Source organism: Ailuropoda melanoleuca, chromosome 8, assembly GCF_002007445.2.
Source record: "Ailuropoda melanoleuca isolate Jingjing chromosome 8, ASM200744v2, whole genome shotgun sequence".
Lineage (NCBI taxonomy): Eukaryota > Metazoa > Chordata > Mammalia > Carnivora > Ursidae > Ailuropoda > Ailuropoda melanoleuca.
Window position 1 is genome coordinate 96264368 of NC_048225.1, and position 71344 is coordinate 96335711.

General features: G+C 45.0%; 1 protein-coding gene and 1 long non-coding RNA gene across 4 annotated transcripts; one reads left to right on the forward strand and one right to left on the reverse strand.

Moving 5' to 3' along the window:
• Nucleotides 1-9031: 9031 nt before the first annotated feature.
• On the reverse strand, nucleotides 9032-16859 carry LOC109490704. Of its 2 annotated transcripts, XR_002144071.2 has the most exons (4): nucleotides 16803-16859; nucleotides 16306-16363; nucleotides 14129-14201; nucleotides 9032-9184 (listed from the first exon to the last, which is right to left on the reverse strand). It is a non-coding gene; the product is annotated as an uncharacterized LOC109490704 (long non-coding RNA). The 2 variants fall into 2 exon arrangements; XR_004627307.1 differs by lacking the exon at nucleotides 9032-9184 and having other exon boundaries at nucleotides 13876-14201.
• A 17564-nt stretch (nucleotides 16860-34423) lies between these two features.
• On the forward strand, nucleotides 34424-58092 carry CD34 (CD34 molecule). Of its 2 annotated transcripts, none has more exons than XM_011233643.3 (8): nucleotides 34424-34765; nucleotides 45158-45340; nucleotides 45996-46252; nucleotides 47496-47576; nucleotides 54925-55075; nucleotides 55325-55377; nucleotides 55697-55861; nucleotides 56566-58092. In XM_011233643.3, exons 1-8 carry the CDS (start codon nucleotides 34687-34689, stop codon nucleotides 56749-56751), a joined length of 1155 nt encoding a protein of 384 aa, XP_011231945.2. In that variant the 5' UTR covers nucleotides 34424-34686; the 3' UTR covers nucleotides 56752-58092. The 2 variants fall into 2 exon arrangements, with proteins under 2 accessions (XP_011231945.2, XP_011231946.2); XM_011233644.3 differs by having other exon boundaries at nucleotides 56427-56594.
• The last annotated feature ends 13252 nt before the right edge of the window (nucleotides 58093-71344 follow it).

A 71344-nucleotide genomic window follows, 5' to 3' on the forward strand; every position in this document is an offset into this window, starting at 1 on the left:
TGCTTTTTCTGCATCAATTGAGAGGATCATATGGTTCTTGAGTCTTTTCTTGTTGATATGATGTATCACATTGATTGATTTGCGAGTGTTGAACCATGCTTGCATCCCAGGTATGAATCCCACTTGGTCATGATGGATAATCCTTTTAATGTACTGTTGGATTCTATTAGCAAGGATCTTGTTGAGGATTTTGGCATCCATATTCATTAGAGAAATCGGTCTGTAATTCTCCTTTTTGAGGGGGTCTTTGCCTGGTTTGGGGATCAAGGTAATATTAGCCTCATAGAATGAGTTTGGTAGCTTTCCTTCTGTTTCTATTTTTTGAAATAGCTTTAGGAGAATAGGTATTATTTCTTCTTTGAATGTTTGGTAGAATTCCCCAGGAAAACCGTCTGGGCCTGGAGTTTTATTATTTGGAAGGTTGTTTATCACTGACTCAATTTCTTCATAGTTAATTGGCCTATTTAAGAAATCTATTTCTTCCTGTTTCAGTCTTGGTAGTTTATAGGTTTCCAGGAAGGCCTCCATCTCTTCCAGATTGTTTAGTTTTTTGGCATATAGCTGTTGATAAAAGTTTCTAATAATCCTTGCAATTTCAATGGTGCTGGTCGTGACCTCTCCCTTTTCAGTCATAATTTTAATAATCTCAGTCCTTTCTCTTTGTTTTTGGACAAGTTTTGCCAGTGGTCTATCAATTTTATGGATTCTCTCAAAGAACCAGCTTCTAGTCCTGTTGATCTGCTCTACTGTGGTTCTGGTCTCTAATTCATTGATTTCTGCTCTAATCTTGGTCAACTCCTTCCTTGTCAGTGGGTTAGGCCTGTCCCTCTGTTGCTGTTCCAGTTTCTTGAGGTGAGAATATAGAAACTGCATTTTAGATTTTTCTATTCTTTTGAGTGAGGCTTGGATGGCTATGTATTTCCCCCTTAGGACTGCCTTTGCAGTATCCCATAGGTTTTGGACCGTTGTGTATTCATTCTCGTTGGTCTCCATAAATTGTTTAATTTGTTTTTTGATTTCCTGGTTTATCGAGTCATTCTTGAGCAGGATGGTTCTTAGCCTCCAAGTGTTTGAGTTTCTTCCAGGTTTTTCCTTGTGGTTGAGTTCCAATTTCAGAGCGTTGTGGTCTGAGAATATGCAGGGGATAATTTCAATCTTTTGGTATTGGCTGAGACCTGTTTTGTGTCCCAGAGCATGATCTATTCTTGAGAATGTTCCATGGGCATTTGAATAGAATGAGTATTCTTTGGTTCTGGGGTGTAGTGTTCTATATATATCTATGAGGTCCAACTCGTCGAGTATGGCATTCAAAGCCTTTGATTCTTTGCTTAGTTTTTGCCAGGGTGTTCTGTCTATTTCTGATAGTGGGGTGTTGAGGTCCCCTACTATTACTGTGTTCTTATCTATATGTCTCTTTATTTTGGTTAAGAGTTGGCTTGTGTATCTTGCTGCTCCCCTGTTGGGGGCATATATATTAATAATTGTCATATCCACTTGTTGAATACTTCCTTTAAGAATAATATAGTGCCCTTCTGTATCTCTCTCTATGGCCTCTAGTTTAAAATCCAGTCTATCTGATATGAGAATTGCTACTCCAGCTTTCTTTTGAGGTCCATTTGCGTGGAAGATGGTACTCCATCCCCTTACTCTAAGTCTGAATGCATCTTTGGGTTCAAAATGAGTCTCTTGTAGACAGCAAATGGATGGGTCATGTCTTTTTATCCAATCTGCAACCCTGTGGCGTTTTATGGGAGAGTTTAAGCCATTTAGATTGATAGAGATTATTGACAGATATGATTTTAATGATGCCATTTCTCTTTAAAGTCTTTGTATCGGTTGTGACTTGCTGCTCTGTATCACTCTTGGGGCCTTTTTACCTTTATAGAGCCCCCCTTAATATCTCCTGTAGGGCTGGTTTCGTGGTTACGAAATTGGTTAATGATTGGCGATTTTGGAACGTCTTTATTTCTCCATCAATTCTGAATGACAGCTTTGCTGGATAAAGGATCCTTGGCTGCATGTTTTTCTCCGAAAGAGCTTTAAAAATGCGCCCCCCAACCCTTTCTCTCATCCCGGGTCTGTGTAGACAGGTCTGACGTAATTCTGATACCTTTGCCTTGGTGCGTTAGAAATTTCTTTGCCCTGGCCGCTTTCAATACTGTATCCTTGGATCTAATATTTGCGAATTGCACTATGACATGCCGTGGCGTAGGTTTGTCCTGGTTGAGCTTGGATGGGGTCCTCTCTGCCTCTTGGACACGAATGCTTGTTTCCCTTGCTAGATTAGGGAAGTTTTCAGCTACAATTTGTTCAAATATCTCTTCTAGACCTCTGTTTTTCTCCACCCCTTCAGGGATGCCGATGATTCTGACATTGGATCGTTTCATAGAGTCANCGTTTCATTGAGTAAGTGATCTCCCATAACCTACATTCTTGAGCATGTGTTTTTTTGAGTCCAGATTCTATTTTAGCTTTCTCTTCTACTAACCCATCCTCCAATTCGCTGATATGTTCTNAAGTGATCTCCCATAACCTATATTCTTGAGCATGTGTTTTTTTAAGTCCAGATTCTATTTTAGCTTTGTCTTCTACTAACCCATCCTCCAATTCGCTGATACGTTCTTCTGCCTCGGTGACCCTGGCCGTCAGAGCCTCTAGTTTTGACTGCATTTGGCTCATAGCATTTTTAATTTCTGCCAGATTTGCTCTCATTTCCGCCCTTAGAGACTCTATATTCTCATTAACATTTTCATTAATACTTTTTTCAAGTCTACACATCATCTTGACCATTGTTACTCTGAATTCCGTTTCTGATAATTTGGTTATATCCATATCCATTAGTTCTGTGGCAGAGGCCACAGACTCATTGTCTTTTCTTTGCTGGGGGGGGGGATTTCTCCTTCTCTTCATTCTGATGAGGAGAGGTTGAGGGGTTGTCCAGAGCCCAAATTATTGGCCGGGACCCAGGCTGTGCGCCCTTGTTTTATAGGGATCTTAGGGATGTGGGCTTCTTGATTTTTCAGCCTGCCTTCTGGGGGAGGGGCCTGCCTGCAGGTACTCAGAAAACCCTGTTTGGGTAGAGTCNTCTGTGTCCCCTGCGAGGGACTCTGAGAGTCAGAGCAGCAGCGGCCGAATCTCAGCCTCTGTCTCAGAGCAGAGGGATCGTGGACCGTTCTCCACTGATGTTCTGGCCACTTTAACTCTGTTTCTGTTGGTGCTGCTCAACCCTGCAGCATCCCGGGCTGTGCGCCCCACACCCGGCGTCCCAGCCCTCACTTCCAGGGCCGGCACGTCNCGCCAGCCGCCCCCGCACACTCCCGGAGCTCCCGTCTCAGTCTGGATCCAGTGAGCACACCGGAGTTCTGTGAGAAGTCTGGTGGCACGGGATCCCCGGCTCATGGTCTCAGTCTGCTCTCTCGCGGGTGCCCTCCACGAGTCCGGCCGCTCCTGTGCAGGTGGCTACCGCTTCCCGGCGCCCAAACGCGGCGGCTCCCTCCCCCTTCCGTTTATCTTCTGATATCTGTGCGTGGTTTCACGGCTTCGTACCTCAATACTCAGTGCTGGAGATGTTCATTTGTAAAGATCCAGATGTATCTTCCTGTGTCTCAGGCTGATTCCGTGGATATTCCTGCTGGTCTGGTACCTATCCAGCTCAACTCAGGGGACCGGCTGAAAAAGGTGTCCCCTACTCCTCCGCCATCTTAACCTCCNTGTTCATTTGTAAAGATCCAGATGTATCTTCCTGTGTCTCAGGCTGATTCCGTGGGTGTTCAGACTGGTCTGGTACCTATCCAGCTCGACTCAGGGGACCAGCTGAAAAAGGGGTCCCCTACTTCTCCGCCATCTTAACTCCCACTAGCCCCAAATTCTTTTGGCTCCAAATCACCAGACATCAGATGACACAGGGAAAAAACAAACAAGTATGTTGCTTATTATGTTTTATTGTGTTAAATGATTTACATGGAATAGCCTATTTAATATAATATGTAATACACAAAAAAGGGAAACTTGTGAAAGCTAAGTTTCTGAAAGTTGAGTTTTTTCATTCTTAATTTATATTGTTATTTCATCACATCCTGATTTAGAGGACCCACATAAATTACAGTGTAATTATATTTTTAAAATATCTGTTCATGTGTGGTTTTGAATATCCACTTAAGGGAATGGAATCCAAATCCCTTGGTGGAGGGGTTTGAGATTCAGTTAGGAGCTACCAGGGCTGGCTGCTGCACAACCTGACACTGCGCCATCGGGTATGGTGACCATGAGCCACACGCGGCCACTGAGCACTCGCAATGCAGCTAGTGCTACTATGACCCTACAGCTTTTATTTTCTTTCGTTGTTGTAATTTACATTTAAAAAACGGAAGGAGTGTAAAATATTTTTCTAATAACACCACTCGATCATTTTGGTAGGACCACACTTCACTTCAGCCACTTCTCTCATGTGATGGTGCACGTGTCGAGCCCGTGTGCCGTTTCTAGTTTTGTAAGCATTTTACTGATCCAGCTGGTGGCCACCTTTGGATTCAATACCAATGATTTTTTTTTCTGTGCCCCAGGGTAACATTATGATGCGATTATTTGAATATTTTACCCAGACAGTGCAAGTTGCAAGGATACCTTTAAATCACAATTGGTAGTAAAATCGAAAATATTATTTTAATTGTAACACAATTTTCATTTTTAAGTTCAAGCTGAAGGCATATGACCGATGTTGCCTTCCTCAGAGGTCCAGGAGCTAGGGCCATCACAGAAAAGATACGTTGTGCTTGTCACAAGGAACAGCAATAACCATTTGCTGCAGTCATGCAAAATGAGAAAGCTGATTCTTGCATAAAAGTTTTTAAAAGATAGGGGTGCCTGGGTGGCTCAGTCGTTAAGTGTCTGCCTTGGACTCAGGGCGTGGTCCTGGCGTTATGGGATCGAGCCCCGCATCAGGCTCGTCCACTGGGAGCCTGCTTCTTCCTTTCCCATTCCCCCTGCTTGTGTTCCCTCTCTTGCTGGCTGTCTCTCTCTCTGTCAAATAAATAAATAAAATCTTTTTTAAAAAAAAGTTTTTAAAAGATAATAAAGTGGGCAATAGTAAGAGACATTTTCACCAGACCCATAGTGAATTTGATAAATTTCCTCTCAATATTCAGAAAAGGATTGTTGAAATTATACTTCAAATTAGAATCAAATATCAAAGAATTTTTTTCTTTTTTCCCTTTTAGACAATCTATTTTCTTTCTTTAAAGTTTTTAATTTTGGGGGTGCCTGGTGGCTCAGTTGGTTAAGTGTCTGACTCTTGATTTTGACTCAGGTCATGATCTCAGGGTCATGGGATCGAACCGTGGGCCGGGCTCCATGCTCAGAGTGGAGTCTGCTTGAGATTCTCTCGCTCCCTCTCTGTTTGCCCCTACCCCCACTCACACTCTATAAATAAATAAATAAATAAATATTTAAAGTTTTAAATTTTGTTTTTATTTGATGAATTTCACATGTTACAGTTTAAAATTTAAGGTGTACAGCATGTTTCTTTGTTATGTTCTTTAATATGATTGCCACTGAGTCAATATTTATCCCATTATATCATGATAGCACAGTGTTATTGACTGTACTTGTTATAGCGTGCATTAGAGCTCTATGGCTTAGTCACTATTTGTCATAAGTTCAAACCCTTAAACATCATCACTCTATCTCCCCAGTCCTCATCTCCAGATAACCACCATTTTACTTCTCTGGGTTTTTTACAGGTTTGACTTGTTTAGATTCCCTAAATCATTTTTCTTTTTTACAGCTTTCTTGAGGTATAGTTGAAATTTTAAAAACTGCACATACTTAAATGTATACAATTTGATGAATTTGGATGTATGTAGACACCTGTGATATCATCACTACAGTCAAAGTAATAAACATATATATTAGCACCTCCAAAAGTTTCCCTGTGTCCTTTTGCTTTGTGTGTGTGTGTTAAAAACACGTAACATGAGCTCTACCATCCTAATGATTTAAGCACACAGTACTGTACTGTTAACTCTGTAGGCACAATGTTGTACAACAGACCTCTAGAACTTACTCACTTGTTAGAACTACTTTTACACCCATTGAGCAATTCCCCATTTTCTCCTCCCCCCCACACACTGGCAACCAACATTCTATTTTCTGCTTCCTAGGGTTTCTGCTCTCTTAAGTTTAACTGGTTTAGATACTTCATATAAGTGGAATCGTGCAGTATTTGCCTTCCTGTGACTGATGTATTTCACTAAGCTTGATGTCTTCCAGGTCGATCCATGTTGTCACAAAATTCTAAGACTTTTAAACAGGATCTCAGCTTGTCACTTTGGCCAGATCTAAAATTGCTCTGATTCTCACATACATACACACATATGCATACATTTTTAGATGGAGATATGGTAAAATAAACTATTATTTCAGTTATAGAAATTTTATTAGAAAATTAGGAGGAAAATTTTTTTTTAAAGATTTTATTTATTTATTTGACAGAGATAGAGACAGCCAGCGAGAGAGGGAACACAAGCCAGGGAGAGTGGGAGAGAGGAAGAAGCAGGCTCATAGCAGAGGAGCCTGATGTAGGGCTCAATCCCATAACGCCAGGATCACGCCCTGAGCCGAAGGCAGACGCTTAACCGCTATGCCACCCAGGTGCCCCAGGAGGAAAATATTTTAAAAAGATATTTCACAAAAAGAACTTCAATTAAGCCACCAAACAATTGCTTATAAAATACAAGACCTTTTTTTTTTTTTTAAAAGATTTTATTTATTTAGTTGACAGAGACACCCAGCGAGAGAGGGAACACAAGCAGGGGGAGTGGGAGAGGAAGAAGCAGGCTCATAGCAGAGGAGCCTAATGTGGGGCTCAATCCCATAATGCCGGGATCACGCCCTGAGCCCAAGGCATATGCTTAATGACTGCGCCACCCAGGCACCCCTACAAGACCTTTTTAACAATATCAAAATCTGAAAAATTGCAAGTTTTTGTTTTGTTTTGTTTTAGTTTTAAATGAGTCACAAGATATAAAAGGCACTGCCCAATTTTGTTTTGTCTCTAAGGACTTCTTTTTTTTTTTTTTAAGATTTTTTAATTTCTTTATTCGACGGAGATAGAGACAGCCAGAGAGAGAGGGAACACAAGCAGGGGGAGTGGGAGAGGAAGAAGCAGGCTCATAGCAGAGGAGCCTAATGTGGGGCTCAATCCCATAATGCCGGGATCACGCCCTGAGCCCAAGGCATATGCTTAATGACTGCGCCACCCAGGCACCCCTACAAGACCTTTTTAACAATATCAAAATCTGAAAAATTGCAAGTTTTGTTTTGTTTTGTTTTAGTTTTAAATGAGTCACAAGATATAAAAGGCACTGCCCAATTTTGTTTTGTCTCTAAGGACTTCTTTTTTTTTTTTTTTAAGATTTTTTAATTTCTTTATTCGACGGAGATAGAGACAGCCAGCGAGAGAGGGAACACAAGCAGGGGGAGTGGGAGAGGAAGAAGCAGGCTCATAGAGGAAGAGCCTGANNGGAAGCCTGATGTGGGGCTCGATACCATAACGCCGGGATCACGCCCTGAGCCGAAGGCAGACGCTTAACCGCTGTGCCACCCAGGCGCCCCAAAGGACTTCTTAATTTATAAAGAAATATTGTCCATTCATAGCCTAAAATATCAAACTCATGGCATAGATACTTTTTATTTTATATCTGTCAAAGAAGAATTTTGGCTAGATATTAAAAAGTTAGTTTCTAACACAATAAACAATCTTCCAGCTTTGTCAACTCAAATCACAGATTTATTGGAATTTTTAAAAAGGAACTGATGTTTCCTATATTTCTTTGTTTCACTGTATGATACAGCTTACAAATATTTATGCCCAGTTTTCTGAAACAGACTCCATGAAATCTGTCCTGGATACAGTTGTTAAAATCATTCAGTGCATACATGCAAATGCAGTGAATCATTACAAGTGACTAGAAATGTTGAAAGAAGCAGAAGACAGTGAATTTAATGGCCTCATGACTTCTTTGCCAATACTCTTAGGTTGAGTGGTGGAAAAGTTTTACAACCATTAATGTACTGTTAACTCCGATTCCGATTTTCATTCTTGAAAATAAAGGAATATTTACCAAATATCCAATAATCAGAGATAAAAAATGGCAACATGATCTGTATTTTCACACCAATACCACATTGCATATAAATGAGCTAAATTTGGAGCTCCAAAGAAAGGAAAAACTTATCAGTGACCTGCCTAGACAGATGCAAGATTTGAAATTGAACTTGAAACTTTTCATAATAGAATCAAAATAATAATTTTTATAGTTTCCTCTCATGAGTCAATATGCAGAAGATTTTCATTGTAATTGAAAGCACTATGTAAACTGGCTGCAAAAACTGTAAGAAAAATATGAAAAACTTGATACTGACAAAAACCTACTTTTCAATCTGTCAATACCATTTTGAGTTCAATGTTAATACTAAGTTAACACAAGAGTTAATGAATTTATTTAACTTAGGCAGACATTGATTTGAAAATGATGTCTTTTGCTCTGAAGTCAAAGCAGTTATTTTCTAAAAGATGAATCAGTTTAATTAATGTGTACATGAATATTGAAGGAGAATGATTTTCAGTTCTGAGGAAACTTTTAAGTATGTTTGGAACACCTTAGGTATGTGAGTATACTTTTCCAACTATAACATTTATAAAATCAGACACTGCAACTATTCCCCATAAAAAACAATCCATCCAAATTTGCTGTGCTGTATGTGTAAAGTATACCTAATACAAAGAAAAGAATCTAAAATGTCACTTTATTATATTTTATAGTGATTATATGTTGAAAGGTAATATTTTGAGTGTATTGTGTTATATAAAGTATATTAGTAAAGGTAATTGGCCTGTTTATTTTTACTTTTTAAATATGGCTGCAGGAAAGTTTTAAATTACATATGTGGCTTACAATGTGTTGCTCTCAGACAGTGCTGACCTGGGGGAGTCGGTGAAAACTGCCTCCTCAGTAAATACTGTACTTAGGTGACTTCAAAGGCCTGGTGGGGGGCGGGGGGGGGGGTAGGAAGTCAGTCTGGGTCAATCACAGCTGCCCTGATCCCTGGGAGAACTTTTCGTCCTATCGGGTATGTAAGTGTTTGTCACTGTTTGCCATTGTCTTCCTGATTTTTCCTCTTCTGACTGTGAAAAGAAAAGAAAAGAAAAGAGGAAGGAAGGTCAGTTCTGGAAGCTTAAAGCCAGATTTCCTCTGGAAGTCTAGTCTGCCAGTTAACATACGTCAGAGTCTATTCAGAGTACCAAGGAGTGAAAGAGAATGCCTTTCTCTAGTAAGTGAAGGAAATAGCTTACAGGCTTTTGACCCCAGAACCATCAGAAACTCTGAAGCAGAGAAAAGGAGAGACCCTAAGGTTCTGGGGCCCTTTGAAGAGCTAGGACTTCTTTCTTTCTTCTTTTTTTAAAATTTTATTTGTTTATTTGACACAGAGAGAGAGAGAGCACAAGCAGGGGGAGTGGCAGGCAGAGGGAGAAGCAGATGCCCCACTGAGCAAGGAGCCCTATGTGGGACTCAATCCCAGGGCTCTGGGATCATGACCTGAGCTGAAGGCAGACGCTCAACCCACTGAGCTACTCAGGCACCCCAGGCTAGGACTTTTTGACACCCACAAACTTCATCTAAGAAAGTAAAATGTTGTTTTTGTAAAATAAGGAAAGTGGGGTTAGGAGAAGAAGAGATGAGTTGAAGTTTAATAGGTAAAGGATATTTAATTTGCCCTTATGTGTTTTATTTCTTTTTATTTTTCTCTAAAATATACAGGAATCACATGCAATGATTTGTCATGATTCATGACCTAAGAATTCATGTTCTTATTTTAATAATCACATTTTGAATGAATGAAAGAGTATGAATGATCAGATTGTTTGCTGCTTTGGTCATGCTTGGGAAAAGGTTTTGTTTGTTTGGGGAGGCAGAGTGCTATGAAGAAATAACCCATTTACCTAGCGGCAGATACACGGAATCCAGACATGGAAACCGGGAGAAAACAAACACTTTCTGGAACAAGCTTACAAATTCAGCCGAGGTACTCCATCTGTGTCTTAAGCAGTTCTTTGCCTGGCCTGGTGCTGGCCACCACGTAGGCGGCCAGCATCATTTGTTGGATTGAGTTGTAAAATGAGGTCATTTCCACAAAAAGATCTGCTGTCTAATCAGAAGACAGGGTGCAAACCGTAAGGAATTAAATAAATATAATTGGTTTTACTTTTTGTGTTTTTGTGATTTGTATTTATTTCATTAATGATAAAAACTTTCTCAGGTTTTTTTTTCCCTTCTTTCTTTTTTTTTTGAGAAAAGACAGTGGGTACACGGAACACAATACAGACATTGAATTTACTACCTGAATCACACTCTCCAAATATTCTCTGTAATGACTTGGAATCATTTTTACCCCACATGCATTATCCTAATTGAAATCCTGCTGTAAAGTATCTGCATGCTGGGGCCAGTAAAAACTCATCATTTGAACACAAGTCTGGGCAAGAGGACATGGGGTGCCCTGCAGTCTATCTTAGCTGTTTCCCCTGTAAGATGGCTTCTCTCTTGTTTGCCTTGTTGATTGCATTGTTTAAACTTGTGTGTTATCGCTATCATCTTCCCCACATTGGTAAGTGACAATGCCTTCTAAGGAAGTGGAAAAGCCTATGAAAAAAGTACATGAACCAGGTCTAGAAAACCCAATCACTAGAAAGAGAGGAGAACGAAAAAAGCATTTTAAGAGGAAGAAAGCAGGAAGAAAGGACAATATAACGTGTATTGGCTACTGAACAACATGGTAGCACAGAGCATTGTCCACACTCACTAATGAGTTCATTAAATGCAACTGGTGTTTTAAATCCATTATATCTTTCAGAAATGCTCCATGGATAGTTATGTAGATTCCTAAGAGTGGTTTAGTGATATATGGGAAAATTGATTAGAGTTTTAAGAAATGCTTTTTTATTCTTCTCACTTAAAATAAGAAAATATACGTTCAAGGTATTTGAAATTTCAATATCCAAAATATTTTCAGGAATGTATTGGATTTGGATAACACAGGATGCCAGAGGTCACAGAGTGAAAGCACAATTAAACGGTGTTATGAATAAATCTGGTTTGAAGTTTTCATATCTAGAAAGGCCTTTTAAACTACAAAGAATTTAATGCTTTCATGTCACTTAGAGATATTTGGCAAACATATGACTCTAGATAATGTTCAAGTAGTTGTGTGATGTTGAAATGAAGTTGGAATCCTAAATCAAAATTTAAAAAAATACATTTGAAAATTTTGAGACCTTCATAAACTCTTCTTTCCTCAAAAAAGAAAAACAAAATTGAGTGCAGAAGCCATAGTCCAGCCATGCACTGTTGTGGTTGTTCCTAGCTGGTTTCTCTACCTCTAGTCATCTCTGTCTCTCCCTGCCCCCGTGGTCAGCACGAAGCTCTCAGAATTTTCTGGTGAAACACTATTTAGTCATTACAGCTTCTGGTTGAGGAAACATTCCCATCTTTTTTTTTTTTTATGTCAGCTTAAAATGTCTCTTTCCAATGGCCAGTGATCAATGATCAAGGTCCCATCATGTTACTAAGTCTGCTTTAGCAGTTACCATCGCTCTGTTAGTCTGCCCTCTTTTGTATGTTACTGTGTGGTTCTTTCAAACCTCCTGGTTTGGCAGACCCTCCTGGGCTCAGTTAGGGACACTGTGCACAGCTGCCTTGTTCTGTTCAGTTCTCCAGTCATCTTGGGCACAGGTACAACAGGGACATATCCACAAACAGCTTCAAGCACAGCTCTGAGCACAGGATATGAGGTCAACTAATGTTTGTTAAATGAATGAATGAGTGTGGCGTTATCTGCTTGAGTAACCATTGTCAGCCTACAGGAGACTTCCATCTTTAATCATAGGCTGGACCAGATACCCTGAAATTTCCTGCTGTAAAACAAAATAAAATATAATTGACATCCGTTTAAATGCAAAGCTGAGCTCACAAGATAGAAAGAGAAATCCCTACAGGAATAGGAAAACAGTCATATATCTGTGTTCATGCCAAGCTGCTTAGAAGGGTTTTTGCAATTGATCAAGTGAAAGTTTTGGAAAGGACCATAAGAGAACATATAAAGCCCATTCAATATGGTAGCTGGAACCAAGGCCTCTGGAGAACACTATTGGTGCAACCATAAAACCTCCTTGCTTGGTGAAGGGAGGGTGAGAAAACAAATTCAGTCTGCTTCCGGATATATAAGGAGAATGAATACATCATTTCCTGACACACTTTCTGAAGCCCCACTAAAATTAGAGCAAAAAGATTTTTTTAATGAACAAAACATGAGAACAGAGCACAGGAAAGAATCAGTAATGGTAAAATATTGGAAGCTTAAAAACCTATGGAAGAGTAGTAACTGACTCAGAAGATAACTTAAAGCTCTTAATCCTATGTCTGCAATAGAGAAAGCTAAGAAACAACAGAATTTTGACTGCAGAATTCCCCCAAACTCGCAAATGGCATGAGGAATCTCTAGGGGGTGGAGGTAAATTTGAGGGCAAAATGAAATGATTGGTTGAAGGTCAGTTTGGTTGAAGAGTAGTTCGTCCCCAAATTTTCCACCCTGACCTACCTTGTCCCATCCTACCACACCATTGGTGACTGTTTCTTCCACCTGCAGCAAGACGATGAAAGTTAGTGGCCGATGGAAATAAAACACAAAGGCTCTAGACTGAGATACTAGCCCTTGTTTCAGGCAGGTGCGCCATTCTGATAATAAGAGTAGGAACTGAAAGCTGGGATTCCCTGGCTGCTTCTCCAACTAGTTCCCAGGTTCCAGGCACCTAGGACTAAACACCCTAAGGAAGGCAAAGGAAAACCTTCTAGGGCCTCTGGCAAGCACAAGAGGAAGGGTCTAAAGCTACTGATGCCAGAGTCCCCCAGAGATACATCCCAGCCAGAACACCCACACTGTGGAGACCACAGCTGGCAAGCCAAACCCCTTTCTCAGTGCTTCTAATCAGCTTGCTAGTGTCCCGTTCGTAAAGATGAGCACATACTCTAGCACCACCAGATGGCAAAGAAAGCCTCTATCAAGACAGACATAGACCAAAACAAAAAAGTAAATAACCAAACAGGAAAAAGAAAACCACTTGGAGGAAATGGAGACCGTACAGGAAGAAGAATATTTAGGGGGAAAAAAGGTACAATTATGAACATCCTCAGAGAGATAAGAAAAGATGTTATTTCCATAAAACAAAAATAGAGAGCCAAAAACAGGAAAAAAAGAGAAAAGAAATAATATTTAGTAAGCAAATTAAAAAGCATATCTGGAAATAAAAAATATTCTAGCAGAAATTTAAAATGTAATAGGAGTTGAAAATCACCCAGAATAGAGTAAAAACACATGATAGAAAATATTATTGAAAAGATAAAGCCAGGGGACTGGTTCGGAAAGTCCAAAATCCATACAGCAATATAATTCAAGATATCTTCCCCAAATGGGCAGGTAAGTGTTTCCAGAGAAAAAGGATGCATTGATCACCCAACATTATAGATGAACATAACCCACACCAAGGCACCTCATGGCTCCTCAGAACACTAAGGAACAAAAGAAAATATCCCACAAGTTTCCAGAAAGAAGAGAACATACCACATCCAAAGATCAGTTATTAGAATAGCAAGAGTCAGACCTAACAGCAACACTGGGACCTAAATGACAATGGAGTAATGCCTTTAAAATTGTAAAAGGAATCAATTTATAATCAATAATTCTTTTCTTAGCTAAACTAAGTGTGAGAGTAAAGACAATTTCAAACATATAAGGTCTAAAAATGTTTGCTTCCATCCAGGACTTTGATTTGCTGGTGAAGGATGCACTTGTCACAAATAAGGGAGGAAGCTCAGAAAGAGGAAGATGGGGCACAGGAAACAGGGAATCCAGCACAGGAGAGAAACAGAGAGACTCCCTGGGAGGAGGGTGAAGGGACAGCCAAGGATGAGACGGTGCTTTGGACGTAGATGGCCACCAGTCCTGCCTGGAGTGCATTTGAAGGCTGCAGCCATATTTCTTGAAGAAGATGCAATTGACAGAATGTTCGGTGTACCTGGATGTCTTGAGAGAAGAGTCCAATAATGGTGAAGAGTTTAGGGTTGAGTCAATGATAAATCCACAGGAACCTATGTGAACAAAAATTCAGGACTCTAGTTATTTCCAGAAAAGATAAACAAGGCTAGTTCAGAAAAGGGGAAAAAATTAAAGTTGCTTGATTCATCTATAAATAGTTTGTATAGTTATAAAATAGCTAATGCAGAAATAAATCATATAGGCCTGTATTAGGATATAACTACACAAAATGGACCCCTTACTGTCTTTCCTGGAATTGTGGGGACAAGGGGAGCGAATGGGATGATGGAGGAGGTGGAGTGAAAGACAACCCAGCCTCATCTGTCAACCCCGGGGATTTACATGCAATGACTAAAATGAAAAGTCTGAAAGTAGTAACGTAAGCATGTTATTTAGAAATATGGAGGTAAATCCCAGAAGAATTAGCTAAAAGAGAGGAAAGTGGCTGATCTGAAGAGGGAAAACAAGAGAAAAGATATGCTTGTTCTTCTTTTTTCTTTTTTTCTTTAATGTTTGGCAATAAATGTTATGAAATAACAGGAATTTTAAAACCATGTAGAAATACATTTGATAACATTTATGTGTTTATGTATACATATACAAGTATCTATATATATTTATAAATGTGTGTATGGATATGCGGTTTGATCTGTTTCAATTTCTATTTCTATCAGCTTTTCTACAAAGATAAATCACAAAGGAATTTTTCTATTTCTGCCTGGACTTTGAGTCTTGTGGGCAGAGGGATAGGAGAAACAAAAAAATGTTTCCCTAGAACTCTTAACCCTCATAAGGGTGTTGGGTAAGAATTCTTACTTTGGAAGATTTTTCTTACTATATATATTTTGGAAAATTTCACTTGCAGATGTATTCCATGCTACTAGCATGGTGTTGGCACATAGCAAGCACTCAATAAATATTTGCTGAATAAGTAAATAAATGTGTGAAGATAAAATTAAATTAGTGGTATATAAAAACACATATGACAAAAGGGGAAATACTTACTGGTAGACTTTGATAAAATTAATATACTTACTAAAAATTTTAAGTTAGTGTCTGTAATAATTGAAATGGAATGTAAAACTTCCAAATTAGTGTAAGGGAAAGAAGTTGAATTTAAAAAAATGACCCAATTGAATAAGTAATCACAGTAAATGTAAGTGGACTGAAAACTTATCAATTAAATGACAGAGATTATTAAAATGGATTTTAGAAAATCAGCTTTATACTTCTATCAAAGACACATCTTAAAGTAAGGATACAGAAATGTCAAAAGTAAAAGGATGAAGAAAGATATTTTAGGTAAATACTAATAGAAAGAAAGTTCATGTAGCTACATTAATATCAAGCAAAATACATTTTACTGAAAGAAATTACTAAAGGTTAAGAATATCATTAAATATTGACAAGTTTTCACTCACCATAAAAAATAACAATTCTATCCTTTTCTGTATCTACTAAAATAGTTTCAACATATAAAGCAAAAATTGATAGGACTACAAAAAGAAAATAGCAAAATGCACCTACCCAGAGGAACATTTTAATGCAATTCCCGCCAAAAATGATAGATCAAGCAGGCAAAAATTAGCTAGAAATAGATTTGAATGACGCAATTATCACATTTATTCCAGAGGCTATATATAGAACTCTGAATCCAGCAATTGGCAAATACACCCTGTGTTCAAGCACACATGGGACACTGATGAGAATTAAGTTTGTATTATTAAGCCAATTAAGCAAGTCTCTGTAAGTGAGAAAGCTATCATATCATAGATACTATCTTTTCTGACCAAAATGGAATTACACATTTCTTTAAAATAACATTTACAAAAACAAGTATGTTTGAAGATTTTTAAACATACTTCTAAAATATCCATGGGTCAGAAAACAAAAAGTTAGGAGCATTTGGGTGTCACAGTTGGTAGAGCGTCCAACTCTTGGTTTAGGCTCAGGTCATGATCTCAGGGTGGTGAGATTGAGCCCTGCCTCATGGGGAGTCTGCTTGGGATTCTCTCTCTCCTCTCCCTCTGCCCTTCCTCCCACTCACATGTGTGTGCACTTTCTCTCTCTCAAATAAATACGTAACTCTTAAAAAACACAAATGAACTTAGCAATTGGAAAGTACATAAATTTGAAGGATAATAAAATACTACATACCAGATATGTGTAATGAACAAAGGTGACATTAGTGGGAATTTTGCAGGCCAAAATGTTTCTATTAGAAAATAAGAAATAATAGAAATTAGAGAGCCAAGTGTCTTAAGAAATTACAGAATACTATAGAATGTACACAAAGAATGAAGCCAAAAGCTGATCTTTTTGAAAATCTTAAAACTGATTTTTTTTTACTAGTTTGATTTTTTAAAGAGAAAAAAATAATTAACATTAAGATTCAGAAATCATTTACAACTATAAATATAGGCTATGTTTTAAAATATTAAGGGAATAGGGACACCTGGGTGGCTCGGTTGATTAAGGGTATGATTCCTGATTTCGGATTAGGCCAGGATCCCAGGGTCCTGGGATCAAGCCCCCTGTTGGGCTCCCTGCTCAGCAGGGAGCCTGCTTCTCCCTCTCTTTGCCCCTCCCACTCCTAGTCTCTCTCTCTCTCTCTCTCATAAACAAATAAAATCTTTAAAGAAAAAAATCAGGACCAGAGCAAGGATGTCTCGTATCACTGCTTTCACGGAATATCATACTTCCTGTTCTGACCTGTGCAGAAAGAAAAAGAAATAAACGTTATAAGAAATGTAAAGAAAGAGATAAAACTGTTATATGCAAACGAACTTACCCAAATGGTTTTTCTGGGTAAGGTGATTCTAAAATTTATATGGAAGAATGGATGTTTAAGAATAGTCAAGACGTTTTTGAAGAAAAAGAATGGGGTGGAGCAAATTGGCACTGCCATATCTACACCCGAATTTATTTTGAACTATAGTAATTAAGACAGTGAGGTATTGGCACAAGGATAGAAATATGTGACTGGAATAGACCAGAAAGCCCAGAAATACAGAAAATGTGTCTAAGATTAAAATGGCATTTAAGATTGGTAAGGAAAAGATAGACTGTTAATTAATTAGTTCTGGGTCCATTAACTTGATTCAAAATAACAATTTGGATCCCAGTATCACTGCAATATCAGTATCACTTCCAATTAGATTAAAGACTCAATTCGAAAAGTAAAAGTTAAAATTTTTGGACAAAATCATAGGAAGATATCTTTGAGACTATGATACAGAGAGGAACTTCTTATACAAGATATAAAAGGCGCAATTCATAAAGAAAAAGATTGATAAATTCAACTACATTACAATTTAAAACTTCGATACAACAAAAGAAACCATTAAAAAAAAAGACAAGTCACAAACCGAGAGAAGATACTATAACATATAACTAATAAACAATATCCTGAAAAATACGAAGATCTCTTGAAACAACCCAACAGTTCTGTATGTGTGATATGTTTTGCAACACAAACATGCAATTAACATTTTTATCATGTAAATATATATATTCTAAATCTATAAATCCATATTGTATAGATTTAAAATAAGGTGTGGCTAGAGAGAGAATTAGTGGAATTAGTTGAATGGTAAAGTAGAAATAAAGAAATTATCTGGGGGCACCTGAGTGGCACAGTGGTTAAGCGTCTGCCTTCGGCTCAGGGCGTGATCCCGGCATTATGGGATCGAGCCCCACATCAGGCTCCTCCGCTATGAGCCTGCTTCTTCCTCTCCCACTCCCCCACTTGTGTTCCCTCTCTCGCTGGCTGTCTCTCTCTCTCTCAAATAAATAAATAAAATCTTTAAAAAAAAAAAAGGAAATTATCTGAAATGCAGTTCAGCTATTCAGAAGTAGAAACTGTGAATGAGAAATGGAAGGACATAGAGGACAGATTTAGAAGTTCTAATAAGTATCTAATCAGAGTTCCACAAAGAAAAGACTGAGGCAGAGGAAATATTTGAAGACCTAATAACTGAGTGTTCCCCAAAACTTATAAACAGGGGCACCCCTGCTGGAGAACAATTTGTGAATACTTTCTAAAGTTGAGCGTGTGCATTTCCCAACAATCCAGGAATCTTACCCCTAGGTGTGTATACACCACCAATAATTTCTTGCACACGTGTACAAGGTAACATGTACAAGAATATTCATGGTGTTAGTGTTTGTAATCGGAAAACACTGGAAGTAGTCACCAATATGAGAGAAGATAAATTATGATATATCCACATAATAGAATACCATGCATCACCAAAAATTAATAAACTGGAGCTATGTATGTCAACACAAAGAAATTTGCAAAGATACTGACGGATAAAACCAAGTTGAAGAAAGATATGGTTCGATGCCATTTATTTAAAAGATACAAATGTGTACTACAAAAAATATCATTCAGAGATAAATACAAATGTATTTGTATAAGTATAAAGAAATGCTCAGAAATAAACAAACACCAAACTCGGGATGGTGATTTCCTGTGGACAGAGTGAGGAGGGGAGGAGTTATGATCAGAAAAGGAGCACGTAGGGGTCTTTAATTGTATTGATAAAATTCTATCTCTTAGAGTAAAAAGCTCATAAGTTCCTTACATCACTCTTTATAGCCTTTTTTATGCCTGAAATGTTCCAAAATCTATTTTTTAAGCAGCTAAAAGGCCTTTGAGATATAACTGAGGATGTCCAAGAGGTGGGGCTATTTTAACCGAAATGTTAATATAAAAGTTTCTAGAGACATCTAAAGATTCATAAAATACAGTTTATCCATGGGTTATTCTTGACTCTTCATCTTCCTTTCTCCCCTGGAAGACACTGAATTTCCTCTGGACTGGCAATATCATATATCTTCATGGCACACATGTTCTCCTTTCTCCTCTCCACGTTCACTGTGTCCTCAGCTTATAAACATTCCTCAAGCCTCTGCTGTCCTTGATAAATAAATAAGGAACTCCTGCCACTTACACCTGCAGTGAACTCCTTGCCTTTCCTCTGGCCCAGAGTTCTTGGAGGAGCAGCTGATTCTTCCTACCTCCGGCCCATCACTTCTACTCGCTCTGTAAACAGCTACTATCTGGTTCCTGTCCACTCTCTGGAAGAGCTCCCACTTGGGTTACCACAGTCACTTGAAAGTCAAATTCAAAGTAACTTTTCAGTTTAATAGACACCGGCTGCGCTTGACGTTGCTGATCTCCGCCTGCTCTCCGAAGTTCTTTCATCCCCTTGGTTCTGCGATCCTCATCGTTTCTTGTTCTCCACACACCTCTTATTTCTCTTCCGTTTGCTTCATAATCTCTGAGTTAATCACTTTTGTTAATAAATCAGGTGACTGAATCTGCATGTGTGCGTTTCTGAATTCTCTCCTCCATTCACATCCTTGTTCCAGAACCACACAATCTTTTTTTTTCTATTTATTTATTTGAGAGAGAGAAAGAGAGAGAGAGGGAGGGCACATGAACAAGAAGGGGGGAGGGGAAGAGGGAGAGAACCTCCACACTGCATTGAGCAGGGGAACCCGAAGTGGGGCTCAATCTCGCGAACCAGGAGATTGTAACCTGAGCCAAAACCAAGAGTCAGAGGCTCAGCTGACTGAGCCACCCAGGCGCCCCCAGAACCACATGACCTTAGTTACTATATCTTCATAACTGACCTTAATATAGGATAACATAAGGTCTCCAGCTTTGTTTCTCCTCAAGACTGTCTTGGCTATCGTAAGGCTCTTTAAAATTTTCTTTCCCCTAGCTCTGTCCCCAAAACTTTTTGGAAATTTTTGAAATTCCAAAGTCTAAGAATATCTAACTTAGTTATTCTTTTTTTTTATATAATTTTTTTTTTAATTTGAGAGAGATAGAGACAGCCAGCGAGAGAGGGAACACAAGCAGGGGGAGTGGGAGAGGAAGAAGCAGGCTCATAGCGGAGGAGCCTGATGTGGGGCTCGATCCCATAACGCCGGGATCACCCCGTGAGCTGAAGGCAGACGCCTAACCTCTGTGCCACCCAGGCGCCCCCTAACTTAGTTATTCTTAATCAAGTTAAGGATTAATTTAGGGAACAGCTTCTTCAGAAACCTGCCGATCTTCCCGCCACACATGGCTTATGTTCCCATCTCATAGATACTCATGATTCTCAGGGCATGTTTTTTCCTAGAGATATTTTCGGGAATAATAATGATTATTTACGTGCTTATTTTAATTTTTATTCAATATCTCCTGCAACCCTATGCATTAGATACTATTATCCCATTTAACAGATCAGAAACCTGATATAGAGAGAAGTAAACCTACTTGCCTTTCACACAATTGGTAAGTTTCAAAGTTAGCACTCAGATCCAGGTCTGTCTGATTCCAAAGCCCGCTCTTGCTTTGTTTTGGCTTTCACGGCTCACTCCTCCTCTTCTAATGACACAATATAATCATCCCAGAATTTAAACTCAAGTTGTTAGAGATTCGATGTTCACTCGTAGGTTGTTAACTTCACAGCACATCCTAGTCAACAACCATAAGTAAGGGCTCACGATGTTCTCTTATTCTATATAAAAAGTACTGTTTATGTTTGAATTACTTATTGCTGAGTAACCAATCACCCCAGAACGTACTGACATAGAACAACAAGCATATCATCACACTCGAGTAATCTGTGGGTCAGGGCACAGCGGGAAGGGTTTGTTTCTGTTCCACCCGCTGCGGGGCCTCAGCTGGGGACCCCGACATGGCTGGAGGTGCCTTCATTTACATGCCCCCAGGGCCTGAGCTGGGACTCTGAAGGGCTGGGCTCAGCTGGGGCCCATCAGCAGGGCGCCTAGATGGGGCCTCTCCACATAGCAAGTGACGGCGGGGTTCCAGGAGAGGGATCATGTCAGTCCGGAGAGCAAGCATTCCCAGAGGACGTGGCAGGACCCTTTCTGATCTAGCCTCTGAAGGGCCACGGTAGCGCTGGCATCAACTTCTATTAGACAAAGCGATCACAAGCCAGCTCAGATTTTTTTTTAAAGATTTTATTTATTTATTTATTTATTTATTTATGAGAGAGAGAGGAAGAGAGAGAGAGCATGAGTGGGAGGGGCAGAGAGAGAAGGAGAGAGAGAACCTTAAGCAGATGCCACACAGCGCAGAGCCCGAGGCAGGGCTCGATCCCACGACTCTGAGATCAAGACCTGAGCTGAAAACCAAGACTCAGATGCTTAACCAACTGAGCCACCCTGGTGCCCCGAACCTGCTTAGATCTGACGGGCAGGAACATAGAGCCTGCCTCTTTGTGGCAGGAGTCTCAACAAATTTGGGACCATATCTTAAAATCACCAAAGTTTATAAAAAATATCAAGACTTTAATCATGTTTTTTTTAATTTCCGCACCCTGGTTTCTCTCTTTATAGCTCGTATCGGGTCTGGGAGTGATGTCTTCACAGTTCCCAGAGTTCTGTAGTCTCTCACAGTGTCCACAGTTGGATATATTCTGCAGGAGGGATGTAACATTTCTACGGGTCCCCATTACCCCGCACATCAGGAGGATGTGAGGTGGTATTAGAAACAAATTCTAAATCTCCCATTCCTCTCATCTGGAATTTTCCCATTGTCATGAACCATGAAAAAACAGGCATCATATGGTACCCGAGAAATGTAACAGGGAGTGCTTCCCGGGCTTAAGAAACTTTATTTTAAATTATGATAATAAGTAATATATGAGGAGATACTTAAACGAAAATAAATATTTTAATATTTCATTTGACTAGTACTGGGCTACCTGGAGTACTTAACTCACCACTTGTCAGCACCGTGCTCAGCACTTCTTTGATCTTTTAAGATTCTCTGTCCTTTCTCTTCAAAGTGTGGTCGTCAGACCAGCAGCATCCACATCACCTGGGAGCTTGTTAAAAACGCAGAATCCTGGGCCCCGGCCTAGACCTCTTGAAGCAGAATCTGCATTTTTAACAAGATCCCCAGGGGATTCGTGCACATCTGAAAGCTTTAACGCCCTGCTTCGGGAAGTAGGCACCATTACCGTCTGCCTGAAGAAACTGGCCGAAGGTGCACAATCTTGAGTTAGCCGAGCCAGAATCCAAATCCAGGTCTGACCGGCTCTGAGATCCCCACGCTCCTGACAACTACTCCAAAAGGCTTCACAGTAAATCCCATCACCCTGTTAGCGAGGGTTTTGCTCTCTGGACAACTGCCGTGTGTTTAAAGGGAGGTCATGAAAGTTTTCCAGATTCTGAAAAGAGAGAGACCTGGTTTCTCCACCAGAGTAGCATTGCTCCATCCCCTTGAGAACTGTCTGGCCCTCTGTCCCCCCTGAATGATCGAGAGCACCTTAAAGATGGGGCCATTGCCCTGTTTTCACATCTCTAGAAATTAACACAGAAGCTGGCACATCCCATAGGATCCGCTCCTTACGCGCTCGTTAATGAATCAACAATAGACCTGTCTGTTCAAGTGATCTGTGTAGATTGGGGACAGCTATAGGTTATATCTGATGCTATTTTGCAATAAAAGAAGGCACAGGGGCTCTCTCTGGTGTTTGTTCGGAGCCCAGACGTTCAGCTGCAGAAAACCAAGGCACGAAGCTGCTTTCGGCTTGTCAGGCTGCTTATCTCTCCACGCAGGCGGCCCCCAAACTCAGCCAAGCAATGGCACTTCCTGAGAAACGTGCTCCTTTCTTTCCCAGCTTCAGAGCTCAGCTCCTCTGGGGCTATAACGAAACTCCACCCCATCTCTGAAGGACAGGACCTGTGAAATGCTTGGGACACTTGATCCCCACGTTTCAGTGGTCCCACCATTTCTTTTCTTTTCTTCTTTTCCTTAATCGGTTCTATCTCATCTCTTCCTATGGAGAACTCTAAGGAGAGGAGAACGTGGACACCCAGCAGTGAATTGCGCTTAGAGCAAGCAGATGTCCTGGTTTGCCCAGGACAGACTCTGTTTATGCCTGCTGTCCTGGCGTAGTTTTTAAAAACATCCTCTTTCGCTGTCAAAAACGTCTCTGTGTGGATGATAAATGAGGTGGTCACCGGAGCCACGGGGACCTAGTGATGGCTCTGAAGTCAGCTCAGGAGCCAGAACAGGGCCAGTCACGCAGGCATCGGCTTTCTGGACTGGCCCATCATCTGCGGTTGGCTGCTGCTCTGAGCGCGGTCTGCAGGCTGCAGTCAGCTACCAAGCTGCCCAGACCCCACCCTGGCCCTCCTCGGTCAGCAGCAGGAGCTTCCTTGCCTCCAGGGCCTTGGTCTGACACCCTGCTCTCACCTTAGCTTCCCTCAAAGACCCCTGAGGAACTTCTCTTCCCCTAGCCCACGTCCTCCAGACCCTGGGCACCCAAATCCTTAGCTTTCAGTCTCAAGGCCTCCAGCTCCCCACCATCCTTCAGCAGAGGCCTGAATACCACGCCTGTCTGCGCACCACAGGGCTATTATTAGGGGGTAGAGTCAGAAATGCACACTGCAATCCCTGGTGGCCCTTTGATCCCCGAGCGGAGGAGAGAATCGCCGGAAGGGACAGCCCAGCCTGAGGTTAGATAGTCTGCCGCTCTTTCCTCCGGGCTCCGGGGGACTGCAGGCCAGCAGGAAGGAGCTGAGCTATTCTTAGCCGAGGTGTGGGAGCCTGGCAGGAGCTGCAGGCCCTGCCCCAAGGGTCAGAGGCAGGAACTGGCCACCCACTTTGGCTGCTCCCCCCTCTCCTTTGGCTGCCCCTCACATGAGGAAATGACCACCACCCTCCCCCAACCCATCAGCAAGTAAGGCCCAGTCTCAGGCCACCTCCCTGGTCCCCTCAGCAACAAGCATGGCTCAACCTCCCTCCTTCAGGTCAGCGTGTGGGTACAGCCACCATAGCAGTTCCTTCGTGGAACCCTATCGTTCCACAGATGCCAAGGCTGAGCTCCAGAATGGGGAGGTGATCTGTCCAGGCCCCCCTGGATATTCTGGGTCTGACCCAGAACTCTAACCAGTGCTGGGCAGGGTCCTAGGTGATGGGAGCAGTAAGGTTGGGCTAAGGTTTCCCAAGGCCGGTCGGAAGGCATGGGCTATCTGGGACAACATCCTCATAAGTCCTCGGGAAAATGACGAAAAATAGGACAAGATTACCAATTGTACTTTTGTAGAAGGGCTTTCTTTTGAGTTTATGCTCTTCTCAACTTAAGATTGTAAAAAAAATGACCTTATTTTAATGAAATGACCATACTAGCATATGATAATCCTATGTCAGCCCCTAACATTAAAACATCTTTTACTGATGTGTGAAGTAAAAATATATTTGTGAACCAATAAAGCAGAGAACACTGACAAGAAAATAAAGCCACAGTTCATTCATTCATTCAGGAGATATTCAGAGGGTCTACTAACTGACCTGCATTGGGTCAGGGCACAAGATACACATGCTTCCGCCCTCACACTGCTTACAGCCAAATGGGGATGACAAGTGACAAACAAGTAAATGTGTGACTGTGTAAAATGTGATAGGTGCTACGAGTGAGTTTTTTAAAGGATGGTGCTGTAAGACAGGAGAGATGGGACTGGGGGGGTGCTTAGTTTCAGTGGGGCGGTCAGGGAAGACCAGACGATGGGAAGGCAGCCGACAGAAGGCAATCAGGGAAGAGGAGCAGTCAGGCAAAGGGACAGCTGGGGTGGAGATCTGAGGTTGGAGGAGACCTCGGCAAGATTTAGGAAGCTGAGACAGCCAGTGAGGGGGAGAGTGGGCGAAGGGGCCAGCCCTAGAGCAGAGGCTGACGGGCAAGGTGAAGCCCAGCCCCTTCAGATCTGATTGGCCACGGTGAGCAGTTTGGATTTTATTTTAGAGCAAAGGGAAGTCATTGAAAGGTTTTCAGCAGGGGAATGAAATGTCCCGGTTTTAATTTTAAACATATTATCTCTGCCTGCTGTGTGAAGAAGGAACAGGGGAAACTCAAGAACGGTCAGAGGGAGACTAGATCAGACGTGGTTGGAATTCCAAGTGAGAAATGCAGGAGATACAGAGACGTGGTAGACTTTTCTCAAGATTATATTCTAGGTGTAAGCAAACACACACACACACACACACACACACACACACACAATGAGTCAGATCATTTGGCGAATTCAATAAAGTCATATGTTTGGACAAAGATTTTTGGAGACAAGAGTTGAGAACACTCCAGGACCTTCCCACTCCCTCTTCAGTCCTAATCCTCTGGCTTGACTATGGGGTCTTCAGATGGTCATTGCGCTTGTTCTCTTAGGTCAATACATTCTCAGAGACCCTGTCCCTGCTGTCCCCAACCAGTCCTCCCGAAGTTCCTCAGTTCGGATGCGGCCATCTCTGAAGAAAACACACATCTGGGAAGCAGCTGCCTGGCCACTCTCACAAAATCATCGTCTAATCCAGTTGAAGCTGGAGTGGAGGGAAGGCGTGGAGGACTAAGGAAAAACATGAAGCCTGTCCAAGATGGGATCTGGGTAGAGTATCAGGGGCACCACCCCATCTTTGGAGACATGCCTCCAGGGTAGCCCTTGGGATTTCAACTGGCCTTTGTGCCTTCCTCTGATCCCTGCGAAACCAGATGTGTCCCACAGCTGTGTACCATCTGCTACCCTCCACCCCAGAGGAAGCTACAATTTGGGGGTTAAGGAAGAGAGGCAAAGACAGTGACTCTTCTTTGGCTCTGGAGGGTGAGTTGTAGGAATGAGTCTAGACTTCCCACGAAGTAGGCAAATGGCCTGGAATCCATCTGCACAGTGGCTCCCCCAAAACTCTCTCCTGGCATGGAAAAAATGTTAAAGGAAACTCAATGTCTTGGGGTTTCCAAACTCCTTTCCTACCGAATGGTTCATAGACTCTGGCTCAGAGACTTCATCTTTCCTGTTCACTCTACTCCCTGCCCCTTTTCCTTCCTCCACACCCCAAGCACGTACACCCTGTTTCCAAACCCGGATCATTATAAGTCTAGTAGCATCTCGTCCGGCTGACAGGCAATCCTCCCCAAAGGAAGAAAACTGTACTCCCATCCAGTAGATGACATTATCAGCCCCCTCCCTGAGCTCAGAAGTTTGGTGCAGCCCAGACATATGGATCTTTTTAGAGACTCATGCAATTTGGCAACCCTGTTTCACACCCTCCGAGCCCTGCCGCTCTGACGCTGCTCTGCTGGGAGTGCACCAGGAGAGGGAAGGAGCGGATCTGGGCAGGCTCTACGACTCTTGCTCTTCCCTGGTCATTTCTCCTGGCAGCTCTCTACTCAATCTGGAAAACAAAAAGTGTTTCTTTCCTGGTTCAATCTTTGGCTGAAAACAGAAAGGAGTTGAGAGTGAGAGTGAGAGAGAGAGAGAGGGAAGGAGAGAGGGACAGAGAGACAGAGAGAGAGAGAGAGATGAGAGAAAGAAAGAACACAGAACGATACTGCTCAGTTTTCCAAGACAAAGACTGGGAGCCCCTCAACCAGCTGCATACTCTGCCTTGCTCCTCCTCCTCTTCTCCATCTCTAGTCGCTCCAAGGAGAGCTATTTGCATTCCCCAAGTGTGTGTGATGCGGCCGCTGGATTGTGCAGTGCACAACCTGAGTACTGTCTACTTCAGTCCTGCCTCCTGCATCAGGTAATCCATCCTGAGCCTCTGGTGAGTAAATTCAGCCTTGATCCATATGTTCTAAAATGATGAAAAATGCTTCTGTGGAGACAAAAAGAGGTCCCTGAACCTTTGCAGATGCACATTTGCCCCCCTTTTCCCAGCCAGTCACACAGGAGCCTGGACTGTCTTGGCAGAAAGGGAACTTTCTTGCTGCCCCTGGAAGAAAGAACGACTTTTCTGCTCAGAAAGCAGCAGCAAGAACAGCCAAGGAAAGTATTCTGGCACTCAGAGGTCCTCTCCCAGCATGAGACCTCTGGTGACCCCCCAACTGGGGAGTCTGTAAATTTTGCACCCTAAAGGGTGAGGCCATCTTGGATGAAGATGCTAAACTAGGAGGGGTCCCAAAAATTCACAAGAATCAGGCCATTCTCGAGCCATTCCCCGCCCCTGCCTCCAAGGTGGTCTCTTCTGGGCCCACAGAACCAACGCAGATGATGAGAGGCAGGAGAAATGAGAAGTGAGGAATGCTTTGCCTTTTTCTTTCAGAGCCAGGCCCGGACCAACCACCTTATTTTATTTTTGATGGTTTCAAGGCAGAAAAGACCTCCACACAAAGTGTAAGAGTCAATAGCTTGGGACAGATGTTTCCTTTCCAGCCACGTTTTCCTGCCCCGAGTTAAATATAGCCAGCCTCTTTGCTTTGGCTTCCATAAGATGTATGTCGTTAACGCTCTCCATTTGGGTTTGCAGAGACGAAGATGGATGGGTCCCTGGATTTTAAACCCTACTGGCCTATGAACTAGATGCAATATTGGGTGCAAGATAATCCAGCCCCCTGAGGGGGCTTCCAGGACCCTCCCGTGAGGGAAATGGTTCCCTTACACCTACCCTCAGGTAGCACCAGGCAGGATTTCCAAGTGAAGAAGGCACTTTGCCAAGTGGCTCCTCTTTTGTTTCCCCACAAATCCTTCATCTTGGAATTTTCTTGCATCGATTACACGCTGATCCCCAGGGTAGCTTGGACCCCCTTTGATACTCTGGCTTTAACGGAAACATAAACTCTATCCACTAGCATTCATGAGCAATGCTGAGATAAGCCGGCACAGTCAGGAAGGTTTATTGAAGGCTTAGAACAGACACAAGGGAAATGAGCAGAGACAATACCAGAAGGACAGCCACAGTCACAGCACAAACAATGCACGTCGGACCCATTCTCAGAGCGCTGCTTCCCGGGACTTAGAGGCTCCTTATCCAAGTTGGCTTCATCACAGATATGTTCCCCCTTCAGCCAAGCTGTGCTCAGCGATCACAAGGCTGCTCCCAGAGGATAACCCAGGTTCGGACAGAGCTAAAGGAAAAAACTACCATCATGAATAATTGCCCCACCTTCCACCTTCTCAAAACAAAAATAGCTTTGCTGATTATTTTTGTTTGTAAAAGTAATGCGCAGCTATTGTAAATACCAAATGCACAGGCTGCCTACAGAAGTGGAGAAGAAAGTGAAATGTGGCTGTAACTTCACCAGCGACAATCCTTGTATATGTGCGGGAGGCATGTTATCACTTCACACCATAAAATAGCATCATCCTGTGACACGCTTTTTCCCCTCACCCACCGCCAGCTCTTACTAGGTGCAGCAATGCACAGAAAAACTGTGGGTTGGGAGCAAGTCCAGCTGAAATGCCACAACCTTTCTCTCTGACTCGAGAGCTTGTCCCTTAGGAGCCAAACTGAGATGGTGGCCCTAGGCCAATGCTTGGAGGGGAGGGGAAAATGAGACATTACATTTTATGCCTCTTTTCTAATCATCATTACATTTTTGCCTTTAATGATATCCCAAGGGGCCTGTGAAAGATGCCAACAGATTATCTCGGGCGCCGGCACTAGGTGGCCAGCCCAAGCTCACTCCCTTCTAAGGAACAGCCCCACCCACTCGGATGCAACGAGGGATGTCGTCCCAACATATAATTCATGTATACATACGTAGACAGCCATAAGTAATTTGAAAACTTCTATAACTTAAAAATTTGTAACAAATTAAGACACAAATTATTCATGAACAAGTAGTGATATGGATTAAAAAGGGGACATACTCCAGATAAAGAACAGATTAATGAGACAGAAGGAATTTTATCAATAACAATTTGAAAACTTGGATAAATATGTAATTGCCTAGGAAAATAATAACACTTGCTCAAGAAGAAATTTTTTTAAACTGAGAACTCATAACAACTAATGGAATCAGTATTTTAAAATAGTCTCACACTAAATACCGGGCCCAAATGATTTCATAGGCAAGTTCTAACAAATCTTTAAGGAAGTAATCATCCCAATCTTATAAAAACTCTTCCTGAGAATAGAAGAAAGAAAAAGAAAAGAAATACTCTTCAACTCACTTTATAAGAACTTTATAACCCCAATACCAAAATCAAACAATGACATAGCGATGAAGGAAAAAATACAGGCTCATTTCATTTATGACTACAGAAGCAAAAATCATAAATAGAAAATTGGACTCACAAATTAAATTCTACAGCGTATAAAAATGCTAATAAACCATGACAAAGTTGGGCTTAATGCAAAGTTGGTTTAATGCTAGAAAATCTATAAATGTAATTCACTATACTACCATATTAAAGGGAAAATATATATATCATTTCCATAGATCTAGATAAGACATTTTTAAAAATCATAGTAAGCTAGTTATTAAAGAAAGAATTTTTTTAGTAAATGAGGAATGGAAAAGAATGTGTTTAGCATGATACAAAGCACATATAAAAAATTAAGTAAAGGGGTCTTAAGTGGGAAAACATTAGAATATTCACCTTTAAAATCTGGAATGAGGCAAGGATGTTTAGGACCACCACATCTTTAATCCTCGCAGCAGGTGTTCTTGTCAGTACGTTACCTCAAAAAAAAAAAAATAATTCAAAGGGAGAAGAATTGGAAAGAAGAAATAAAATTATCCCTATATGTAGCTGATATGATCATTTACATAGAAAACCCAAGGAATCTACAAACATGTGGGAATAATAGGAGAATTTCACAAGGGAGCTCAATAGAAGATTAATATAAAACAATGAGTTGTTGTTTCATACACCAGCAACAAAAATAATTAAAAAGAATATACGATTTATAATAGCCTTAGAGGACATCCATCATCTAGGAATAAATCTAACGAAAGGTGAATTACAACCACTGCAAGAAAAATCGGAAACTTTAAGGAAGACCCAAACAATGGAGAGCTATGCCAAGTTCACCGAAGGAAAGATTTGGTTCTCTCCAAATTAATCTGCAGAGAAGTTCTGATGAAAATCCAAAAGGCTATTTTTGGGCAAGAACCCAATAAGGATTCTAATACATATGGAAGAGTAAAGAGCAGAGAAGAGCCAGGCCACTTTCCTGAAGAGAATCAGGGTCTTTGCTTCCCTACCCACATCAGGACTTACTTGAAGCCACAGTAGATTAGACAGTGGTAAAGGTACTGGGGTACACATGGTGACCAGCGGATAGAGTCCAAGAACAAGCCCACCTTTATACAAAATGTTGGCATGTAACAGAATGGTGTTTCAGACCAGTAGGGAAATTAGAGGATACTCAGTAAACAGAGCTGGGAAAGTGGTTATCTGTATGAAAAATATATGACACTGGATTAGTGCCAGTTATTCACCCTGAATCTCTTAGTTCCAACCTCACATTTCTAGACTCTTCTCTATAATGCCGGGGATGGTGTGCGTTTGCTCCATTATGTGAGAATATTCGATTCCTCTACAGAGGCCAAGAAAAGCAAACTGGGCAAAATTCATCAGCTGTATTCACTGTAGATAATACGTAAACACGTCTGCTGAGACAGTGGCAGAATTCAGATATGCTAAAAATAGGTAACAAGTTTTTAAGCTGCAAAGACATGTAAAAATGAAATAAATGGAATATGTTGTAAAAACAATGGAACGGGGGCACCTAGGTGGCACAGGGGTTAAGCGTCTGCCTTCGGCTCAGGGCGTGATTCCCGGTGTTCTGGGATCGAGCCCCACATCAGGCTCCTCCGCTATGAGCCTGCTTCTTCCTCTCCCACTCCCCCTGCTTGTGTTCCCTCTCTCTCTGGCTGTCTCTATCTCTGTCGAATAAATAAATAAAATCTTTAAAAAAAAAAAAACAATGGAATGAACAAGAGTATTACTTGCAGGTGGAAAAGGATAGAACGATTAAGTCATCACAAGGTAGAGAGCATGCCACCACAGGGCTGGCAGCCAGGTCATTATCTACCTAAATTGTCTACCAATTGGTGAGACCATTCTGGTCCCTGTATGCTCTGCCCCAGAAATGCTGACAGAGGGGATGGCTGCACAGAACACGGACGAGCTGTGTGAGTAGACCTGTGACCAGGCCTACCTGCCTTGCACCACCCAATAGAGCAAGTATCAGTAGCAACGTTCGTTCCAGCCATGTTCCATCTACTGATCCCTTACCTAACTTCAGTTCTGGTCCTTACAACTAACTATACCATCGGAACATAACACAAGAGAGTGGGGCTCTTTCACCTTGCCTGCTCCCTACCCCATGCTGACTATCCTACCCCAACTCTTTCTTCTTCTTCCTGGTTGTATGTTTGAAATAGATTCAATAGCCTTTGGGATCTGATCATCGTCATTTGGCCTGAGCCTTCTTGCTGTGTGGCCTCTACGGCCTGTCTATGGCATACTGGGAGGCTATGACTACATGGACCTAATTTCCCACTGGCCACTGGGGCTGGGAATCCACATGCCATATTTCCCAGACCCCCTTTTCAGTGGGTTTCCAGTTAGTTCTGCCAAGAGGAGGCACTGGAGAGAGACTGGAGGCAGGAAGAGGAAAGAAGGGACTCATGTTTGACTTCAAATCCTCGTGGCCTCCCTGTGGCACGCGAACACGTCTGCCACCAAGGCTCCCTCCCTGCTCACCTGGGATCTAAACCCTGAGAGTTTCCAAAGAGCCAAAACAAGTTTGCAACAGGGGAAAAAAGTGTTGGTTCTAAAATATGAAATTGGAAAATCAAAATGAACAAAAGTTGTATTTACTGTCTATAAAAGGTAAACTTAGCCAACTCGGAAACCACAAGGCAACTCTAAGTTTTACATACACGTAGTAAAGTTTGAATTACAAGAACCAAATGAAGCATGTACTTTAAAACTAAAAAAATTTTTTTAAATCCTTTCCCTTTCTTTCTTTTTTTTTTTTACATCAAAGAATTAATATTTAACATGGGATGTGGGTCTATTTTAAATTGCTTGATACGATGTGTGTTTGTGTGTGTTGGGGCTGAGGTGAAGCGGTGTTCCACGGTGAGGGTGCTTATAACCTAAAGGTTTACAAAGGGCCTGACGGAGCCTCTCACTCTGGATCTTTCTGTTGCACCCCCACTACGTGCCGTGTAGTTACCATTCCCTTCTAACGCCCCTTATGTGATGAAGTGGCAGGGCAGAGACACCAAGGGGCAGCCAAGAAAGGCGAGAGCTTTGAAGACACTTGTGAGCTCACCTCAATCTGACTGTGAGGAAACACAAGGCAGGGGCCCAGGAGGGACTCATCTCCAGGGGTCAGACCGAAGAAGAGTTTGTGGGTGGCGGGGGCGAGCTTGTGTGTGCTTGAGGTGAGTCTCAATGACTCCGGCAAATAGGAAGGGTCGCCAGTTATCACCTCGTGGCACAGGTGCGGTGCAGACTGGAGAAGAACAGCTCCGGTTTCTCAGAGGCAGGGGTGTCCTGGCTTCCCATCCCTCTCCTATTTTTGCCTCCCCTAAGTCTGCCATCCACTCTGCACCCAGTGTGTCTTCTTTCTTAACTAGGCCTTCTTGAACTTAGTGTGCATAAGAATCACGGACGCTGCCTGTGAAAAGTGCAGATTCCTGGACCCGAACCTTGATTCTCTGTAGACGACGCTTTGAGAAGCTCTGCACCAAAGCTAGGTTAAGAAATTCAGGTGCTAGAGACAAGCTTTTCCTGTCTCCTGTGGTCCAGCAGGGCAGACAAATGGCATTTAAAGTAACCAGAAGTGTAGGAATGAAGGAAGAGCCATGTGAGCCAAATTGGTTCTCCTACCTAGCAAGAATTGGAACCCCACATTTTGTTCACAAGCTCTCATTGGGTGTGAAGCAGCTCCAGCCCCTGGAGCAGAAAAAGGAGGGGGAGCTAAGAAAGTGGGTGGGAGAGGAGCTCTCCTCTTTTCTCTATTAACTGGGAGTCCCAGGGACAAATGCCTGATTTTTTTTTTAAGATTTTATTTACTTATTTGAGAGAGAGAGAGACAGCCAGCGAGAGAGGGAACACAAGCAGGGGGAGTGGGAGAGGAAGAAGCAGGCTCCCAGCAGAGAAGCCTGATGTGGGGTTCAATCCCAGGACCCTGAGATCACGCCCTGAGCCAAAGGCAGAGGCTTAACGACTGAGCCACCCAGGTACCCCCAAATGCCTGATTTTAAAAATGTATTTTTCAGTGTTTTCTGTCCCCAGCTGCAGGTCTGAGATCACAATGTGGTCAGATCTGAATCACCATTTACATTTTGAGACAGATTCATTCTCTATCATTGTGTTCTATCAAACTTGCATCACAAGCCTTTCGTTTTACTGTGTGATGAAAGGCATTGTTTCCTATTTAAAGGAAAGTTAGCCAACAAGATCCGAATAGAGAGCTTCGGATTTTGTTTTTAGACCTGGATCGACTTCTGTACAAACCAAACAATAGTAGATCATAGAGAAGGACCATAAAGATAAGTCTACTTTCATGATGCTAGGGAGTCGGCTGACAAGTATATCAGGAAAGATCAGAGGGAGCTGGTCTGACCTTCCTTCCTCCCTACTCTGGCTGTGTGGCGCCCACATCGTGGAAGACAGCAGACTGGGTATTTGTAACCCTGTGATTCCATTCAGGACCTCAGAGCACGTTTCCAGACTGCGCCTTCTCATCTTATCCCCTCCCTGGTGCCATCGTCTGAGTCTGCGGGCCCCTCTCTCCTCCAGCCTCTGCCTCCCCCATCCAAACCAATCTGTGACTAGGCTGATCGCCCAGCTCAGAGTTTCTGCAGTTCAGTTTCCCAACCTCTAGAACAACTAGTGAGTAATAGGGAGCTCCAGGATCAGTCAGGTAGTATAGGGTGGGGTCGTCGAGGAAGTCCTTTTCCTGATGCAAGAGCAAGATAAGGGCCATAAAGTCACAGACCCAGGGCTGGAGAGGGGATGCCTGCAGAAAGGGCTGCCTAGGTATCCGGAGAGTCCTTTGTCTCTATGATGATGGCGACGGGCTCAAACTATGTGGAAAATTAGGGACGGTCACAGGAAAAACCCTCCAATTAACACAAATAGCTCCTGCAGGGGGAAGAAGTGAAAAGAAAACTGACAAGCATGGTTTGAACGGGTAAAATGAATAATTACAGTCATTTATGTGCCCTGCTCACTCTATGCTTCGTTACCATGCAGCACAGTCTCTGGTGTGACTGTCACGAAACGCATCCGATTGGACATGTGCTGAGTTTTACCTGATTGGCAAAATGCCCACACTTGTAAACTCAGGTCCTCACAGTGGAATCCTTCAGCAAGATTGTCCTCGGCTTAAAGTCAAAAATAAAGCAAAACAAAAAGGAAAGGACACACACACAGAGAACTCCGAGGAAACTTGCCCCGGCCACCGGCCAGGCTGACACAAAGGGGTTAAAAGTTAAGTGGAAGTCGAGCTTGAAGGAGTAAGACGGGGCCTCTATATAAAGTCGAACAAGTCGCCTGGGGCCCGCACAAACCTCCACCTTTTTTGGCCTCCACGGCGGCAATCCCGGCCCCTGCTAACGTCCTCCGCCTGTGGGACTGAGCGGGGAAGCTCGCTATAGTGGCGGCCAAGGAGAGGGGCCGGCCTTGCCAGGAATAAAGAGGGAGGGGAGGGGAAAAAGCCAGCTCGCCCACCCCGCTCCCGGGCGGAGGGCGGGGGCAGCGCGTCCCGCGGGCCGAGCGCGTCTCGGGCTGAGCGCATCTCTCCGTAGCGGCGCGGGAAGGATGCTGGTCGGCAGGGGCGCGCGCGCGGGGCGCGGGATGCCGCGGGGCTGGACCGCGCTCTGCCTGCTCAGTCTGCTGCGTGAGTACAGGCCGCGCGCGCCCGGGCGGGCGGGGAGGGTCGGCGCTCTCCCGCGGCGGAGCGCGCAGAGCCCCGGGGGCGCGGAGGGAAGGGACCCCGGCCCCACCCACGCCCCACGCCCACGGCGGCTGCGGGCTCCGGTGGCACGGGGGCCTTCGGAACCGCTCCCCGCTGGGACCAGCGCGTCACCTGGGAAGCGGCGGGGTGGACGGGAAGGACCGGTCGGGCGACCCCCGCCGCCAGGGTCAGCCAGCCCAGGTGTCATCCGGGCGGCGCGCCCCGGGCGTCCCGGAGTCAGAGCGTGCGCTTCCTTGGAGTTGTCCGTAAAGTAAAGCGCTTCGAAGATGCCAGTCTGTTCGCGTGGCCAGAGGTGCGGAGCGCGGAGTTGGAGCCAGAGCCAGGAGAGGGGAGGAGAGAAGCAGGAAAGTTTTGCCCCTGGGAGCTGATTCCGAAAGCCCAGTGAGCGGCTGCTGGGGAGAGAGCGCAGGCGCCCGCCGACCACCGGGACGGGGCAAGCCTGAATTGGACCTTTAAGGAATGGGAGCGAGGCCAACCCTGGGACGAGGCCCCAGCTCCGACGCCCAGAAGGCCCAGGAGTCAGCTGAGTTAGGTGACCAGGGGAGTGTGGAATGAAGAACAGTCCGTGAAAAACTCCTTGCATTTAAGATCGGGAAGCTAAATTACAGCTCCCGCTTCCCACACCCACACCCAGTCTGCTGGAGAGAAGGTGGCAGTAGATGCGGTTTGTTCTGTGCACTGCCGCCCTCTCCCCATCACAACCCACCACCCTGGCACCAACTGAGACTTGTTACATTTGGGGGCTTTCCTCCCTTTCCCCCTCCAAGTTCTAAAACTAGTGAATTGGTTAGCGGGCTAGTGGACGCCCCTCCACTCACCCACACCTGTCCCTACTCCTTAAGATCTTGCTCTCACTTTGGTGGAGAAATAATAGATGCTCAGTAAATATTTATTCTCAATTGCTTTCATTTGGGGATAGCATTCTCCATCTCATCTCACTGCGTTTAGAAGGTTTTAAACATTGTTCATTGTTCCTTTTGCTCAAGATTCCTCTTCCAGCCCTCTCTCGGGCTCCCAACTCCCTACTCTTACTCCATATGCAAGGCCACCCACCATGGCCCCACAGAGAGATCTGGGCCTGCCAGCTAGGCCCCTTTGCTCTCATGGTCCTCTGCTGTCCTCCCTTTGCACCCACCCAGCTGGAGAGAGACTCCGAGCTTGAGAAAGCTCTAAGATAGGCTCTGGGTTGACCAGTTCAGCAGCCGTGGACCTGCCCTCTGGGGCAGGGAAAAAGCGGTCACTGAGCTGTTGAAGCCCTAGACCGGGGAACTCTCCTGGGTGCTAGAAGGCACCCTCCTAACTCCTAACGGGGGAGTTGATGAACAGCTGATCAGATGTTCCACTCTCCTTTGGCTACACAGCTTGTGATGACCTGGTCCCACGCCGAGTGAGGCCCACCCTTTTCTTATTTCCTCAGCTGGCCAGTTTCAGTCTCGCCTTGGACTGCAGCAGGAGGTTGGGGGAGCAAATGAACTGCAAAATCTGGGCCAGATATGCTGAGAATTCCACTGTCTCAGCTTTGGGGGGTGACAGCTGGGGCATGGATCCCTATTCTCCATCTTGCCAGATGACTTGGGCCAATTTGGGGCTTTAGGTCTTCCCTGAGAACTTTCTAGGGTTTGTTTATTGTTTTAATGCTAGGAGTGGTTTTCTGTCCTGGTATACATCGTGGGATAAATAAGTGAGTGACTGTATCTTGAAATGCTAACAGATGGACGTTGCAGGAATTCCGTGCCATTACTGCAAAATTTAGGGCACTGGAGGTTCTGTGGTTTTCATGTCATGTAGCCTGACAGAGAGCTTTGTCCTGGGAAGGTCTTTCTGTCCCCGTGAGAAGTTGGCATAAGGATGAGCACAGCAGACAACCAACAGTAGACTCTTCTCACTGCAGGTGGGGCTGCTCTGGGTGGTGACCAGAGTCAGAGCGGGAGCTGAGAGGCCACCAGGGAGCACTGCCATGCCACCACCTGGGAAGAGAAGCCTTTCAGATTATTAGGAAACCCCATTTGTCAGGCTCAGGGTATCTGTTCCCTCCAAGACCTCCACGGCCTATCTTTCCTCTCACCATAAGGATACCCCCCCCAGCCCGCCCCTTCACATTCCTCTTCTTCCTTTGGGTCCTTCGTGCATGCTGACCCCACACCCATATCCTGTCTGGGGCTACATGTAAGAGGGGAAAAAAGAAAAGGGAAAAGAACTTTATCAGATATTTTCCAGAGGAGAGAGGACTCCGCCCTTTGACTCTCTGCCATATGGCAGCCGAGGAGGAGCAGGCTTGGGGACCTCTGACTAATTCAGTGGCCCCCAGGGGTCCCTGTCCAGCTGGCAACACCTTTGCAATGAGAGTCTTCAGTGGCATTCCTGTTTGAGAAAACATGCCTGGGCATCTTAGTTCTTATCCCTTTGGCTCCACCTCCTGGGCCTCCTTGCTCACTTGTCCTCACCTCTTTCCTTCTCTGAGTCTTTGTCTCCAAAAGCTCAGGGCAAGGAGTGCCAAACTGCAGCAGATAAACTTGGGCACAGAGTCTTACAAAAACAAATTTAAAAAAGAGGCACAAATTCCACTTTGCACGGCCGCACTGCCTGATTTCCTTCAGAGCCCAGGCAGGAGGGCCTGGGCTCACTTTCAGGGCTGGCTGGTTATTCAGCCCGGCCGAGGGTGCCTGGCCTCCCTCTCGCCTTGACTTTGCCTGATCTCACTAAAGGGCCCCGAGTGTGGAGAACTGAAAATGTGAAGGTATGGAAAAAGAACAAAAACACCACACTCCAGAAGAAAATGCTTGGAGTTGCCAGGGCAGAATTTCCTATTTTTCTGGATTTTGACTTCTCAAATGAGAACATTCTCTTCCCTTCTCAGCTGAAAAATAAAAAGAAATTATCTATGATTTTTCGACCCCACGGCTCCTGATTTCGCTAAGGAGAAAGATGCATGCATCCTGGGGAAGAGAGGTGCACACGAATAGGGATGGACCAAGGGGTACTTCATGGCACCTGTACTCCGCCCCTCCCTCCCCCCACCAATCACTTGTCTTTGGATGCAAAGGAAAAGGCCTTTTGGATTAATTGGGAAGTCGGCTTCTTCCTGATTTGGGGGGGAAGACTCCAAGAACCCATAACGGATACCTTGTAGCAGAGCGGCATCTCTAGATGGCCAGTTCCATTGTTAAAGAAAATGCCTTAACGACTCTGTATGTGAAAAAAACCAGGCCTTGGCTGTGCAGGGGCCAACAGGAGGTTGAATTGCTGAGCATGATAAAAATAAAGTGGAACTTTGTATTTGATGGGCCCAAGAGACACAGGCTGTGGGAATCCAGAGGCCAAAAAGAGGAGAGAGAGAGGAGGGGAGGTGCCTGGAGGGTGGAAAAGACCCCCCGGAGGAGAAACTTCTTACGGTGTGGCAGGGATGCTTCGCACAGTGATGTCTAAGTTACGCCATTGTCTCTTCTGGCCTGGGCTGTGATCTGGCATCGTGCTCTCAAACCTTTGATAAACACACAATCGCCCGGTCTTAGTGTTCTCTGGAAGAAAGGATGGGGTGCTTGGCTGGCCCCCGGTGAAGCTGAAGGAGAACGGCAGTGGCCTGAGGACAGGGAGGTGCAGAGCTGCAAAAAAGGAGTCAGTGGCAATGAGGAGAATGAAGGAGAGGGGACTGGGAGAAACATTGGGCCCCCAGAGAAAGCTCAGGAGCCTGGGGTTCCAGGGTAAGTGGATGGGGGCCAAGCCCAACTATCTGCATATTAAAGGGGAGTCCCAGTCCACGGGGAGCCGCAGATGCTGGGTTTATGCTCAGGTCACAGCTTAGGTTCACAGGAACCCTAGGAAGGCAACAGGCCAGCCCTGTGTGCTAGTCCAAGATGCCCAGTCTCAGCGAGACCCAGTAACGAGGACACTTCCTGCGTGCTCCCGGAAAAGACAGGTGGCTTACCACTTCCCAGAGTAGTTCATGCCACTAAAACACACACACACACACACACACACACACACACACACACACACACACACACAAAACTAAAACACATTATTTTCAGCTTTTCTTTGTATTACAATGAAGTTAGCTTTCTTGTATCTTCTAGTCATTAACTTCAAATTCTGTTCTTAATTAGAATCGGTTAATCTTCAGTTAATTCTTTTTTTTTTTTAAAGATTTTATTTATTTATTAGAGAGAGAGAGAGCACAAGCAGGGGGAGGAGTAGAGGGAGAGGGAGAAGCAGACTCCCTGCAGAACAGGGAGCCTGATGTGGGATCAGGATCATGACCTGAGCCGAAGGCAGACATTTAACCGCCTGAGCCCCCCAGGCACCCCAATCTTCAGTAACTTCTAATCTAATTCTGTTCTTGGAAGTACCACAGAATGAATCTGATCTTTCTTCCTGACAATCCTTACCGAGCTGTCTGGGCTCACTAGATAATAAACTCCTTGAGGACAGGGATTTATTTAAATTGGATGACACCCACACCACACCGCGGGAAGGAGACTTCTCTCACTCTGGGCTCCCCACAGCACTGAGCACGGTCTTTTGCACATCACTGGTGCTTATGACAAAAAATAAGAGTGAGTAGGTAAGCGAAACAAGTCTTGAATAAAGTTATTTATTCTCCCTCCCCAAATTCTTCTTTTCTGCATCAGAGGTTGGCAAACTTTTTCTGTCAAGAGCCACATAGTAAATATCACAGACTCTGGGGCCATGGGTTGTCTCTGATGCGTATTCCACTCTGCTTTATTTTATGACACTTGAAACATGCAAAAGCCCTTCTTAGCTCACTGGCCATACAACAAACAGCTGGTGGGCGGATTGGGTCCACCAGCTGTTCGCCAACCCCCCATCTAAATGAAATAGCTTCAGGCCCTCAAGCATATGAGACTCAGTTTCTAGAACTCTCCTAGTTCTGGTTCTCCTCCCCTGCTCGCTCCCTCATTTGATAAATTCCCTCTTAAACTACAGGACTGAATGGGGCGGCTCTCCGAAGGGGCGGTGGGCATAATAGGCCTACCACGGGCCACGCACTCCGAGGACTGCTTCCCAGCTCACATGGCCCTGCTTCTCGCCCTGAGCAAAACGAACGTGTCCAAGAGACACTTCCAACGCTAAAGAAATTTATAATGTAACTGAGGCAATAAGACCTACACTCAGGAAACAGCATATATGATTTTGTGCCAGAGAAGTGGCAGAGAGATGTGTCTGGAGGCCTCTCAGAAGCAGAAGGAAAGGGGCCCTGGACTAAAGATAACTGCTATTTCTTGAGCGTTTACCAGCTGGGCTAACTGCTTTGAGCCCCTTATCTCCTCCACTGCTCAGAACAACTAGGAGGTAGGGCAGTGTTTATTCCCATTTCCCAGGTAAGGTCTAGAGAGTGGAGGAAGCCTCCGCCCCAGCCCTGACAGAGAGAACAGGGTAGAGAAGCCTCTGGACACGGTCTGACTGCAGAGCCCACACTCTTCGTGCAGAGGCTTCACTGTCTTCTCAGAAACACAGGCTGGGGGTTCCCAGTGGAGGCAGCAGGCTGTTTCTTCCCAGTACTGTCCCCCTGTGGGCTGAGCCACCCAAGAATTCCTCCCACAAACCCCAGGGTTGGAACAGAAGGGTGGGATGGGGCTGGCTGGCCAGGAGATCAGGAAACACCAGCAAAACCCCCACTAAACCTAAGAAGGTCTTTGGAAAGCAAAACCAAGGGGCACCTGGATGGCTCAGTCGATGAAGCATCTGCCTTCGGCTCAGGTCATGATCTTGGGGTCCTGGGCTCGAACCCCAGCATCATGGGTCTCCCTGCTCAGTGGGGAGTCTGCTTCTCCTTCTCCTTCTGTGTGCACGCTCTCTCTCTAAAATAAATAAATAAAATCTTAAAAAAAGAAAGAAAGAAAGAAAGAAAGAAAGAAAGAAAGAAAGAAAGAAAGGNGCGCTCTCTCTCTAAAATAAATAAATAAAATCTTAAAAAAAGAAAGAAAGAAAGAAAGAAAGAAAGAAAGAAGAAAGAAAGAAAGAAAGAAAGAAAGAAAGAAAGAAAGAAAGAAAGAAAGAAAGAAAGAAAGAAAGAACCAGTATAGTCTCCTAAAGCATGGGAATTTAGCTATTTAGCTAGTTAGGTAACAGAGCTTTCTGGATCGGAGGAGTTGGGCACCCTCTTTCAAAATGCAAAGATTCTCCATTTTACTAATTGTAGGTAGAAACCTCTTAAAAAATGCATTACCTTATGCCCCTGCTTCCTTAGTGTGCCCTCAAAATAAGGACTTTAATTTTCATGACTCAGTTGGATCAGGGAAATAATTTGGTTCTGGTGCAACTCAGTGACTTTGTTAATGCTTATTAAGGTGTATGTATGTATTTACTCCTACTGATAAAAGGTTCCAGAGTGGTGTGGGTTTTAATACTCATGTCTGTTTTTCATTTATCTCTGTTTCTTCTTTTTTAAGCGGTTGTTTCTCCTTATTGTTTGCTTCTAAGAGTCTCTAATTTTTAGCTTTAGCTAGGATATCAGATAACCAAGCTTGTTAGAACTATGTGGAAAACAAGAATAATTGCCTCTGAATAAGTACTTGTAAGTTAAATGCATTACTTTTACTACGTGACTTTTGTGACCTCTATTTGGCCATTTTGGGTTTTTATCCTCATTTTGTTAACTTCCTGATACCTTGTCTCCTCCCTTTGCCCCAAGTTCATGAGTTGAGATTAAATAGGATAACTAGAGTCAGATCAGGTACTTAGGAGACACAGTTAATAAAGGTAGAATGGGAAGGGGCGCCTGGGTGGCGCAGTCATTAAGCGTCTGCCTTCGGCTCAGGGCGTGATCCCGCAGTTCTGGGATTGAGCCCCACATCAAGCTCTTCCGCTGGGAGCCTTCTTCTTCCTCTCCCACTCCCCCTGCTTGTGTTCCCTCTCTCGCTGGCTGTCTCTCTCTCTGTCAAATAAATAAATAAAATCTTTAAAAAATAAAAATAAAGGTAGAATGGGAAGTAAATAGCAGAAGATAGCCTTTTGTTTGATTTTAAATTGCACTTTTGTTTGATTTTAATTTGTTTGATTTTAAATTTTAAAATGCTCTGTTGGGTTGGGGATAAAGGCTATTTGTCTGGAAGGCTCCGGTCTACAATGGAATGGAATGCAGGTTTCACTGACTGTCTCCTAGAATCTAACTGGTAAGCTGCTATTACTCCCTTGACAGAGTTGGGAGAACAGAAGCTCAAATAAAGAAAGGTTAGCATTTGATGGTTTAACGCCATGGACGTGTGTGGGAAGATAGGATGAACAGAGACCTGTGGTCAGTCTTGATTCATATAAATGTTATTCCTGCAAGATGCAGTCTCCTCATGGGGGCTCTAGAAAGGGAGCCCTAGAAGCTGGAAAACCACTGGACTCGCTCCCTGCCCATCCCTCTGCTTCAGCCCCTTGGTTGGATTGGCTTTCAGGGCCCTACCGCCATGTTCCCTCACTCTACACCAACTCACACGTCTCCTGTCACTGAGCCTTGCCTCTCTGGCCTCCCTCTCTGACCTGTTTCTCCAAGCGCTCAGGGGGCATCCCTGCCCACTCCAGGCTCAGGGACGTGAGTCTGAGGTGGGGCTTTCATTCTCTTTGCAGATGGATCCTGCTACCTGTTGCTCAGTGTTTGGCCAGGTGGTGGGTGAGAGGAGGCTGTGGCCGCCGGGAGCCCGGCCCTAGTGGGTCAGTAGCTGGCCTAGGTCCGGAGTTGCTTCATTCATCTGGCACAGGCACCTCTGTCCTCAGAACTCGCAGCAGGTCTCTGCTCACATCTGGAAAAGTTCAAAACTGTTTGTCTGGGTGAAGGAGGCCCTGGGGGAGCGGGTTCAAAAGCATGACATCACCTCAGTCAGGCCCAGCTTTCTTTGGAAAGAGAAAAGGGCTGGGCCAGGCTGAGCCAGATAGGATTCCCAGGAATTGATATGTTGGAAGGAAGAAGAGGAAAGGGAGGAAAGGAGGGATGATGTCAAGGGGGAGTTCCAGTGGTGCCTTGGAGTGGTACTCGGGGAAGATGATTCTTAGGTTCAGTGTCCATATGTTCCCACCACCTGCCCCCTTCAGTGAGTTGATACCTCAGGGGCAGATTGCTAAGCGGGTCCTATCTAAGGGCAGAGGAAGACTGAATCTGCTTCCCCATCTATTTTATTTTGAGAAGCCCCCCTCCACCTAACCCAGATAGGAGCCCATTCTTTTCTCTCCAGAAGGGTGGAGGATGCATCCTGACCTGTAGCAGTTTAGACTCCCTGACCCTCTCGCTCCTTCCACTCGAGTGTCCGCTAAACCTCAGTGGCCCCACTGCTCCCTGCCCCGCATAAACTATGGCCTCCCCTCTTGGCCAAGACCTTGGTGATTCAGCTTCTTATCTCTAAAACGGAGATGGTAATGTCACTTCTTCCTCCCACTCCCCTGCACAGAATATTAAGATATGATTATTGTCCTCACCATTTATACCAATCTACTTGCAGCCGGCGGGGAGGGAGGCAGATGTGGGAGAGTGAGACTTGTCGCAACTTTTAAGGGTAGCATTCTTGGTCCCAAGTTAATTGCAATGAAACAAAAGCCTAACTTCCCTCTTGATGCCGAGGGAAAGAAGAGGTGTCATTCTACGCTGCTATTTACCTGGAAACCCAAAAGATACAGACTTATATCTCAATCAGGAAAATTTAGAGAGGAGCTTTAGGGTGGCCTGGGATCCTCAGGGGTCTTTCCTTAAGGGTGGTACTGGTGGGTGCTGACCTCTGGGTACCAAGTCCATCCTAATGTTTAAGACCAAGTCAAGAGTAGAATAGAGGCCCTCAGTCATATGTCTAAGCACTTCAAAGTTATCAGTCAGCCCTATTAACCTATAAATGAAATGTCCTCTATCCTCTTAACTTGAAAAACATATCTTCAGGGCCATCTGGAAGACCAAGTTTGAATTTGGGACCCTGTTGGTCTCTAGACTCAGGGCCACAGTGTGACTGAGCAGGAAGAGATGGCCTTTGACCCCAGCCCATCCCCCTTCCCTTCTTACCCACAACTCTGGCACACATCGTTGGGGATCTTGCATGCATGCAAGGCACGCACCACCCACATGCTTCATGTGTAACCCTTCTCCCTGAAGCAGCCACCTCTTGGCCATTCTTGCGCCTTGGGGGTGTCCACCCTGGGGCTGCAGTTCGCCCTCAGAAGGATGGACTGGGACAAAGGGCCCCATAAAGATCCTCAAGTGAGCAAAGAGCCATTTGAGCAAGAAGTTCTAGGAGTTCTGGTCCCCACTGTATGACCTAGAAGAGAGGGTACATCTCTGTTGGCCCCATGAACTCCTCGCAGTTTGGGGCAGGGCAGAGTAAGAGGAGGAAGAGAATATAGACTCTAAAGTTCAGGGTGCAATCAGGAAGCTTCTCCTTCCTGGGTATGAGGATGGCACTGGTGGGTACCCCAGGAAACATGGAAGGGCAAGGACCCTCATGAAGATCTTTAGAGAACAATTAAATCCAGGAACATTATACTATACCAATTTAATATTTGTCATTAATTTTCCCAACAATCCATGTAAGGAAAGGCCCTCACTTTAGAGATTGGTAAACTGAGACACACACAGACACGCATGCACACGCATTAAACTATACAGTTTTTTTGGCAGAGCTGGAACTAAGCTTTCTTCCCACTACATTTGATGAGAAACTAGGCCTTATGTTCTCTAGTCCATCCACTGGATTCCTAGGTCAGAGCTTTTTGAAAGAAATCTTGGGGTGGGGGGACCTTACTGAATTTCTCAACAAAAGACAAGGAGGATGGGTTTCCCTGAGGGAAAGAATGAAGGGAGTTTGGGAATGGGGAAGCCTTGGACAGAGAAGATCTTTAAAGGGGCTGCATAGAAAAGGTGATAATTCCAAGAGTATATTATTTTAGTGGATGGAGAGTGACAGAAAGAGGAAGACACATTAAAAAGGAAATAAAGGTACTTCTTCCCCCATATTTTAGCTCTTTGTGGTATTTATTCAGATATAATTTGATATTTTAATATTTTACTTCACATGTTACAAACATTGCCTTGTATTTTCATGTGGCTTTAGTTTTTTATTTTACAATTTTTTATGTGTAATGATTATGGTATGTGAAGTGCATATAGCATTTATCCTATTGTGATTCATTTAGTTGCTTGCAACTTTTCCCTCCTAGAAATAGCATTATATTAGACACTTGGTGCATACAAGCTTTTCCTTCCTTATTTTCTTAGGGAAAATCTAGTAGTGAGAAATTAGTCACCTGTCCCAAAGGATATTCTTGATGTCATGATGTCATGAGACTCCAGGATGATTTAGGTTCTCACTTGTCCCCCTTGTTTCTTTATAGCCTCTGGGCTCACAGGTATGGAAATCATGACAGTTGCTACCACAGGACCAATCCCCCAAGCAACGACATCAGCTGTTTCTGCAAATGCATCCAACCAGGAAGCCAGCACGCTGAGTCCTCTTGGAAGTACCACCCCGTACCTTGTCTCTCAGGAGAGCAATGGGACCACAGCAGCCAGCTCAGGTAAAGAGTGCTTGTCTCAGGCCCCAGAGGGATGCTGCTGGTGTTGGGTAAAGCAGTAGGATATTTGCAGACCACCCCCAGGCCTGCTTTCCCCCACAGATGGAAACATACAAACCCCACGAAATATGGTCTGTGCATGATGCTTTGGGGACCCTGAAGTAAGTTCCTGATGATTCTTGTATAGTGACAGCTTTCTCAGGTAACTTTGGCAGCTGAGCCTGACGATTCATTCTCCTTGTACCCTGCTTTCATGCTGAGTTGAGATTAGTGATAAAATAAGGATCAGATGAGGACTCCTTAGAAATCCCTGATCTCTTCAGGTTCAAACTGCTTTTTGACGTCTTTAAGGTAAACCAGAATCCAGTTCAGGGTGAGAATCCCGAAAGCGCCTCTGATAACATGCTCAATTATAGCTATAGTTCCAACAGCTGGCTTGAAATGAGTTTGGTAAGGGTTAGGACTGGAGGTAGCTCTTCACTCCCCAAATTCCCTTTTCTGGTTTGAAGTCCATGCCAATGTCATTCTCTATAAGGTTTTAATTCAAGACAGTGAACTGAGATGTGTGTAGGGGTGTGTGTGTGTGTGTGTGTGTGTGTGTGTGTGTGTGTATATGCAAACATGTGCACATGCACGCTCGTGTTTTGGTCTATTTCAGAGACTACAGTCAATATCACATCTACCTCTGAGATCACCCCAGTGCCTGGGACCATGAACTCTTCTGTCCAGACACAGACTTCTTTAGCTAGCACAGTAACTTCTGTCCCAACCAGCTTTGCAACTTCAGACGTGACCTTGAAGCCTAGCCTGCTACCTGGAAATGTTTCGGATCCCCCATACAACAGCACCAGCCTTGAGACAACATCCCCCACTGAACACTCCACATCATTTTCTCTTACCCCAAGTACCATCAAGGTGGGTGAATTGGACCAAAAATGGCAGATTGCCCCCTCACTCCATAGGTATGCAAACCCTCTCTTCCTCTCAACCTCTCCTCATCCCAACCAGTGAGTTTGGGTCACGTAAGAATTAGCAAGGAAAATAGGCAACTTAGGGGCACCTGGGTGGCTCACGAGTTAAGTGTCCAACTCTTGATTTCAGCTCAGGTCATGACCTTAGGGTTGTGGGATCGAGCCCCATGTCAGGCTCCAAGCTCAGCATAGAGTCTGCTTGAGATTCTCTCTCTCCCTCTCCCCTGCCCCCCCTTCTCATGTGCTCTCTCTCTGTCTCTCTAAATAAATAAATAATATTTTTTAAGAAGAAAATATGCAGCTGAAATATTGCTGGAAAGGACAGACAGGGGCAGAGAGGAGTGGAGACAGGTAGCTGAGCTATGCCGTGGGTATTGCATTTCAAGGGAGTAGAAAGTAAAGGGGGATTCTTGGAGGTCCGCTGTGGTTCTTGCTAGTATCTCCCGGTCTGCGCTTTGACCAGGGCACCATCTCCCTCTGGGCATATTCGGAAACCGTCCTCCATTTAATGGGGTGACTTTTCCAAAAATGTTTAGGACAACTACCATTTCCTGTATATGAGAGGGTTTGATGGTATGCCAGGCATAGAGAAGCTGTGAAGAACTGGGCAGACCAGGGATGGTGAGCTCAGCCTTGGGGTCTGTGGTTGTCAACAGCTTTCAGCAGCAAGGGTAGAAAATATGAGGGCATGGAGCCTGGAGGCAGGCATGAGGAACCTGCCTGGTTTCTGTTTTTAAAGGAACTAGAATAGGAATCTGGAGAGTCCTAGAGGCCAGGGGGAAAAGGAGTGTCACCAGGTTCTGCCTGGCCACCCCATTATTCTTTGCTTATATGGCCTTACTTGCAAGTGTATAATCCACTGCAGGGAAAACAGCCCCAGTGGGAAAAGTTCCTCCCCTCCTCCATTTCTGTACCATCCAAGCTAATGTTTACCAAGACTGCGAACAGCTACTTGCTGGCAAGCCTGGGCTAGTAACCCAAGTTTTGATTATCTGATGAGGATGAGAGTGAGACGGAAGAAGGGAGTTAATACCACGGAATAGCCCTTGTCCCCTAACATTTTAAATTTTCTTTTTCCTAAAAACCTTTAAAAAAGCACCTCACAGAAATCAAACTGGAAAAGAGGTGGAGGGGGGAATGAGAGGCAAAGATACTGGCTTATTTACTTTGTTTTTGTTTTAATACAGGGAGAAATCAAATGCTCCCAAGTCAAAGAAGTGAAATTGACCCAAGGTATCTGCCTAGAGCTAAATGAGACCTCCAGCTGTGTAAGTCAGACTCCCCTCTGCCTCCCCCCATCCTTTCCTCCTCCCTCTTCTCCCACAATCCTTCTGAACCTCCTTAAGCCATCTTGGACTGGACCAGACTTTGGTGGGGGTGGGGAGAACTTCTCTTGGCCAGGCACTTTCCAACCCTGAGCTTTTCCTTTAGGGAGTCAGAGGCCCCATCTGGTGGGCAAATGAGGCAAAGACAATTTTATTTAAATGTTCCCTTTTCCCTCCTCTGTAGTACATTTAATATGTACGTTATCAGATTTAAGTTTGCTCCTGTGTTAAGAAAATCCTTAGTGAAATATAAACTAGTAATCTAAAATACCAATTGGTTTGTTATTATTATTGACATGTAACTCTTTAATCCATATAGAATGTCTTTGTTCTATAATGCTGTATTTTCCATATAACTGTTTTTCCTAACATTATTTATTGAACGATCCCCTCTGTTGTTGGTTGGAATGCTGTTTTTTAGCTTCTATTAAGTTTTTATATGTCCCAGGGCACATTCTTCAGAGGTACTTTATTTGTTCGGTTTGTCTTTTTTTTTTTTTTTTTTTTTTTTTTCTTTTTTTACATTATAGTACTTTAAAAATCCAGCCCAGGCAAGTCTTTGCTCACTACATTATAAAAAATGTATTTTTTTGTCTATTCTTTTAGAAAAACTTTAGAAACATCTTGCCAAAATTAAAAAAAAAAAGTAAATTTTTCATTGGAACTGCTATAAATCCCTCTGTATTTTTCTGGTCTTCTTTCGTATTGTTCGGCATATTGTCTTTTTAGTTTTTAAAAACTAAAAGCTAGGGGTTTTTTTCCTGTAGGCTTTATGAACTTTTTAAAGTTATTTGTAATATAGGGTCCCCATTAAATATTCTAATTGATCATTGTCGGTATATTAGAAAGTTAAGTTCTGAAATTTATCTTGGGTTTAGCCACTTTCTTTAACTTGTTAATTCCCAAGAGCTTTCTAGTTGATTCTTTTTTGTTCTTTAGGCAAGCTATCCTGTTACCCACCACAGTACATTGTTTTTCTCCCCCTTTTCAGTAGTTACACCTTGTTTCAGTTCTAATTGCATTGGTAAGACTATACAGTACAGCCTTAACTTTTCATGGTGATAGCAGACGTCCTTGCATTGTTTCAGTAAATTTCCCTGACAGTTACAATTTCCTCAACAAAGAATGGAATGGCAGGACTCTTCCTATTCACTTGTAGGAAAAAACATTTCCTTACAAGTTGGGAATCCATTCAAGGGAGCCATGTATGTGGTGTGTGATTGCATAGATTGGAAAAGACCTGGGTAGACTGTAATCTGTAGAACACATTCGGTGATTTATATTGTCCATTCTGACTACCCCTGTCTTACCTGTGATTTTCCAGTTGGGTCATTCTGACTCACAGATCTTTTAAAATTATACCTGAAAGGTCTTTATTTAGCCTAGGACTTTTAAAAACAATGGGAATTGTGAAGACCTAAGTTCACACAATAGATAACAAGTGCAATTTGCAAAATGATGAACTTAAACATGATTATATAAAGTACAGGTAATTCTCTGTGTTTCTGATACTGATTTTCAATTCTACTTACTTTTTTTTTTTAATTGCCAAACCCTTTGCTAATTATAGCTTTTAAAAAGTGACTTTTTTTTTTTAAAGTAATATCCTGGTTAAGCACTTATTTTCCTGTGTATCACACTAGTCTGTGTCAAAATGCTGCTTCCTTGTACCACGGATTTAGAGCTAATTGCATGGCATTCTAAGTGCCTGTCCATTGCTCTTCGAGGTTCACGTTTAACTAGAGTCATCGTATAAGACAAGCGCTGGAAACTTACAGCTGCTCCAGAAATAACTCCTCCTTCTGTGCTGTGGTTGTTTTCTCTCTGTGGTCTTTACTGTCTCATCTGTTAGTGCCACCGCTGAGAAGGTCTGTACTCCCTTCTGAGGTCTGGGGAGGATCTGGGAGTAGGGATGTGGAAAGATAGCAAGTCCTCCGGTATCCTGAAGAAGGCTTCTGCACTCCTCACGATGGATCAACTCTATGGTAGCACCAGGTCACGCTACCGTTTCCCTGGCCCCTCTGCCACTGTTGGTTCCCCTTTCTTCCTGAGGCCTCCTTTGCCCCAGCCCCCAAGCAGCAGTGCCCCCTAAGCTCCCCAAGGTAATTTTTCCCCAGTCAGCAATCCTTGTTCAGAATCTTTAGCCAAAGCTCCCAATTGTGTTTCAGATTCCTTTTCCTTGAGTCCTAATGCACTCTCGTGTGATAACCCATCTGTTCCAAGGGCTGTGAGTGGCACGGTGCCTGCTCATTTTCCTTAGGTTGCATTTGCACTCTTAGTGTCAGAGGGCTTCAAGGCACTGGTTCTAACCGTGGGAAACTCAAGCCCTACTCATAGCCTATTGAGAAGCATGAAGGATTTGAATTCCCCTAACGTCATGTCCCTGAGTACTTGTGTCATGTTGGCATGCCCCTGCATCTAGTGTATTCCCATAACAGAAATACACATGCCTATTCTCAGCTCTTCAGATACTCACTCTGCACTGGGACCTACTGAGTATCTGACCTGATAGCTCTCACTAGGTGAATCATATAGGCTTCTCTTCTGTCCATGTGTCTGCAGACATGTATTTCTCAACTACTCTCCTTTTGCTCCCCTTCCTTCCCCTTTAGACAGAAATCACCTCTATCAGCCCGGGGGAGGGAAGGCAACCCCACAATCTTCTCAAGCACCTGCTACCCCATTGTAGGTCCTCATTAGCAGGACCTGTCACTCCGAGTCTGACTTTCATTCTCTCTGCTGCGGTGTCAGGGTAATTTATTTTTTGTGGTTATGGTTCCCCAAATACTTTCCAAAATGTGAGATTACTTTATTCTCTTAGGCTATATCCATTTATCCAGGGGAATCCACCAAGAAATTTTTTAATGGTGGTAAAATACACATAACACAAAATGTGTCGTCACATACAGTGCAGTGGTATTAAGGACATTCACATTGTTGTACAATCTCTGGAAATCTTCGTCATCCAGAGCTGACACTCTACGCGCATTAAACCACTTCCCATTACCCCTGCCTCCTGGCCCCTGGCCACCACCATTCTACTTTCTGTCTCTATGACTTTGACTACTCCGGGTACCTCGTAGAAGTGGAGTCATACAGCCTTTATCTTTTTGTGCCTGGTTTATATCACTTAGCATAATGGCCTCAAGGTTCATCCATTTGTAGCCTGTGTCAGAATTTCCTCCCTTTTCAAGGCTGAGTAATATTCCGTTGTTTGTATAGACCACATTTTGTGTATCCCTTCATCCACCAACCAACACTTGGATTGCTCCCACCTTTTACCATGGTGAATAATGCTGTTATGAACATGGGTGTACAAATATCTCTTTAACACTCTGATTTCATTTCTTTTGGGTATATACCCAGAAGTAGAATTCCTGGATTTTATGGCAAATCTATTTTTAAATTTTTGAAGACTCACCATACTGTTTTCCATAGCAGCTGCACCGTTTTGCATTCCCACCAAAATAGCACGAGGGTTCCGATATGTCCACATCCTCACCTGCATTTGTTATGTCCTGTTTTTTTTTGTATAGTAATCATCCCAATGGGCATGAGGTGGTATCTCATTGTGCTTTTGGTGGGCATTTCCTGATGATTGGTGATGTCGGAACATCTTTTCATGTGCTTATTGGCCATTTGCATATCCTCTTTGGAGAAATCTCCATTCAAGCCCTTTGCCCAATGATTTGCTTTTGAGAACTACCTTTCTTTCGAGCCACATGTGTTTCTAGGCAGAGGTTGTATTTACTCAGCTAGCACATCACCCTTATTGTCACATTGACTTCATCTAAGGCAGGCTGCTTCCAACCCCCAGATCATATCCCCCAGCCCACGCCTTCCTTGCCCTCTGCCCAAACACTAAAGGTCAGTTTCCATGTAGAAAAAAATAACTTACAGATGGAGGACAGATGAAGACGGTGTGTCTCCTGGAGAAAGCCTGAGATCTGGAGACAGCCTAACTCCTTGGCCTTGGCCAGCTGCCCCCTTGTTGTGCGCCTGTAGCAGGCCCTTCACGCTAGTCTCTAAATGAAAACAAGGTTTTACCTCCAATGTCAAACTCACACCAAGACAGATAAATGAGAGAGAGCGAACGAGAAGTGATTCTAAAATCTCAGCACTGGGAAAAACCTTCAGGCTCATTTAGAAAAATACCTGTCCCTCTCTTCCCCGCTCCAACGTGCTTCTTCAACATGTTAAGGGTCTTTGCAAAGTTTGAGGATGCTACCCAAGAGAGGTTAGATGGTTTTATTATTGCAGGTATCATTTTTTGCAGAGTAACCTATGTGAGCAGATGTGGCTAGGAGCTCACAGATCTGATTCTCATGAGCAAAATGGCTAAGGCTGTGGCTTCCTCCTGCCCACTCTCCCATGATATCTGCCCACAGCCTCTCTCGGGGGAGGATGTTTATTTCAAGCAGCCAGAGAAGCATTGTGCTCTGTTCAGGACCCACCTGCTCCTCTCCAGTCCCCAACACAATTCACTGATGCCGTTGGACTCCAAAGTGGGAGGCTGGCCGCGGTTATTCCCTTGAATTTAGTCCAAGAAACGAAGCAAAGGGTGGAGGGACCCTGTGTGGAGGCCAAACCAGTTGGACATTAAGTTGAACAACAATTCAGTGCGTTCTTTTGTTTGTTTGGTGCTACGCTTAGTGCAGTCTGGGTTCCAAATTATGAAATTATATAACGTACACCCACTCCCCCAACGAAGGAGTCTTACAGTCTAGCCAGAGTGAAATGACTGGAACAGTCAGGCAGCATATGATCATACCTCCAAGTGTGGACTCCGGGGATATGGTGTATATTGTTGCTACTATTAATAGGAACAGTACTAGCTGCCATTTGTCCAGTGCCCTTTAGGTTCCATAGACCTTGCTGGGCGCTCTTCATACGACATCTCCTCAGTCACAACTCAGTGTTCAGCTGAAGAACCTCACACTCAGACTAGTCGCATGACTTGCAAAGAATCTAGTAAATAGCAGAGGCAAGGTTGATGTCTAGTCTATGGAAGATAAGACCAGCTTCATGGAGGAAGTGGGGTTTGAGTGGAGTCTTGAAGGATGGGGAATCCAAGGGAGAAGGCGGTGTTCTTCCTTCTTCTTATAGCCAGGGTTGTGAAGATCGCAGGTTCTCACACACTTGGGCTTCCCATGGCCCTCCGCCATCTGAAGGCCTTTCCCTACCAGCTTCTCCAGCACCCGTTCTCCCTATTCTTCAAGACCTATTTTGCACTTTTCTGTTAACCCCATACCTGATGTGTGCTCACCCTCCTTTGAATGTCCGTAGCACTTTAGCAGTAACTTTGTCACAGTACCTACCATAGAACTACCTTGTCACCTGTCTCTTTTTGCCTCAGTTTCTTCATCTGTCACATGGGGAGAATAATAACACCCATCTGAAAGGGTTATGCAAAGCCTAAATGAGTCAATATGTGTAAAGCACTCAGAACAGCATTGGAGACATAAGCATCATTTATTTTCACTGCCATGCATGCAGACTGAGAGCTGTGACTGTGTGGAGTTCTTAGGTGCCCCACCCCCCTCCCACCTCCCCCCACATTTGATACAGTGTCTGACAATCGGGGCTTCATCAATGTCAGAAGACGTGACTGTGGTTGAGGTGACTGTGGTTGAGGTGCAGCTTCTTAAGATTCCGTAGTTTGAGGAAGGCGCCATTTTGTGTGGCTTGTTTAGATTGTGCAGGAGCCCTAACCCTCTGCCTCTCCAGGAAGGAGATAGATCGCAACCAGAGACACTCCAGAAGCCAGCAGTCGTCCAGGCATGGGGACGTCCAGGAGGGACTTCCCTCTTCCTCACACAGACGGCATGGTGTTTGGGAGGACGTGGTGCTCACTGGGGAGGAACGTAAGGCTCCCCAAAGAGAAAGGGGCCGAGAGAAGGAGGCTGCTGATCATGTCCAACGGTGTCCAGACAGTCCACAGAAAACGCTGTTTTCAAGAACCAGATTTTTCCAGAAACAGAGCCTCTATCCAAGTACTCCCTTAGAGACCTTTCACTCAGAGGAAAAAGAGCAGCGGCCAGAGAATTCATTTTTCTGTGACCCGGGCTCTTGAGGGCCTTCTGAGCCTACCTCTGGACTCCTCTCTCTGTGACCTGGAGGTTAGCTAGCCCTGCTCTTCTGGCCTCATCCGAGCCCAGTGAGCTCCTACTCAGCTCCCTTAAATTCCAGCTGAGGGGAGAAAGCTGGGGCCTCAGGCCAGTCCTGACTTTGCCTTGTGCAGGAGCAAAGGATCCTGGGTTTTCCTGCCACGGGCCGCAGCAGTAGGAAAATACCCAGGCTGCTTTCCAAGCTGGGAGGGCCCCAAGGAGCGGTGCTGCCCCACAAACAGGAAGCCTTCTCCTCCACGGAGGCTCAGTTCGGATGCCCCTCACACGCCCCAGCAGTTTTCCCCGAACAGGAAAGTTGTCGGAGCTGTTCAGGCATTTCCTCCTCACCATCTGCCATCCGGACAGAGGAGAGAGTCTTGGTTTCGGTTCCTTTCCTGTGCAGGGGTGTGTGGGGGGGGCACTCTGATTGGAGACTGCTGGAACACATCCTGGGACATGTGAGAACAGGGTGTTGGTTTCCAATTCATCTGGGTTCCTGGACTCAACTGTCCAAGAATCATGAGAATGTATCTTCGGGGGGCCTAGAGACCAGCCAGCAATCTGGAGCGATCTGTGAACCTCATGGAAAACAGGGGTCCCCGCCGTTAATGAGAAAGAGGGGATAGTAGAAAAACGCCATTTCAGTTTGAGCCAGACTCTTTGCGAGCCCTCTTAGGGGGGCAGGAGTGAAGGGCCCAAGAATGTCACTGAGAGATTTGTGTCCTACTCCTCATTTCCCTCGGCTTTTCCTCCAACATTTGGGGCTATTGTAACCTTGAAACAAAGGATTTTCTCTTCGTCAGTAGCACACTGTTCATATTTTCTGGTATTGGCAATTTCTTTTGAATGTAATTTGAAATAGTATACGTGTGCACGGGCAATCCTTAAATAAGGTAATGTTCTCCGAATTCATTCTCGACCCCTTACAGTGCCGCCTGTGACACCCATACATGTATATTTTGGTACTGGGAAATTTTGGAATTTTTTTTTTTATTGTGTTTTTGCACATATATATTTCACAGGATTTTTTTTTTCCAGTTAAAATTTTAGGGGGGAAAAAGTTCCTTCTTGTTTGGAGAGTAATAGTGTGACTTTAATCAGGATTATTGCCTGAGACTCTGGACACAGTTCGGCGTACATTAGTAATTTCATCTTCCACTCACCGTTTTTTTCTGTCTTCCCAGGAGGATTTTAAGAAGGATAATGAAGAGGAACTGACCCAAGTCCTGTGTGAGAAGGAGCAGGCTGAGGCTGGGGCTGGGGTGTGCTCCTTGCTTCTGGCCCAGTCTGAGGTGAGGCCTCACTGCCTGCTGCTGGTCTTGGCCAACAGAACAGGTAAGGGGTGCATCTGCCCTGGGGTCTAGGGAGGGAGCGGGGCTGAAGTGAGGGGATCCTGGGTAGAAATCTAGTATCTGAGCTGAAAGAGCGTAGGTGCTAGAGAGAAGAGCCGAGCTAACTTTGGGAGAGGCTCTCCTGAGATGGACCATCCTGGCCATCAGAGCATCAATAAGAACATCAAAGAAGGGCACAGCGGAAGGTTCTCTTCCAGCTTCTAGATTCAGCAGTCCCTGTTTCTAATTCCAGAACTTTCCAGTAAGCTCCAACTTCTGGAAAAGCACCAGTCTGACCTGAAAAAGGTAAGTTCCTCTAAGATGATGGGAATTCTCAGAGGGAATACTGGGTCAGGGGAATTTACTCGGGTAAGGGAGAAAGTAATTCTCTTTTCTAGACCGGTCCTTCCTATCTCTCCATCCTTCTCTGACAGTCTTAACCTTTCTGTGCTTGAACCAAAATTTTATGGTGCAGCTTGATTAAGAGATGTCAGTCTTAAATCCTGTTTAGAAAAATCCCTGAGGTGTAAGTCTTCTTGGGTTCATCCACTGTTGGGTCTAGCGTGGGCTCCGGAACTCACATCCCACAAGTGACAGTCTGTCTTTTCTGTGTCTTCCCTTCCAGCTGGGGATCCAAGCCTTCGCTGAACAGGATGTTGGGAGCCACCAGAGCTATTCCCGCAAGACCCTGATCGCACTGGTCACCTCAGGGATCCTGCTGGCTGTGTTGGGCACCACTGGCTATTTCCTGATGAACCGCCGCAGCTGGAGCCCCACAGGAGAAAGGCTGGTCAGTCTGGGGTCCAGGGCAAAGAAAATGAGGAATATGGTGGTCTTCTGGGGAGGTCCATAAATGTCATGAAGGGGGGAGGAGAAATCCCAGGAAAGTTACTTCTGTGCCCATCTGCATGGACGTGCATACACACACATTACCATGTGGGTGGACGAGGCTGAATAATATGGAGCAGATTAGGAAGGGGGCACTGACTGGGCTCAGCCCACCTGCTCACTGTGGCCACAGATGACACGTGTCATCTAATTCTGATTTTGCCTAGGATAGTTTGGCTGGATACAACCAGAACAGGCTGCTAAATCAGCCACACTTATTTGCATGCATATTAAGTACCCATGAGTCCCACCTAGCTCACAAGAAGGGGACCCATGGAAGGAATATCTATTCTTGAAGTGTTCTGGATGAGGGAGGACAAGGCTGGGATTTGACTCTTGGCCTCTGGCCTGCTCCCTACTCAGGGGAGGGTTATTCCATCTTGGGGACAGTCTGGTTGCTGGCGGGAGCTGGTTACTGAATCGCGGTGGCACGGTGTGGTGCCTCTCCTCTGTCCTTTCTCCTCTAGGAGCTGGAACCCTGAGCGCTCTTCAGGAAGAAAGGAGTCTGCACGTGAAGCTGCCACCCCCTCTCTCCTGCCCCCTCCCCCATCACCACCTCACTCCCCTGCTTACCAGATAATGCTCCTTTATTTATGCACTGTCTAGGGCGAAGACCCTTATTACACGGAGAACGGTGGAGGCCAGGGCTATAGCTCGGGCCCTGGGGCCTCCCCTGAGGCTCAGGGAAAGGCCAGTGTGAACCGAGGGGCTCAGGAGAACGGGACCGGCCAGGCCACATCCAGAAACGGCCATTCAGCAAGACAACACGTGGTGGCTGATACGGAATTGTGACTCCGCTGGGTGGGGCAAGGCTGGGCAAGGTCTGGGGAAGGGGCCCCTCCCTGCGTCTGACCATAGGCTGTCTCTCTGCTGAAGCTACCGTCCCTTACCTTCTACCCTTTCCTTCTGCACACACCCTCGGAGGCCGTTTCTGGAGCCCTGCACTGCACCAGGCCAGGCCGAGGGCTTCTCTCCATCTTGGGGACTGGGAGGTAACCCCTGCCCTTTCCACGTTCAGCTCGCTAAGCCTAGAATCTGGTTTACTTTGAGTAAAAGTGTGAGGGGGAAATGCCACAGTGCGGAGAAGCTACAGCGGGGGTGGGGGGGTGAAGACCTTGCATCATTCACACATGGGCTTCTTCCCTCTCCCTCCTCTCTGCCTTATTAAAAGAACTCCCCGGGGAAGCATGGGCTTTTTCTGGGCTACAATTTTGTCCCAGGAGGCTTTCCCTTTTCCTGTTTCTTCCTCATGTCTGTCTTCTCTACTTTAGGGAAACCAAAGCAACCCAATATACCCGCTCCTTTGTAATGATATAACCAGCAAGACTTATTGTCTTAAACCGTCTCCCGTATGCCCATGCCAAGTCACTGTGGATTCAGGCACTGGCTTCCCTCATGCTCTCAGGTTCCCCTGAGCTCCACACCTTCTCCCTCCCACATCTGCATACAGAAGCCTGCACTGGTTTCTGGCTGAGCCTGGAACGAGGCTCCACGTTTTGAAAAATGTCTTGTGTCTGTGTGTGGGAGACAGGGTAGGGGTGCATGGCACATGCATTCCTACTTTTGGGGATAAATGAGAGAGAGGGAATGGCCCAGTCCTTGTCTCTCTGGGGCTCACAGAGTCTCATCTTGGGCCCCTGTTTCTCCCTGTGAGTCTGAGTGGATGGGACCATGGGACCAGAACTTTGAGCCAAGCCTCTTGACCTGCACACCTCTGAGGAAGCCCCTTGCTCGGAGGCTAGGTCCTGGCCTTATCCTCTGATCTCAGTGGCTTCCTCCTTCTTCCCCCTGACTCCTGGGTTGAGCTGTGGACTCAGCCTCCCAGCAGACTCCTTCCTGTCTCTGCCTCCCCACCCCCACCCCCTCACTGCTCTACACCCCGGCGTAGTCAGAGCCCCTCCACATCTCCAGAGGACCTTCGTCACAAGCCACCTGCCTCCTCTGTAGGTAGCCCAGGTTCTCATTTGTATTTTTGTTTTTGTTTTTTTTCTTTTCCAGAGGGGTGAGCAAGGATCCTGATTTCAATGACGTTTGGAAATAGAACTTTCCAGAGATAGGAAGTTTGGGTGGATTTTATTTCTGAATACAAAATGGTGTGTGTAAATACTGTAATTAAAGTGATACCGAGACACATCTGTTCTGCGTCACTGTCCCAGCCAGGTGTGTCTGAATGCCACAGCAGCGTCCCGGTCAGACGGGGCCAGACTTAGCAATGATATGGGACTGGGGGGGAGCCAGGAAAGAGGGGCACCATCTCAGGGGATAACAGGCAAAGACCAGGGTGCTGCTCTTTGGCCAAGTCTCCCTCTGTGGGGAGAGTTGGAGGAGGCTCACAGGAAGGCTGGATGTTTCTAGTCCTAGAAAGAAAGACAGACCAGAGTGCAGCAGGGGCCTTCAGGATGGAGGGTGGTGTGTGGAGGACGTAGGAGCTGGGGCCTCTGTGAACACATCTCTGAGAAGTGGCACACTTGGGTCACTGTATGGAAAATACGCGTGAGCAAGAGGAGCCCTGTGCCCCATGGATCATCCCGCCCTCTCCCACCTGGAGCTGGGAGCAGCACAGTGGAGGCTGGGGCAGGTGCTTCTGCTCTAGAGATCTGGCTGCCTCCTCCAGGAGGGGATGGCTTCTGCTTTCAGCACTATGACACCAGCCTAACTGCGAACACATCTACAGGTCTGCAAGTGCAGCCCCCAGCTCCCAGACCCCCCACCCCGCCACAGGAAGTGGGGGAGGGAGCCCTGCCAGACACTGCCCAGTAGCTTCAGGAAACACTCCCAAGTGTGTCAACAGTAGCAGAGGCAGTTGGGGCCAAACAAAGGATCCTTCCATTCTTATCTGGCCAAAGCCAGACCTTTCCCTTTAGCACTCCCCCCACCCCACCCCCATCAACTTCCCCCTTGCTTTTCTCCAACTGCTCTCACCAGAGGTTCCTCCACAGGACTCAGGGGGCAGGGTGGGGGTGGGGGGCAAGGAATGAGATCTAGAACTTTCCCTAGAAGGTGATGGCTGACCCTGGGAGGTGGCAGAAAGGGGAGATGGCCATTGGGAAAGAGAAGCCAGGTTGGCCTCCATCTAGTTACATCCTGCCATGAGAGTGACCCGGGTCTGGCAGGGAGAAGAGGGGTGTGGGGTACAGGCTCCTGGGAAACATGGGAGGAGGGGAAAAGTCACCTTGATCTTTGAAACCTGTCCAACCTCAGGCCCCGGAACCTGCTATTGTATTTTACCTTGAGCCTGTCAGCAGATGAAGTCTTTGGGAAGTAGGCACACGTGTGTGTGTGTGTGTGTATTTAGAGGGTGTGTGGCAGCTAGTTCTCTCTGATGACTAGACAGCTTGTCCTGAAGGACTCCTTGCATTCTTAAAAATCAAACTTTCCCACCTTTGGCCTGAGCACCCTGGCGCAGCAATGGCTCCACCTGCTGGCCATGACAGGCTCCTATCATTCAACTTCAGTTCACTTGTTTCCCTGTGGGGGTTCTCTCCTGGCTGCCCCACCCTTACCCAGCCTAGTCCAGTAGATCTCATAAAGAGAGACTCATACAACTATAAGAAGTCACCACTGAAGAGGATTTTAGAGATACATGCAACTTAACTCCCTCATGTCACGTTAAAGACAAACTAAGGCCCATAGAGGAGATGTGGCTTGCCCAGATCCCCTGGAACTCCGGTGCTCTGCATTCAAAGCTCTTCCCTTCATCCTACTGTCTCACTCTTCCACCAGCGGTCAGGGTTCCTTCAGTTGGATGTCATGAGGCTGGTGAGGGCAGGGTCAGAATAGGTTTCAGGCTTCACCTCTAGAGCCTTCATCCACATGGGCTCTCCCATGTCGGGCCAGCCAAGGAGGTCCCGGGGTCTCAGACAAAGAAGAGACTGAAGACTCCGGGAAGCTGCGAGGCTCAGCTCCCGCTGCTGTGGCCATAGTCAGCCCCAGGGAATTAACTGGAGTGTTACATAGTCCGTTGTGGAAAGCATGTCTGGAAGTGTCTTCTGCCAGAGTTGCACCTAAATGAATGCACAGAATTGTCCTCTAACTCTGGATACGTGGGTCATCCCCGTTCCATCCCCTCTAGGTAGATCCACCCTACACGTCCTCTTCACGCAAACCCAGGAGCAGGTAAGCAATTTCGTGCAACAGGGTGCTGCTTCTGTTCTGAAAGCCCCCACCCAAGGAGTTCATGGCCAGCCTTGAGTCATTCCGAAAGTCTCATGGAACACGTCTTTCTGGGTGCTGGCACTGTTCTCATGGCTGGGGACAGAGCAGGCACAAATCCATACAGAGCTTACTGTTCTGGCGGAGACGAAAGACAATAAACAAACACATTTCTCTAAGTAAATAAAGACACACATTTTCAGGTTGTAAGAAAAACTATGAAAAATACAAAATGATTGAGAATGACGGTCCGTACTTGGCATCCTTGGTCACTCCCAAGGAGGTAAGAATTGAGAGCATAGCTCACTTGAATGAAATGAGGGAAAGATCATGCCACACAGGGGAAATGGCACATGCAAAGCTCTGTGGTGCAAACCTTGGCAAGTTCTAGAAGCCACAGATGAAGGAGGACAGGAAGGCCGCCGAGGAGGCATCAGAGTGAGTGCCGGGGGGATCAGCGGGCCAGATCACGGTAGGCCTTTTAGGCCTCGGTAAGGATTTTGGCTCTTAGTTGTAGATGGGGAAACCACTGGAAGGTTTTGAGCAGAGAAGTAATATGATCTGATTTATGTTTTTAAAGGGTCAAGCTGGCCACTGAGTAGAGAATGGGGGTAGAGAGGCGAGAGAGCGGAAGGGAGGAGGGCAGGTAGGCTGTAACAATCTGACCGAGAGAGGAAGGATCATGGCTGGGAGCTGGGTGAGAACAGCGGAAAAGAAGCAGAATTCCAAAGAGGTCTCGAAGGTCCGGCTAACAGGGCTTCGTCCCTCTGTGTAGTCCTTCAAATACCAAAATTTAAATGGTGTATTTTATTTAATATGAGCAGAAACCTAATGAAGCAAGGACTATTATCTCAGAAAACAAAACTGGGTTTTCAGAGTAATAGGTGGAGGGGCTGTGCTAGAGGCTCAGAAGGCAGAAGCGAAGATGAGTAAGACACCAGTTTATTTGAACCCACAGGGTTTTAAATCTCAAAAGGAATACTGCATTAAAACAACACCACTACAACAAAATGTAAGGCAGGAGGTGAGCAATAACACAAGGAAAGACTGAGGGAAGTGGTGTGTGTGTCCAGAGGTGGGCAGACTCCTTCCAGCAGGGAGATCAGGGACCGTGAGTCCTGAGTAGAGTGGTAAACATGGATACAATTTTGGTGGCAGAAATGGGTGAGGACAGTTGAGGTTGATAGAAGAGCGTCCCTACGTGCATGCAGAGGTAGGAGGACGGGGAGGTAAAAGGTCCTTTCAAAACACCACGGTTCCCACTACAGCAGAGAAGTAGGATGTGTTAAGGGAAGCCAGCTACCAAAAGGGTGTACGTCACAGTTCATGTAGGGCATTGAATGCCGGGCCACAAAGCTTAACGGTACTCAATAGGGAAGAGAGTAGCACTGAAAAGTTCCCATTTATTCATTGATTTATTCATTATGCAACAAACCTTTTTTTTTTTTTTTTTGAGTGTTTATTATAAGCCAGGTACAATGCCAGGAACCTGGGATAAGACACAGTGCGTTCTGTCAAGTTTTTATACTGGAGAGCATGGAAGGGACAAATGACAGAACAATTAGCACTGAATCTAAGTGATCTGGTGAAGGATACTTTGAATGGAAGGGCACGGATATCATGGAAGGCTTCCCAGAAGAGGTGACATCTGAGACAAGCAGGGTTTTAAGAGAAGGCACTAGAGATCAGTGTTCCAGGAAGAGCAAAGTGAGGGTGGTCATTCCAGAAATGTGAGGAGTTCTTTTAAAGCCCAAGCAAAGAATATGATTCTTCTTTGCAGCTTCTAGTTCTGTGCTGAGACTTTCTATTTGTTCTCTTATTTCAAGCATGTTACAATTGCTCATTGGAGCATTTCTATGATACTGTATTCCAAAATCTCTGTCATCTCAGTATTGGTGTCTGTTAATTATCTTTTCTCATTCAAGCTGAGATTTTTCTGGTTCTTGGTATTATGAGTGATTTTAAATCGTACCCTGGACATTTTAGGTACCCATGTTATGAAACTCTAGGTCTCATTTCAATCTCCTGTTTCAGCAGTCCCCATCTGATACTGCCCTGCTGGGGTGCTTCCTTGTTACCAACTGGGGGGAGGGGGCACAGGGGTGGAAGTCCAGGCCCCCCATTCAGCTGTTTTACCTGTTGGGGTGGGTACCCCATTATCGTTGGGCCAGAGTGGGGGTTCAGGCTCCCCACTGTCTCTCTGTTGATAGCACCCTGGTGACAGTGTTCTCTGAGCCCTGAGGTCCCTACCCTTCTTCACTTCACCTTTCAGAGTCTTCTTGTGTTTGTTTTATACACAATATCCAGAGTTTTTAGAAGTTCTTTGCCAGAGGAATAGGAAGAGGATATCTACTTCATCTTGTCTGGAACTGGAAGTTTGTGCAAACAAACGTGGAGGAGGTGGGGGCCCTCACAGGCCACGAGGCTGCGAGGTAGCTTCTAGAGGAGCTGGCCTCAGAGCTCTCACACTGGGAAATCTACTGGGGACTTCAAAGAGCTTTTGATTTTGAGAGTTACATCCATCAATAATCACTATGTCAGAAATTGAAATGGGGAAATTTTTTAATTATTCAGTAATTCATTTAAAAATGATCATGTTCTCCTCATGTGAGTATGTAAGTAACCCACGCTTTCATGAAAAATAATATTTCAAAAATAAAAACACTTCGGGAGAAGAGGGGCATTGTTTCACATGATGGCACATCTCTTCAGTAACTGGCTTAGAAGACTCCCAGCTTCACATATGTGTCTGTGTTCAATCTGTGGTCATATTGCATGTCATGTGGCCTCTGGAACATTGCAGTGTCTACACTTCAGAGAGAAGAGAAGTGGAAAATGGCAAGTCACATTCTTTTAGCATTATTTCAAAAATAGTTTTGACCCCTGAGACCCCTTGGAGATGTTCCAAGGGCTCCCACCGTGGATCATACCTTGAGAACAGCAGCTCTAGAATTGCCCTTTGTCCGTGGCCGTGGCTGCCGAGCACAGGAGACGTGGCTAGTAGGAGTGAGGAACAGAACTTTCCATTTTATTTCATTTTAATCAAGTCAGATTTTAAAACCGAAGCAGTATGAATTTTTTGTTGTTGTTAAATATAATCTTCCTGTTTGGGTAGGAATACATTTTGCTTTAACCCTGAAGACTTAGCATCTGCATTGAGATGTGCTGTACGTATTAAAATACACGCTAGATTTTGAAGACTTAGGGGGAAAAAGGAATGTAAGAGCCATCTCATTAATAATTTTTTATATTGGGCTTGTGTTGCTACGGTAATATTTTGAATATATTGGGTTAAGTAAAATGTATTTTCAAGATTAATTTCATTTGTGTGTTTGGGTTTTTTTGTCATTGCTTGGAGGTTTGGTTTGTTTGTTTCACTTTCAAATATGTAGCTACTATCAATTTAAAGCCACAGGAATGGCTCATATTAGGTTTCTCTCTGGCAGTGCTGTTTTAGCTGAACCTGGACGGTGAAGGTTTTGTATGCCACGTGAAGTTTATTCACTTTGAAGGTAAGGTGGAGCCATCGAATGACCTCAAGTAAGGTTGCGACATCATCCGATTTGCATTGTAGAAAGTTCGCTCTGGCAGCAGCGGGGAGCTTGGATTGAAGGAGGAAGCGGTTAGGAGGTGATCACACTACCGAGGATAAAGGAAATGGAGACCTGGAAAAAAGTGGCTTCTCTGGATATATTGGGGAGCTCAAATTAACTGGCATTGGTTCCTAGGTGTAATGATGACATATGGGAGAATGTCCTTATTCTTAGGAAATGCCTGCAGAAATGTCCAAGGGTGAAGTGTCCTATTATCCACAATCTACTTTTAAGTCCCACGTACACACACTGCATATCTGTGAGAGCCTGGGGGTAAGAAAGGTGAGGAACATGTTAGGATCATCATGAAAAATATGTGTATGTGGCGCAAGGAGATGGGGAGAGAAAGCAAATATGATATAAAATGTGAGTCATGGTGAATCTCAACGAAGGGTTCTACTAAACAGGGCATGATTTTACTCTTCATTTCATCTTTCTGTGTGTTTGAAATTGTTCAAAATAAAAAGATGGGGGAACGTGAAAAAGAGAAAACCCTTAACATGTTGATTGGATGTGAGAGAAAGGGGAAAGAGCAGTCAGGAATAATTTCTCATGTCTTGCTTGACAACAGAGTGGACGAGGCTGTCATCATTCTTGAGATGGAAACACAAGAGGAGAAACAGGACTGGGGGTGAGGATGAGTCCAGTGTGGAAAGTGGGCGCCTTGGGGACCCCAATGGGCAGTGTCCAAGCTGAAGTTCCTGAGAGGCAACTGCTGTAGAGATGGAGCCCCGCATGTTTCAGAGTCTAGACAGTAACTGAAAGTATGGGACAGCACTCTAGGATCAAGGGTGTGTGGGGGCAATGAGAAGAGAAAGAGGCGTGAGGACAGAACCCCGTGGAACACTGACGTTTACGGGTCAGCAAAGGAGAAGGCTGTGGTACACAGCCTCTGGGATGCCCCCCAGGACTGCCTTCTCCTCCTTGTACCAGTCTGTGCGACAAGGGCAGAGGTGATGGTGCGTCACATTATAAAAGACACCATGGCTTTCATTTTGGCCACCCATGCTCATTCTTCTTGGATCACTTGCTCTGGGGGAAGCCATCTGTCATGTCATGAGCAGCACTATGCAGAAGTCCACGTGGTAAAGAGCTGAAAGCTTCTGCCAACAGCTGTGGGAGGCAGCTTAGAAGAGCTTGGAAGACAAGAGTCACGAATGAATGAGTGAGTGAATGAATGAATGAATGAATGAATGAATGAATGAATAAAGATTGCAATCTCAGGAGAGATCCGGAGCTAGAACAACCCAACTAAGCTGTTCTACCCGGCTGAACGGCTTCCAAACTCCTGACCCTCAGAAAACTGTGTGAGATAATCAATGCTGTGTTAAGCTGCTAAATTCGGGGTGATTTGTTATGAAACAACAGACAACAAACTAATACTGATGTCTCAGTGGAAACTTACAAGGGTGGTCAGAGATCTGAGAACTTTGAGACTAGGGTAACAAGAAACCAGGGAAGAGAATATTTCACGGAGGAAGGTCTGGCATAAGTGTCAAAACTCCACGAAGTGGAAGAGAAATGGGATTTTAAACAAAGGGGTGGCTGGCAACCTTGGCGAAAGCAATCAGTAGAGTGTAGGAGGGCAGAAACCAGATGATAGTAGACTGCAGAGTAACTCATAATAAAAGCTGTAATTTTTCCATTGTTACACTTAACTGGGGTGGGGGGAAGCCCTAGTGATAAGTATCATAATCCCCATTTCAGGGATGAGAAAGCCAAAGTCACACTGTTACTATGTGGTAAAATCTGCCCCCCCAGTGGATTATTAAAGAATTCTGTCTAACTGTATTCATTACTCTTTCTGGGAAGAGTTCTGATAAATTCCATTTTGGTAACCTCATCCCATTTGCAGTGATGTTCTTGCATCCTTTATAATTTCGGTGTCCCAGACGGCTGCCTGGCGGGGATAGATGTCCCTTCGTCTAGTTCTGCCTAACTCAGCCTCCCTGCCTTAGGTAAGCCCTTGGGAAAAGAACTGACAAATTAAAGTGAGCGAAAAGCCATTCTCCCATTCACTGCATAGCTACGTTCTGAGCTCTTTGCTCTAGCCTTCTGAGACACGGATGGGCTTCCAATGAGATTTTTTATAATATGAAGTCAGCACCCCACAAGCAAAAGAAAGTCTGCTTTATCTTCCTAAAGTGGGGGCCCCTCCCCAAGGTTGAATAAAGCACGGCATCAACAAACGAAGCAATCAGAGTAATCACTCCGTGGTGATTAATAGCAGTGACTCTTGGGTCTCATACATGGGGCTACAGATATGTAGCTATTTCTAGCTCTCGCTCTGTTCTAATGTCTTTGACCTTCAGCCAATCAGTTAGCTTTCCTGTGACCCACACCGCCTCCCCCCCTGAAAGGTTTCCAGAGAAAAGCTTGCTCTGTGAGAAGAACCCACCTCAGACCTGCTTGAGCTTTATCAAGGGACCATGTGGTTGATCTCCTGGCTTGGGATTCAGACAGGCCTCCACTGGGAGTCCAGTTCTGATGTTATCCATGTGGTCTTGAGTGGCTTACACTTTTAACCTTTATATCACTTCCAGGTTCCTCACCTGGAAAAAAAAAAAAGTGGGGATAATATTTACCTCATAGCATCACCACAAGTATAGCAGGGAGAAAAAAATTGCATGTAAAAATATGACTGCCAAACTTCCTCATTCTAGGGCTGGGCAGGATTCATCTCAGAGGTGCTTGGCTCATTTGTTGAGGAAAATGCTTCAGTAAACTTGCATGGCTTAAGAAAAGCAGCTAAGCCCCCTCATGTTCACCTATTTCAGTTTCTTATCTGACCCCAGGTTGAGAGTAGCCCAGAAAGGAGACATTTGTTCAAGAGAGCGCAAAGTCTTTGTGTAACCAAGTAATAGGAAACTCTTGTTTCCAGGGAGAGGTGGGGAAGAGCAGAGAGATGGAAGAGAAGGTATCCTGGGAGGGGAAAAATGGCCGTAGGCAGGGCTCTGGACAGCAGGACAGCCTGAAGGGAGGGCACGAGGTGAGGGAGGTGGGGAGCATAGGTGTGGTGACTTCCAGCTGTTCCTTGCTCTAAGTCCTGCTACAGCTACCCTGTCTTGCCTATGACCTCCAGTAAAAGTCTTCCACACAAAATGGCCCCATGTTCTCAGGGTTTTAGGGAAGGAAGGAAGGAAGGAAGGAAGGAAGGAAGGGAGGGAGGGAGGAGAGGAGCTCAGCTTGCCATGTGTAAGAGTGATGGGTCAAGAGAATGACATTGTCAGGAGGCAGATACAAGAGGTTGAATTCACCCAGAACAGGAATTCATAAAGAAAAGTGATCATGAAAATGTCAGCCTTGCGCTCCTGGGTGGCTCAGTCGGTTAGGCAACTGCCTTCCACTCAGGTCATGATCCCAGAGTCTTGGGATTGAGTTCTGCATCAGGCTCCCTGCTCAGCAGGGAGTTTGCTTCTTCCTTTCCCTCTACCGCTCCCCCCTGCTTGTGCTCTCTCTCTCGTGCTCTTTTTCCCTCTCAAATAAATAAATAAATAAAACATTTTAAAAAAATTACTTAAAAAGAAAATGTCAGCCCATCCCCCAAGAATCCTTGAGAATCTTGGGGAGAACACAGACATCCCACAAAATCTAATATGGGGACTGGGCCTATTTCAAAAACACATGATCTGGGGAGGCTGGTAAAAATCAGGTTACATAAAGATTGAATGAGAGAAGGTACATAAAGCATAATTAGCTCAGGGCCCAGCCCGTGATAAGCACTGAATTACAGGTAGCTTCGTACTATGATTTAGTGTGCAATTTCCTCTTTTCTTCACCCTTTTGAACTTCAAGGGCTCACAATCTACTTGCAAATGATTATATAGTCATTCATTCATTCTACAAACATTTATCAAATTCCTTCTGTGTATGAGATAAGTTAAATAATTTCAGGCAGTGGTGGTCATCATAGCTAATGTCACTCAGGGCTCAGGATGGGCCACGGACTGTGCTCCGTGACTTACCTGTCTCACCTGGTGTGTTTCATGTGACCCTCACAACACTCCTGGGGAGAGTGCATTCCCACTTTATAAATGACCAGGCTCGGGTACAGTTCAGTTAAATGACTTGCTCAGACCACACAGCTGGCCGGTGGGGGAGCCTACGTTTGCACCCTGGCAATCGGATTTCAGTGGACTCTTCTTTAAATTTTTTTAAAGATTTTATTTATTTATTTGAGAGAGAGCACAAGTGGACAGAAGGGGCAGAGGGAGAGGGAGAAGCAGACTTTCCGCTGAGCAGGGAGCCCGCCACAGGCCTCGAACCCAGGACCCCAAGATCATGACCTGAGCGGAAGGCAGATGTTTATAACTGACTGAGCCACCAGGCGCCCCACTCAGTGGACTCTTTTAAGCTCCATGCTTTGCTGTTTTTGAATGCAAGTACTTGTGTGAGAGTTGCAGCCTACAGGAGGGGAGGGATCATCAAGGAAGAGTCCTGGGGAGGTAAACCTACAAGCTTGGGCAAGATTATCTCGCATGCTTTCTCCTCATCCCTCCCATTCCCTTTCTAGCTCTGAGCTCTCAGGATGGGGGTGACATTGGGATCCCAACATTTACATGTGTTCAGAGCTCCTCATCAGCTGGTTTGAGTTCTCCCATTCTGCCTGTGCGCACCATGAGCAAGGGGAAGGAGGAAAAGAAAGAGAAGGAAAAGACTCATTAAAGCAACCAATAGACAATTAGAAACTGACTATTTTGCCATAATGCAGCACAACAGCAATAAATAAATCAATCAGTTGGGGGGGTTGGGGAATGACTTTCCTATAATCAGCTATTAAAAGCTTGTACCACTAATTAGTCTATTAATTAGAACTGTTCCTGTCCTTCCACATGTTATCAGCCTGCCAAGGCAAAGAAAACTCAGCCCCAGGGGCAGGAGATAAGAGAAGTAAGGAAGACGGTAGTAGCAGATTCAAACAGCTGGGCATGTGTATGTTTTAAAAGCACAGTTCTCAGTGCCCTGGGCAAATCCACCTGCTAGTAGGAAAGGAACGTTTATCAAAAACCAAAGGGCTGTTGTCTTTGTTGAGCAGAAAAGGAAGAAACGATTTAATCTTTAAAGAGAAAAACCACCGTAACCACACAAGGGGATCTGTGAAGGGCAGTTCCACTGGGTGTCCCCTGGGGCACTGGACACAGTGAGAAGCACACATGCTTAGTGCAAAGGCAGCGCTGTGAGAAGACTCAGGAGCATGGCCCTCTCCGTGCCGACGCTGAAGCTCGCTCATCTTGGGGTAATGAACGCATACTGAGGTCCTACTATGTGCCAGGCACCACCCCTGCTCTGTATGTTGGCAGCAGCTTTGTTGGATGATTTCACCGACATTCTTAGGGTGCCCTAGAGTTATTTCTGGGAGTTCTCAAAAGAAGCCCCATAGGAGCCCTCACAGCTGTGGTCATCAAAACATGGTGGCTCGGCTCTTCCTCTTCTGTTGTGACTCTCAGTGGTCCATACCTCCTGCCCACCGAGAGACTGAAAAAGCCTCTCATCCCTGAGGCTGACCTCTCATCCCTGAGGATGACTCAAAGGGCCCAGAAACTCACAGGTCATTCTCGAATAGTTCAAACAGCTTCTGAGCTCCACAGCTGTCTCCATGTCCCCAGGAGGGGCACAGCAGGGAGGACTGTGGCCTTCAGACTCCTTCCTTCTCTTTTCCAGCGCCTCTGCTCCCCTCCACCCTCCCCTAGTTACCAAACTGACATGCCCGTGCACTCCACTGAAAACCAGCAGACACCGAGTGGGGTGTCGGAGGCAGGTGTCTCCACTAGCAACAGCCCACCAGCAGCTGTTAGGTTATGTTGTTTAATCCTTAGAACAACCGTGTGACAGGCTATTATCAATCCCATTTTGCAGAATGGGGGACCCGTGGCTCCGAGGGGTGAAATCATTTGGCCAGGCTTCCAAAGGCAGTGACAAAGCACTTAGCAAGAGCTCAGTAAATATTTGCTGACAGACAGAATTGGAAACATGGAGGCAATAGAAGATCTCCAGTTTGGGGGGACCGCAGAGATCTCAGGGGTCCAACTATGTAGTAAAAGGGGGCTGTCAAGTGAGATAACCCTCCAAAGTGGCAGAAGAGCCAGAGATGAGATAGGGAGTCTAAGGTCAGCCTCAAGGTCATTTGCTCCCTACCCCACTCCTTCCTGCCCTAGTACCTGTTGTTACATGGTTCGCTTTCTACCAACAATGCATCAGCCCTCCCTCTCAATGAAACCCCTTCAGAAATGGTAAGTGATGACATTTTCCAGCTGCATGATCGTCAGGATGTCAATATGAATGTGTCCCAACGTTGCTTTCTGCTTTGGGAGCGGGAGGGAGGGCCAGTGGTGATATATGCATGGGGAAAGTCTGGGCTTGGGAGCCAGTGACCAGTCTCTGTTCCTTGACCACTAACTAGGGGACCTCAGGCAAATTGCTTAGCATTTGGTATCTTCAGTTTCTTCGTATGCAAAATGGGAAATATCAGCTGCCTACCCCCAAATGTTATTGTGAGGATCAAGTGAAGTAATACAACCTTACTATTATATATAGACAGAGAACTTCACAATTACAAAGTCCTTCCATGTATATCTCTGGCAACCTTCAGATCCTCAATCCTGAGTAGTATTATCCCTATTTTTCAGTTGAGGAACTCAAAGACTCAAAAAAATTGAAATTCACTAAAAACAGTGAGCAGGGCTATTTTTCAAAAGCAGGATGCCTGGCCCAACATGCCTGACTTCCAGATCATGCAGCACCACGGCAGTTGCCCCAGAGTCTCTCATCTGGGGCATGTGTCATGGTCAAAGCTTTCATTCATTCAACAAATATTGGTTGCATTTCTCCCTGGCACCAGGTATCGAGAATGCTTCGCAGAGCTCCCAGTGTGGCAGAGAAAGCAGACATCATAGAAGCGGGGACAATACTGTGTGATGAATGTTATAACAGTAGAACAGGTGACACAGGAGGAGACCATAAGGAAATTTGAAGAGTGAGTAAGGCATAGCCTCGTAAAAAATCAGGGAAAGGCGTTCTCAGCTCAAGGTGGGAAAGGCCATGGTGTATAGGACGACTAAAGCGTAAAGGGTAAGAGGAAAGTGACAAGAGAGGAGGCTGGAGGGTCAGCTAAGCTTGGACTGTAGAGATCTGGCAAGTGGGTAAAGGAGTTTGGTCCTCATCCTTGGTACAATGTGGAGCTATCTAAGGTTTTTTGTTTTGGTTTGGTTTTGGTTTTTGGTATTTTTTTTTTCTTCTTAAGGTTTTAAGCAGGGAAATGGTTGAGATGGTCGGAAGATTTTTCTGGCCGGGATGTGGAGACTGGATCTGAGCTTGGCAAGACTGGGGGCAGACAGAGTAGGTAGGTGGAGAAAAATGCAGAAATTCAGGCAAGAAATAATGGTAATTTGAGCTCCAGATGAGGCCATGGGGATGGAGACAAGGGCAACCTTTGAAATAGATTTAGGAAGTAAAACCAAGAAGTGGTGATTGATGGGGAATGTGCATGGAGAGAGGGAAGTGAGAGGGAAGAGTCAAGGATGACGTTGGCTTGTGCAACTGCTGGTTGATGGTTTCCCTTATTGGATAAGGGGACTCTGGGGTTAGAATATCTGCTTTTCTGTCAGGTGTATTCTGCATGAACTTGTATCCCAACTTCACCA

What these genes read in the sequence shown, in the direction of transcription:
- CD34 (XM_011233643.3), top strand. Translation starts at nt 34,687, where the DNA reads ATGCTGGTCGGCAGGGGCGCGCGCGCGGGGCGCGGGATGCCGCGGGGC. An exon ending in GACCACAGCAGCCAGCTCAG is followed by an intron (nt 45,341 to 45,995) that starts GTAAAGAGTGCT and finishes GGTCTATTTCAG; the next exon opens with AGACTACAGTCAATATCACA. An exon ending in TAAATGAGACCTCCAGCTGT is followed by an intron (nt 47,577 to 54,924) that starts GTAAGTCAGACT and finishes CTGTCTTCCCAG; the next exon opens with GAGGATTTTAAGAAGGATAA.